A 68939-nucleotide genomic window follows, 5' to 3' on the forward strand; every position below is an offset into this window, starting at 1 on the left:
GTAGGATAACGTTGCATAGAAAACAAAAATTTTCCTACCGCGAACACGCAATCCAAGCCAAGATGCAATCTAGAAGACGGTAGCAACGAGGGGGTATCGAGTCTCACCCTTGAAGAGATTCCAAAGCCTACAAGATGAGGCTCTTGTTGCTGCGGTAGACGTTCACTTGCCGCTTGCAAAAGCGCGTAGAAGATCTTGATCACGATCGGTTCCGGCGCCACGAACGGGCAGCACCTCCGTACTCGGTCACACGTTCGGTTGTTGATGAAGACGACGTCCACCTCCCCGTTCCAGCGGGCAGCGGAAGTAGTAGCTCCTCTTGAATCCGACAGCACGATGGCGTGGTGTCGGTGGCGGTGTAGAAGTCCGGCGGAGCTTCGCTAAGCTATGCGGGATGTGGAGGAGCGGGCGGCTAGGGTTTGGGGAGAGGGGGGCGCCGGCCACTAAGGGGTGCGGCCACCTTGGTGGTTCTTGGGTGGCCGGCCCCTCCCCTTGGTCCCTCATTATATAGGTGGAACCCCAAGAGGTGGTGTCCAAGTCTTCGAATAAGACCCGAACCAAAACCTTCCATAGGAGGGGCAATCCTAGCCCAACTAGGACTCCCACCCAAAGGTGGGATTCCCACCTCCCATGTGGGGGTGGCCGGCCCCCTAAGGGGAGTCCACTTGGGACTCCTCCCCCACTAGGGTTGGCCGGCCATGGAGGTGGAGTCCCTTGTGGACTCCACCTTCCTTGGTGGTTTCTTCCGGACTTTTCTAGAACCTTCTAGAACCTTCCATAGAACCTTCCGCGACATTTTATTCACATAAAATGACATCCTATATATGAATCTTATTCTCCGGACCATTCCGGAACTCCTCGTGATGTCCGGGATCACATCCGGGACTTCGAACAAATATTCGAACTCCATTCCATAATTCAAGTACTACCATTTCAACATCCAACTTTAAGTGTGTCACCCTACGGTTCGAGAACTATGTGGACATGGTTGAGTACTCACTCCGACCAATAACCAATAGCGGGATCTGGAGATCCATAATGGCTCCCACATATTCAACGATGACTTTAGTGATCGAATGAACCATTCACATACATTACCAATTCCCTTTGTCTCGCGATATATTACTTGTCCGAGGTTTGATCTTCGGTATCACTCTATACCTTGTTCAACCTCGTCTCCTGACAAGTACTCTTTACTCGTATCGTGGTATGTGGTCTCTTATGAACTCATTCATATGCTTGCAAGACATTAGACGACATTCCACCGAGAGGGCCCATAGTATATCTATCCGTCATCGGGATGGACAAATCCCACTTGTTGATCCATATGCCTCAACTCATACTTTCCGGATACTTAATCCCACCTTTATAGCCACCCATTTACGCGAGTGGTGTTTGGTGTAATCAAAGTACCTTTCCGGTATAAGTGATTTATATGATCTCATGGTCATAAGGACTAGGTAACTATGTATCGAAAGCTTATAGCAAATAACTTAATGACGAGATCTTATGCTACGCTTAATTGGGTGTGTCCATTATATCATTCACACAATGATATAACCTTGTTATTAATAACATCCAATGTTCATGATTATGAAACTAATCATCCATTAATCAACAAGCTAGTTTAAGAGGCATACTAGGGACTTCTTGTTTGTCTACATATCACACATGTACTAATGTTTCGGTTAATACAATTCTAGCATGATATATAAACATTTATCATAAACATAAAGATATAAATAATAACCACTTTATTATTGCCTCTAGGGCATATCTCCTTCGAGTCTCCCACTTGCACTAGAGTCAATAATCTAGATTACATTGTAATATACCTAACACCCATGGCATTCTGGTGTTGGTCATGCTTTGCCCTAGGGAGAGCTTTAGTCAACGGATCTGCTACATTCGGATCGGTGTGTACTTTGCAAATCTTTACTTCTCCATCTTCGATGTATTCGCGAATCGAGTGGTAACGCAGCTTGATATGCTTCAGCCTCTTGTGTGACCTTGGCTCTTGTGCATTGGCGATGGCACCCATGTTATCACGGTAAATGATTAATGGGTCCAATGCACTAGGAACCACACCGAGCTCTACAATGAACCTCTTCATCCATACCGCTTCGATGAAGCCTCGAAGCCGCTATGTACTACGATTCCGTTGAAGACTTCGCCACCGTGCCACTGCTTCGAGCTTGCCCAGCTTACTGCAGCACCATTCAATATAAACACGTACCCAGATTGTGACTTAGAGTCATCAGGATCAGTGTTCCAACTTGCATCGGTGTAACTTGTTACAACGAGCTCTTGGTCACCTCCATAACAAAGAAACATATCCTTAGTTCTTTTCAAGTACTTCGGGATATTCTTGACCGCTAGTCCGAGTGTTCCATTCCTGGATCACTTTGATATCTCGCTAGTCAAACTAACAGCATGCGCTATATCCGGTCTTGTACATAGCATGGCATACATAATAGAGCCTACTGCCGAAGCATAGGGGATTTGATTCATCCTTTCTCTTTCTTCTGCCGTAGCCGGTCCTTGAGTCTTACTCAAGACCTTGCCTGGTAACATAGGTAAAAACCCTTTCTTACTTTCGTCCATTCTAAACTTCTTTAGAATCTTGTCCGAGTATGTACTCTGTGATAGCCCTATTAGGCGTCTTGATCTATCTCTATAAATCTTGATGCCTAATATATACGATGCTTCACCAAGGTCTTTCATTGAAAAACTGTTATTCAAATAACCTTTTACACTTGCTTAATAGTTCTATATCATTCCCGATCAATAATATGTCATCTACATATAATATCGGGAATGCTACGGAGCTCCCACTCACTTTCTTGTAAATACAGAGCCTCTCCATGACACTTGTATAAACCCGAAGTCTTTGATCACCTTATCAAAGCGTCGGTTCCAACTTCTCGATGCTTGCTTCAGTCCATAGATTGAACGCTGAAGTTTGCATACTTTGTCGAGCATTTTTAGGATCGACAAAACCTTTGGGTTGTACCATATACAACTCTTCCTCAATGTCTCCATTAAGGAACGCTGTTTTGACATCCATCTGCCAAATCTCATAATCGAAAAATGCAGCTATTGCTAACAAAATCCTCACAGATTTTAGCTTCGCTACGGGTGAGAAAGTCTCATCGTAGTCAATTCCTTGAATTTGTCGGAAACCCTTTGCGACAAGTCGAGCTTTATAGACAGTAATATTACCATCGGCATCTGTTTTTCTCTTGAAGATCCATTTATTCTCGACAGCCTTTCGGCTATCGGGTAAGTCTACCAAAGTCCATACTTTGTTATCATACATGGATCCCATTTCGGATTTCATGGCTTCTTGCCATTTGTTGGAATCTGGGCTCATCATCGCTTCTTCATACGTCGCGGGGTCCTCATCATTGTTATCCACAATCATGACATTTAGACAAGGATCATACCAATCCGGAGTGGCACGTTCCCTTGTCGATCTGCGAGGTTCGATAGTTTCCTCGTTCGAAGTTTCATGATCATTATCATTAGCTTCCTCTGTTGCCGGCGTAGGCGGTACGGGTACATTTTCCGATGCATCGCGCTACTGCGATCAACGAGTATAGATTCATTAATCTCATCGAGTTCTACTTTTCTTCCAGTCACTTCTTTAGTGAGAAATTCTTTCTCAAGAAAGGTTCCGTTCTTAGCAACAAAGATTTTGCCTTCGGATCTGTGATAGAAAGTGTACCCTATAGTTTCCTTAGGGTATCCTATGAAGACGCATTTCTCCGCTTTGGGTTCTAGCTTGTCCGGTTGTAACTTTTTTTACATAGGCTTCGCAACCCCAAACTTTAAGGAACGACAGACTTAGGTTTCTTATTAAACCATAATTCATACGGTGTCGTTTCTACGGATTTTGATGGTGTTCTATTTAAAGTGAATGCGGTCTGTCTCTAATGCATAACTCCAAAAAGATAACGGCAAATCGGTAAGAGACATCATAGAACGAACCATATCTAAGAGAGTTCGATTACGACGTTCGGACACACCGTTTCGTTGTGGTGTTCCCGGCGGTGTCAATTGTGAAAGTATTCCGCATTTCTTTAAATGCATGCCAAACTCATAACTCAGATATTCACCTCCGCGATCAGATCGTAGAAATTTAATCTTCTTGTTACGTTGATTTTCTACTTCATTTTGGAATTCCTTAAACTTCTCAAAAGTTTCGGATTTATGTTTCATGAAATAGATATACCCATATCTACTCGGATCATCCGTGAAGGTTAGAACATAACGATAACCACCGCGCGATGCTACACTCATTGGTCCGCACACATCGGTATGTATGATTTCCAATAAGTCGGTAGCTCGCTCCATCATTCCGGAAAATGGAGTCTTAGTCATTTTTCCCATTAGACATGCTTCGCATCTATCAAGTGACTCAAAGTCAAGTGATTCAAGTAATCCATCGGTATGGAGTTTCTTCATGCGTTTCACTCCAATATGACCAAGACGACGAGTGCCACATATAAGTAGAATTATCATTAAGTTTAATTCGCTTAGCATCAATGTTATGTATATGCGTATCACTACTATCGAGATCTAACGAAATAAGCCATTCTTTTGTGGTGCTCGACCATAAAAGATATTATTCATAAAAATAGAACAACCATTATTCTCGGACTTGAATGAATAACCGTCTTGCATTAAACAAGATCCAGATATAATGTTCATGCTCAACGCAGGTACATAATAACAATTATTTAGGCTTAAAACTAATCCCGAAGGTAGATGTAGATGAAGTGTGCCGACTGCGATCACATTGACCTTGGATCCGTTTCCAACGCGCATCGTCACTTCATCTTTCAGCAGTTGTCGTTTATTCTTTAGTTCCTGTTTCGAGTTACAAATATGAGCAACCGAACCGGTATCAAATACCCAGGTACTAGAACGAGAACTAGTGAGATAAACATCTATAACATGTATATCGGATATACCTTCTTTCTTCTTCTTGACAAGGCCGCTCTTCGGATCCGCCAAATACTTGGAGCAATTACGCTTCCGGTGTCCCTTCTCCTTGCGGTAATAGCACTCAGCATCGAGGCTTAGGGCCGTTCTTAGGTTTCATAGGAGGCGTGGCAGCTTTCTTGCCACCCTTCTTGAATTTTCCCTTAGACTTGCCCTGTTTCTTGAAGCTGGTGGTCTTGTTGACCATCAACACTTGGTGCTCTTTCTTGATCTCAATCTCAGCAGCTTTTAGCATGCCAAAGAGTTCAGGTAACTCCTTGTTCATGTTCCGCATATTGTAGTTCATCACAAAGTTCTTGTAACTTGGTGGCAGTGATTGAAGGACACGATTAATCCCCGGTCTGTTAGGAATCACTATTCCCAAGTCACCGAGTTTCTTCGCATGCCCGGTCATGGCGAGCATGTGCTCACTAATGGAGCTGCCTTCTTCCATCATACAGTCGAAGAAATGTTTCGATGCTTCATAGCATTCCACGGCCGCATGAGTCTCAAAAATAGCTTTCAGCTCATTCATCAACTCATGAGGATCGTGGTGCTCAAAACGTTTTTGAAGATCGGATTCCGGACCGCACGAGGATGGCACACCGAACTTGAGAGTACCGAGTTTTCCGAGTTTCGTAAACAGCTTTTACTTCATCGGTTTCGGTTTCGCAGGAGGGTCACCTAGCGGTGCATCAAGCACATATTGCAGATTTCCGCCGGAGAGGAAGATCCTCACATGACGGAACCGGTCGGTGAAGTTGCTACCGTTGCTCTTAAGCTTTTCTTTCTCTAGGAAGCTGGTTAAAATTGATTGAGGACGCCATCTCTACAACATATATTTGCAATAGTTTAGACTAAGTTTATGACAAATTGAGTTCAAATTTTAATTCAACATAATTAAAAATCTAGGTGAACTCCCACTCAAAACAATATCCCTCGCATTGTCTTAGTGATCACACGAACCAAATCCATCGCACCTCAAATCGATCATCACGAGAAAAGGTGTAATTTCAATGGCGAACACTCAAAGTGTTCATCATATCAATCATATGATTCATGCTCTACCTTTCGGTATCACGTGTTCCGAGACCATGTACTGTACATGCTAGGCTCGTCAAGGCCACCTTAGTATCCGCATGTGCAAAAGCTGTCTTGCACCCGTTGTAAGTACTTATCGAATCTATCACACCCGATCATCACGAGATGCTTCGAAACGATAAGACTTGATAACGGTGCTACTAAGGATGAACACTTTATTATCTTGAGATTTTAGTGAGGGATCATCTTATAATGCTACCGTCGCGATCTAAGCAAAATAAGATGCATAAAAGGATTAACATCACATGCGGTTCATATGTGATATGATATGGCCCTTTTGTCTTTGCGCCTTTGATCTTCATCTCCAAAGCACGGACATGATCTCCATCATCTTCGGGCATGATCTCCATCATCGTCGGCGAAGCACCAAGGTCAATGGCGCCGTCTTCATGATTGTCCTCCATGTAGCAACTATTACAACTACTTTGAAATACTACTCAACATGAAATTTAAAGACAACCATAAGGCTCCTGCCGGTTGCCACAATACAATAATGATCATCTCATACATATTCATCATCACATTATGGCCATATCACATCACCAAACCCTGCAAAAACAAGTTAGACGCTCTCTAATTTGGTTTGCATATTTTACGTGGTTTAGGGTTTTCGATATAGATCTAATCTACCTACGAACATGAACCACAACGTTGATACTAATGTTGTCAATAGAAGAGTAAATTGAATCTTTACTATAGTAGGAGAGACGAGACACCCGCAAAGCCTCTTATGCAATACAAGTTGCATGTCGAACGAGGAACAAGTCTCATGAACGCGGTCATGTAAAGTTAGTCCGAGCCGCTTCATCCCACTATGCCATAAAGATGCAAAGTACTCAACTAAAGATAACAAGAGCATCAACGCCCACAAACCATTGTGTTCTACTCGTGCAACCATCTATGCATAGACCTGGCTCGATACCACCTGTAGGATAACGTTGCATAGAAAACAAAAATTTTCCTACCGCGAACACGCAATCCAAGCCAAGATGCAATCTAGAAGACGGTAGCAACGAGGGGTATCGAGTCTCACCCTTGAAGAGATTCCAAAGCCTACAAGATGAGGCTCTTGTTGCTGCGGTAGACGTTCACTTGCCGCTTGCAAAAGCGCGTAGAAGATCTTGATCACGATCGGTTCCGGCGCCACGAACGGGCAGCACCTCCGTGCTCGGTCACACGTTCGGTTGTTGATGAAGACGACGTCCACCTCCCCGTTCCGGCGGGCAGCGGAAGTAGTAGCTCCTCTTGAATCCGACAGCACGACGGCGTGGTGTCGGTGGCGGTGTAGAAGTCCGGCGGAGCTTCGCTAAGCTATGCGGGATGTGGAGGAGCGGGCGGCTAGGGTTTGGGGAGAGGGGGGCGCCGGCCACTAAGGGGTGCGGCCACCTTGGTGGTTCTTGGGTGGCCGGCCCCCTCCCCTTGGTCCCTCATTATATAGGTGGAACCCCAAGAGGTGGTGTCCAAGTCTTCGAATAAGACCCGAACCAAAACCTTCCATAGGAGGGGCAATCCTAGCCCAACTAGGACTCCCACCCAAAGGTGGGATTCCCACCTCCCATGTGGGGGTGGCCGGCCCCCTAAGGGGAGTCCACTTGGGACTCCTCCCCCACTAGGGTTGGCCGGCCATGGAGGTGGAGTCCCTTGTGGACTCCACCTTCCTTGGTGGTTTCTTCCGGACTTTTCTAGAACCTTCTAGAACCTTCCATAGAACCTTCCGCGACATTTTATTCACATAAAATGACATCCTATATATGAATCTTATTCTCCGGACCATTCCGGAACTCCTCGTGATGTCCGGGATCACATCCGGGACTTCGAACAAATATTCGAACTCCATTCCATAATTCAAGTACTACCATTTCAACATCCAACTTTAAGTGTGTCACCCTACGGTTCGAGAACTATGTGGACATGGTTGAGTACTCACTCCGACCAATAACCAATAGCGGGATCTGGAGATCCATAATGGCTCCCACATATTCAACGATGACTTTAGTGATCGAATGAACCATTCACATACATTACCAATTCCCTTTGTCTCGCGATATATTACTTGTCCGAGGTTTGATCTTCGGTATCACTCTATACCTTGTTCAACCTCGTCTCCTGACAAGTACTCTTTACTCGTATCGTGGTATGTGGTCTCTTATGAACTCATTCATATGCTTGCAAGACATTAGACGACATTCCACCGAGAGGGCCCATAGTATATCTATCCGTCATCGGGATGGACAAATCCCACTGTTGATCCATATGCCTCAACTCATACTTTCCGGATACTTAATCCCACCTTTATAGCCACCCATTTACGCAGGGGTGTTTGGTGTAATCAAAGTACCTTTCCGGTATAAGTGATTTATATGATCTCATGGTCATAAGGACTAGGTAACTATGTATCGAAAGCTTATAGCAAATAACTTAATGACGAGATCTTATGCTACGCTTAATTGGGTGTGTCCATTATATCATTCACACAATGATATAACCTTGTTATTAATAACATCCAATGTTCATGATTATGAAACTAATCATCCATTAATCAACAAGCTAGTTTAAGAGGCATACTAGGGACTTCTTGTTTGTCTACATATCACACATGTACTAATGTTTCGGTTAATACAATTCTAGCATGATATATAAACATTTATCATAAACATAAAGATATAAATAATAACCACTTTATTATTGCCTCTAGGGCATATCTCCTTCAGTTGAGTACTCACTCCGACCAATAACCAATAGCGGGATCTGGAGATCCATAATGGCTCCCACATATTCAACGATGACTTAGTGATCGAATGAACCATTCACATACGATACCAATTCCTTTTGTCACGCGATATTTTACTTGTTCGAGGTTTGATCTTCGGTATCACTCCATACCTTGTTCAACCTCGTCTCCTGACAAGTACTCTTTACTCGTACCGTGGTATGTGGTCTCTTATGAACTCATTCATATGCTTGCAAGACATTAGACGACATTCCACCGAGAGGGCCCGGAGTATATCTATCCGTCATCGGGATGGACAAATCCCACTGTTGATCCATATGCCTCAACTCATACTTTCCGGATACTTAATCCCACCTTTATAGCCACCCATTTACGCAGTGGTGTTTGGTGTAATCAAAGTACCTTTCCGGTATAAGTGATTTACATGATCTCATGGTCATAAGGACTAGGTAACTATGTATTTGAAAGCTTATAGCAAATAACTTAATGACGAGATCTTATGCTACGCTTAATTGGGTGTGTCCATTATATCATTCATATAATGTTATAACCTTGTTATTAATAACATCCAATGTTCATGATTATGAAACTAATCATCTATTAATCAACAAGCTAGTTTAAGAGGCATACTAGGGACTTCTTTGTTGTCTACATATCACACATGTACTAATGTTTCGGTTAATACAATTATAGCATGACATATAAACATTTATCATAAACATATAGATATAAATAATAACCACTTTATTATTGCCTCTAGGGCATATCTCCTTCAATTTGCCCATTGGGTGAAAACTTTCCGTTTTTAGTAAGGTGGTGTGTTCTGGCAAATGTATCATAAAATTGTAATGGTACCTAGCAAAGACACAATCGGATGGTGTGTTTGAGCAAATACCAAAAAATAACGGTGTCCTGTAGAAAATTTTCCCCTATTTATATTACTCCACCACCTTGTACAACACATACAGAATCAGATTTGATATGATCTGATATCCTAGAGTAAATGACAATCTACTATACAGTGTACTACAATCTCCTATACAGGGAACTACGGATGCTGTTTAATTACAACCGACAATCATGGGATTGCTATGTCTAACAAGTCTTTCCATACGTATAGTTTTCACAAAATCCGAACAACACTTTCAGCCTATAATCCAGGTTGCACACAGTCGGGATATTTTGCACAGTTTCATTTGGGGTGTGGATTCTGAATTTAAGAGAAGCTTGCCGATGACCATAGGATATTAAGATAAGCTTCCCAATGATCATAGGAGGGCTAAAGTCTTAGCAGGTTTCATTTCCCCTGTGGATTCTGAATTCAAGCGAGTTACATGGCCTTATCGTCTTATTAATCCTTCTTGTCATCTTCATCTATGAGATGGGCTGAAAAAAATTAAACAGCTTACAGTTGATTTAACTTCTGTTGAGACCAACACGGTTAGTCTGACAAACCATGTGTAGAGTTTGATTGTCTTATGATACGTTGCCTTGTAATGTCATGTTCTAACCTACCGTACCGATTTCCCAAGGTATACTGCGACATTACGGATTCACTGATATCACCTGGCAAGCTGTGCCAAGTCGTGGAAGGAGCGCAATCTGCCTGCAATGGCAGTAAGCTCCCCCACGCCATCTCGGTAGAAGCCTAATTCCTTTTGTTATTCTGAACTTCTTAGTAATGTCAAGCTCAAATGCAGAGTTTTTGCATCCTTATGTCTATATATTAGTCTCTCGACTTGAAACTTTAGATGGCTGCAATAAAAAAGAAGTACACAAAGTAAGCTGAACAGTTCAGTGACAGAAAGTACATACTTCCTTGGCAGTTCATTTTTTCGATAAAGGGACCTTGGCAGTTCATACACAATGATCACTGCCGAAGATGCATTATTACCACAAAATTACTGAATTTCCTTGGCATGTCTTTTTGTTCCCGCTCTAAATTGACTTGACATGTAGACTGTATACGAAATTATATGAAAACAGACACTGATAACTAAATAAATTTAGTATCATCAAGCTGCTTTGGGTAACATTTCCAACACCAAACACTCGCATTCCCGCTCCTGCCCCCCGCCCCCTCGATCCTCGCCCCGCCCCCCCTCGAGCCCACTCTCCCCCGCCAGCGTGAACCAACAATCATTTTCTTTTAGGTGAGTGATGGACTTGGGCTTGCGGGTGTCCTTCTCGTCGGAATCCATTGGAAAGGCAAGCCGGGGGCTACACTAGGCGACACTCGTGAGTCGTGAAAATGGCGTATGGGTTCGCGTACAGCGTCTACTGCAACGGCGGATGCGGGCGTTCCTAAAGGAAAAGTTGTGTATGCTTCATTTTGATTGATCAGTGGGCGAACCCCAACATGGGGTGTGACAGTCAATGGGCGGTGAGGACACATTTTCGTTATTTATAACTGGCGCATCCGAACATAAGGGTGCTTGTGCAAATAAACAACAAGTGAATTTATCATTCTCATGTATATTCCGAAAATTGTACTAAGTCACATTTCATGTCGCGAGGCGTGCACCGGTTAAGTCCCGTCTAAAATTGTGCATAGAAAAATTAAAGCACATTTTGTTGGATGTATTATCGTAGTTGTATATCGCCCCAACAAAGAGTGTAGCCAAGTTCCTTTGCGAGTATTTCTGTCACACTCAAGGTGTCACAAGTCTTGAGTTAATTGGTTAAAATAGTTGTGGTGAATGAGCAAAAAGTGCATTGTTTGGAGGAACAATTTTGGTCGAGAGGGACACTCGACAACCTGATTTCGGTAGAGCTGCTAGTATAGGACATGTAGCTCTAGTGCATATACATATGTAACTATAAATGATAAAAGCTGCTTATTACATATACCCAAATATACGGTGAAACAAGATTACAATTGTTGTGAGCTTCTAATGCTTGTTTACACCTCTTAGCAATGCAGCCGCACACATATAGTAATTAGGTATTACAATTCCATCCGTGGCAACACATACTACTTGCATTACTATGGACCCTAACAATACTAATGGGTCTATAGTAATGCATAAAGCATTATACTTCCTATGTTTTCATATATATAAGGCCACTAAGTATTTCGAGCCAAAACTTTAATTAACAATTTACTCAATAAAATATAAGTTATATAACACCAAAAACATATAGTTGGAAGCATATTTTAAATATGAATCCAATAGTATACTTTTGGTAACATATACCTCATATTATATTGGTCAAATTATTAGTTAAAGTTCTACCTTGAAATGTGTGGTGGCCTTATATATAAAGGGAGTGTTACCAAATGGGTACTCATGGCAATTCGACTTTCCTATGGGCAATACGGGTTCTTCCCAGGTCCGCCATAGTAGATATAAGTGCCCCAGTCGTCACTAATACCATTTCGCACGTTATAGCAGTGGGGCTGCTCAGTTACCAACTGCAAATCATTTGGTGGTCTTAGATAGTTGGACGAATCTACCAGTTGGATGTTCTTCATGTGACTAGCCTTACCGAACCCTTCCTTGGGAAAATGTCCACTACCCATCCGAGTGGAAGTTTGGCCAGCATCAGGTGAAAATACCTCGCCACCCCACATGACAGAGGAAGCACTATCTGCCAAGTAGGAGAAGATGGAAGATGGCCAGTACCCCACATCAATGCTTCCCACTTGCAGCCACCAATTTCCCCCCTCGGGGTCCTGCAAGCCAAAATTACATCCCTCAAGTGCCAAAACCAGGAAAAAAAAGGAAAACTAATGGGCCAGGGTATCACTATGCATGAGTGGTTTTATGTGTTCCCTTCGTCGTGTTGCCCTTTGATGGCAATATTTTTTTTTTTTTTTGCGATTCTTGATGGCAATATAATGGAAGATCACCCCCACCCCATTGTATTTTGGGTCATGTTTTGACCACAAATTTGATGAATATAATACATTTTATATGTATTGTATACAATATAATAACTTCTTCCTATATGAATCCAACAATACAATTCTTATGGAATATACCTTATTTTTTGCCGGTTAAATATATGGTCAATATTAAACTCAAATTAAGATGGACATCTACAGAACCCAGATGCAGGAAGTGGCATGAAAACTATATGCATACTAGTGAGTTTCCATGCCGGTTCAATACTCTACTAACATGGATAGTATGGTAAAAACACTGGTGAAATGAAATTATTAAAAAAATCAAGACCTTTAGACCATCATGATGAACTACCCAGATGACCGCGCATCATAAGTCACACATTTTACGTGCAAAATGTGTGCATGTGCACTTTCCAAATAAGTTGATAATAAAAAACAAACATGAAGTAGGTTCAAATATGATATGGCTTATAGATATTGAGAGTAAAGGAGCTGATATGTAAATATATGAATAATAATAATAATATGTACAGTGAACCTTGAGAGACTATCACACGGTAAATTATTTGAGTACATGCTAATTGACTCAATCTAAACAGTCAAATCAGATAGAGAAAAATGCAAACTTCTAGGTAATTAGCGTATTAAAAACATCCACACATCCTCTTGAGGATGAATGCAACCAAACATTTAGGGTAAAAGGACTTCCTTCTATGATATACATGGCCATCATGTGGTGATGTAGAGCTTCCATAAAAGTGAACACAATTTGTAACAGTTATGAGTGTCAATCTACTTTTAAAATGTCTTAATTACTTTACCTCGCCCAGAAACAATGGCTGAAACTGAAGTACTAACATAAAATTTCATTTTTATCAACAGCTAACTTAAGGATATCAAAGTTTATTCTGTTTATTACCTTCCAAACTAAAATGTCGAAGTCATATTGTGTGCCACCATAGGTGGAGAAGATTGAGGAGATGCTGCCACCAATGGCGATCTGATTGTTTGTTTGGACAAACCCTGAGCATAGTAAGTTGTAGCATCCTGTTGTTTTATATGCATCACTCTACAACATTCCCCAACAACATGAAATTAGTACGTTTATGTTATTCCTGGCCATAAAAATAATGGCTCAAAATTAACAGTAACGAAGATAAAATGGAATGTGATATTTATCTTACAGTCCAATAGATGAAGAGTCTAGGATTGTTATCGCTATAGAAATGCGGGTAAACCTGCAATGTGTAGAGAGCATAGGGCCATTAGCCACAATGCCAGAGATTGCACAACTTACTGCACCATTACATAATGCTTGGTGATTATATAATTACAAAATGTGAGCTATCTATAAGGTTGACCACCCATGAATTGTTTATTAGGTGTGTGTGAGAGAGAGATAGAGGGAAACAAAGAGAGATTGAGGTTGTCCTTTTGCGACAACAAAAATATACAAGAAATACGACCTAAATATTTGCATAGAACTTGTTTCTCCCTTCCATCCATTGAGACTATTCAGATACAAAGTGATTTCTAACAAGTGTTCCAATTTCATGTAGTGTATGACATAATATTGTTTCCTATGGCCATGAAGTGGATGAAGATTTTATTCATTTTCCGGGTTAGGTTGCCTAAACTTAAGAACTCATGTCGTCTTCTTAAATTCAAAATTTACCTCCTATGAGCCACAATTCAGTGGCATGTATTGGGTGACATACAACCATTTTAGACAATAATGTTGTTGTAGAATCGGTCCCTTTTCTAGGTTAGGTTGTGTCAATCTCAACAACTTGTGTATTGTGAAAACTTCTAGGGAATCTAATTGTTTAATTTAGTTATGTGTTAATCCTCTTTTGAAAATTAAATATTACTACAAGGTATTGTACAGTGTATGGAAGTTGTCTTTAATAATTCCCGTAGATAACACGGTCGAGTATAAAGACAAGTGTTGTTTATATATACTCTATAGCTGTCTACATGCCCATCGCTCTTAAAACATTGCTGCTAGCACAACTTATGACATAAAATGTAGCGTATGATTGCAGAACCCAGTATAGCTGAATCTAATGCCCTGACACTTTCAACAACACACATATATCATGCACGCCTAACATGCAGAGTATTACTAGATCTACTATGAAAATAGGTATAAATTTTCACTTGGAGGTCTAACCTGCCATCCTGCTTCAATTGTATTGAGGTCATTGCCACTATAGGAACCCCCAATGATCCAAAGTTGTGTTAAGCTAAAGTCGTTGGCCCTCGAAATCATTGGTTGCCACAAATTGATGGAGATTTTAGTTCCGTAGCACTTATCAACCTGTGCAGATGCTACAGCATGCTGCTCAATGGGAGAGAAAACAATGTTAAATGATAAATTTCAGAAAAAAAAGAATTTGTAGTAGCAATTGAAAAAAGAAATTATTAATTGCTCGTATGAACCTTATTCTTAAATGGACTTATGTACCTGGTGTCCCCTCAATACATTGGGTGTCTCAGGGTTATCGATTGAATTGTTGTTTGGGATGCTCCCCGTCCTCTTCGTTCCATACCTCGTCATGGAACTGGCCCTTAGGACATCCTCTTCCTTGATCCTTCAGATTGGTATGGTGTTCTCAGGGCACTTTCCATTTAGATGCCATGTTTGGTTGATTGGATGGTGTGTGATGTGGGATTCATGATGCATATCTCCTGGGTGGCAAGATGGCCGCATCTGAAAGGTGGCATTGAGCTAGTGATATCATGGATGATATGCATGTGTGTGTGTGTGTGTGTGTGTGTGTGTGATACTAACTTGAGGGCATTGCAACTTATCTGCAATCAATAGTGAATAGGGCAACAATACTACAAAGTGTTACCTGGATAGTATGGTTTTTGAGGATAGGGTGGTCGAATGCAGGTTGTTTGGAGATGTGCACACAGTCTATGACATCTCCATCTGGGCTCTGTTAATTTCTGAGAATCAGTTGTTGGAACATTGTAGAAAAAAGAGAGAGCATATAGTACAAGCACACTAGAAAATATTAGATCTTTATACACTCTATCCACTCGTCTATTATCTACTAAAAGCAATATACTATGTATGACAGAGTCACCACGTTAATCCACATCATCATAAATAGTTTAATAGTTTGATATATTATTTGTGGCCATAATTAAAAGATAACAAAGGTCACGTAAAATTTTGATTGGTACAAATAACAGTCAACAATATAATGTCAGTATGAGGAGTTCTTTTCTCCCGTTTCAAAGTTTTGAGGTTTTTCGGCAAAAGAAACTTCGTCAAAGTGACTATTTTGAGATACACCATTTCTTACTTAGACTGCCCTTCATGTCTATGATCCCGATATGGTAGAAGACAAACCTTGAGAAATCTAGAGTAACATCATATATTTTAGAAAGCCAAATGGACTTCCCATAAAAACGTATTCATTCTCTGAATCAAGATGAAGGGTTGATTGAAGGCCATGAGCAACTCAAATCTTACATTACTAATTATTATAAAGGTCTGTTTGGTCCTTCGGATGAAAGCTTTTTTTATCTAACTGAGGACTTAACAGATGACATACCCCAAGTTTCTATTGAAGAAAATGGCCTGCTAACCGCACCTTACACTGAGGATGAGGTTCAGAAGGCAATTTTCCAGATGGAATGCAATAAAGCACCGGGTCCAGATGGTTTTCCAGCGGAGTTTTATCAAACCTTTTGGAACACTATTAAATCGGACCTTCTAGATTTGTTCAGTGATCTTCACACAGGACAACTAGAATTATTTCGTCTAAATTTTGGTGAAGTAATTTTGTTACCGAAGGTTAATGAGGCAAAAAGGATTCAACAATATAGACCTATTTGCCTCTTAAACGTCAGTTTAAAGATTTTCACGAAAGTGGCCACCATTAGACTTAATACGGTTGCGGATCATGTCGTTAGGCCATCACAAACCGCTTCATGCAAGGGAGAAACATCCTTGATGGTGTGGCGGTTTTACATGAGACGGTACATGAGATGCATACTAAGAAATTAAATGGGGTTATATTAAAATTAGATTTTGAAAAGGCTTATGACAAGGTCAAGTGGTCTTTCCTTCAACAGACACTCAGGATGAAAGGTTTTTCTCCTGAATGGCGCGCTCTAATAAATGATTTTGTGTTTGGAGGTAGTGTGGCAATTCGGGTTAATGATGACACCGGCCATTATTTCCAAACACGAAAAGGGTTACACCAAGGGGATCCGTTATCACCTATGTTATTCAACATTGTGGCGGATATGCTGGCGATACTCATAGAGCGGGCCAAGTCTGATGGTCAGATTGAAGGTGTGATTCCACATCTGGTTGATGGTGGTTTATCTATCCTTCAATATGCCGACGATACAATTCTATTTATGGATCATGATCTCGATAAAGCTCAAAACCTGAAATTAATTTTGGTGGCATTTGAGCAGTTGTCGGGATTGAAAATCAATTTCCATAAAAGTGAATTGTTCTGTTTCGGTGATGTCCAAGATGATACAGCTCTCTATACAGAGTTGTTTGGTTGTGGGCAAGGCCAATTTCCTATTCGCTATTTGGGTATTCCGATTGATTATCGGAGACTTACGATTGCCGAATGGAAAATAGTGGAAGAAAGATTACAGAAACGCCTTAGCAGTTGGAAAGGTAAATTGCTGTCCCAGGGAGGAAGATTGATACTCATTAATTCGGTACTAAAAAATATGGTACTGTATATGTTATCATTCTTCCTATTGCCAAAAGGAATTCTGCATAAACTTGATTATTATCGATCCAGATTCTTTTGGCAAGGGAACGGCGAGAAAAGGAAGTATCGACTGGTCAAATGGAGTATAGTTTGTAGTCCCAAAGATCAAGGTGGGCTTGGAGTTCATGACCTAGAGGTCAAGAATTCGGCGCTGCTGGGTAAATGGCTTTTTAAGCTCCTTACCGAGGATGGGATTTGGCAAACTATTCTTCGGATAAAATATATAGGCTCCAAGACGTTATCCCAAGTGGTTTGGAAACCTGGGGATTCACACTTCTGGGCTGGTCTAATGGCGACAAAAAATGCCTTTTTTCGCCATGGAACTTTCTCAATTAAGAATGGAGCACAGATACGATTCTGGGAAGATGCTTGGTTAGACAATGCACCCCTAAGCGAACAGTATCCTGCGTTGTATAGTATCGTTCATCGCAAAGGAGATACCATTGCTACAGTAATGGCTACCTCTCCTCCGAATGTGACGTTCAGACAAGTTTTGCTAGGACAGAGGCTATTGGCGTGGAATACCTTAATTCAAAGGCTGGGGGGTATTATTTTATAACCTGAACCCGATGAATTTAGGTGGAATTTACACGTAGATGGTTCTTTCTCGGTCAAATCTTTATACAATGCTATACTTCATTCTGATGTACCAGTGGATAATAATAAGAAAATTTGGAAGATGAAGATACCATTAAAAATAAAAATATTCGGATGGTATCTTCGTCGAGGTGTCATCCTCACCAAAGACAATCTTGTTAAGCGGAATTGGCAAGAAAGTAAGCGATGTGTTTTTTGTCACCATGATGAAACAATTAAACACCTCTTCTTCCAATGCCAGTTTGCGAGATCTATTTGGTCTGTCATCCAAGTAGCGTCTACCTTGTACCCTCCGACTAGTGTGGCCAATGTCTTTGGCAATTGGCTTCATGGTATAGATTCAAGGTTTAAGTTGCTTCTTAGGGTGGGGGCGCTAGCAGACGCTTTGGCTAAGTAGAAATGACAAGATTTTTAATGATAAAAATTGCTCTTTGTTGCAGGTCATCTACAGGTGTACAGGTATTCTCCGTTCGTGGTTACCTCTTCAGCGCATGGAGAACCGAGACCTATTTACGGAGGTCTGTACACGGTTGGAGGCTACGGCGAGGGATACATTTTCCCTACATGGGTGGCAGCATAGTCTACGGATTGAAGTCCCACCCACACCTTAGGCGTTATATGCTTCATCGTTTCGATATGTATTTCGCCTAGTTTTCTTTTTCAAGCTTGACTTTTTTCTGGACCTAAAAAGACTCATAAACGGCTGTGTGCACCCTGGCTGTGCAGAGGCTGGATGTAATTGCTTATCAAAAGTAATAAAGCATCCTTTATCAAAAAAAAATGAAAAAATTGGACCCTAAGATCAATACATGTGGCCTGATGCACAACTCTAACTACGCTAAGATCTCTTAGTGGAGACACCTAAAGCCTTCATGGATCGACTACTAACGAAGAAAATCCAAAACAAGAAAAGATGGTCCATACGAACCACCAGCTCCATTACTCATGTTGTTGCGATGACCACACCACAACGGGGAGCCAACAACCCTTACTAACTATGAACGACACCCTCATCATAATCAGGATGCCATCATGAAGTTCATGTAAACAAGGTTCTCGAAACTACAATTTGAAGGTTGATCAATGGTTCCATATCCCCCAAGGCCTGATAGGCACATGAATATGACAATATATGGTGGGGAGATGTATAGGATCGAGAGACAAGTCCTCAGACACACGATTCCAAGTAATATACTGCGACAACCATACTAGAAAGAACACAATAAAAGTAAAAGAACTGACTCGGGCCATATGATGTCGTATGAACCATCATTTCATGTCGCATTGAACCACGAACCGAACAATGAATGTATTTAGACTACATGTCAGAGGTTAGCAGTGTTTCCCTTGAGTTTTCAATGTTACACAGGATATTAAAGGTCATCAGAGCTAAGGACATTAGAACTGTGGATTATTCATATGGCCATGCATCTTGGAGTGAAATTGTTATCAGAGAAAAACTCTAAATTCTACACTAATGTAAGAAAAAATAAAAGTACTTTGAAGCCGCATTGTCAGTGACAAGATAAGGGTGAAACTCATATTGTTTATTGCCACATACTCGACACATTGATTATCTCAAGTGCTATGGCAATTGACCATAATCAAGAAATTCTTAAATCAACTCTACGCATTAATAAAATAATACAGATGAAGAAAAGAGATATATTATAGATTCTCATGATTGAAGTTGCATTCCGGGGAATGTATATATTGGAACACCAAATATATCAGAACTTAGAGGTCGTCATCTATTTCATAACGGTTTAGGTCGATGAGATGAAGAAATAAATCCATAAATTAAAATTACCAATGTTACATGTTAAGTTGACTTACCTATTAACTAGGATTTTTTTTGTTTCACATCATGGAGAAATATTACTTCGCTATTCCAGTGGAAAGAACATCTGATAACAATCTGTCTACACATTGCTAAGATTTAATGATCATTAAGTTTTAAAGTATAATCACAAAAATGGATGGTATTGCCTATGCAAGGATATTATATTTTATACGTATAAAGTAGAATACAAGAGGGATATACTCCAAGAGCCATATACATCCACTTTGTTAAAACTATTTACACGGTTGGAACCAAAGATCACAAGCCATAAAATTATGTAATTCAATCGATGGAATATGTGGCAAATATGACTCTTCAAACAAATTGTACCAATTGAGTTTGTGTAAAACACAAACATTTAGAAGTTCAATCTAGGCAAATGATTTTTTTAACACTGGAAATGTGATACCTTGATTGTAGCATATATTATCATGGCCATAGAACCATATATGTTAGTGTCAATGAACTATAAATTTATTTTCTGTTTAGTTTCAAGAGTAAATATGATGCCCTCGCTTTTGCCAGGGCCACTATGCTAGTTTTTTTTTAGTAAAGAGAGTATAATAATGCTAAGATGGTAATAATTACACCCAACCGAGACGATCCACAATATAGAATAAACAATATGATTTGTTTCTGACTGAGTGCAATTTTAATAGGCCGCGACCCTCTATTTATACCTCGGAATCATGTACATGTTCTATTGCCATGTTTTCGAAAGAAAAAACTTGCCTGAAAAATCAATTTCGTAACACATATTGATCTGATCACATCTACACATCTGGACAACTTATCTTTCTGAACCAAATCTTATTTGGATTTGTTAATTTTAGCGCACATGAATATCTCAGGGTGGTTTCATCCACGGTTAACCTTGGTTTATGTCTGATTAGTCACTGAATATATTACTAGAGCTGTCATACAAATTGGTCAAGTGGTTTATATTTGAGTTTGACCGAAATTATATGCCATGTATTCGAGGCCGGAAGGGACTAAGAGCATCCCCACTCGTTGGCGCTCCCCACGCCCAAATCCGGCGAAATTTTCGTCCGGATTGGAGGAAGATTTGGCGTGGGGAGTAGCAGTTTCCCAGCCGCGTGCCCAGGCGAAGTCGACGAGGCGAATTGAAAAAACAGAAACTTGACAAACTACGGCTAAAAACGGGTGAATATAGACTAAATTTAATGATATTTACTACATAACGGGCGGAGTTCATACATAGAGGCCGAGTCGACTATATTTCGAATTCGGCTAGGGAAATCCAAATGCTAATTTTAAAACACGGCGCTCTACATGCCCAAATGGCGGTAGAACACCGTGTAGTCGCCGCCGTCGTCGTCGGAGCCGTCGTCGTCGTCGACCTGCGGCGGCGCGGCTCCGGCCGCCGCTGCCCTGGCCGGCGTCTCCCCACCGAGGCGGGGAAGGCTTGTACCATTCGTCGTCCGACGCTTCGAGGTCGACGAATGGGACGGCGGCGGCGGTTGGAGCGGCGTTGGAGCGGCGGCGTGGCCGGCGCGGGCGGCGAGTCGCTGCGCGGCGGCCAGGTCCAACAGCCTCGCCTGCTGCTCCGCCTGGCCGGCGCTCCCGGCCGCGCTCGGCTCCGGTCCGGTGCGGCGTCGTCCGCGCGCTTCTCCTCCTCCATGTCCTGAAGCGATCTGGCGATCGCCTCCGCCATCGCTGCGTCCTCCGCGCGCTTCGCCTCCTCCTCGGCGAGCTGGTTTGCGGCGGCGGCCTCTTTCTTCGTCCTCTTCCGGCCGCCCTGCGGCGCGGAAGGCTGGTCGCGGATGACGAGGGCGCCGCTGCTGCGCCCTCTGGTCGGCGGCGGAGACGCCGGCTCCTCCCTCTTCACCGGCGCCAAGGACGACCTCGGCGCCGATCCGGAAGACGATGAGCTGGCAGCCATGCGCCGTGGCTGCCAGACGTTTCCCCGGCGGCGGCTCGTCGACGCCCTCGATGCAGGGGGCATCGTGAGCACCGGAAAGTTTCCGCCCTCGATGTGATCAAGGACGTTCGCCAGCGTTCTATCCGGCGCGCTCCACCACCGTCGTCGTCCCGCGGCGTTGTTGCGCGCAGGCGGAGGTGGCGGGCCATCGTAGGCCGCCGGCTCCGCTCCCACCGCCGAAGGAAGTATGAGTTCCAGCGCGTGTAGTTCTCGGGGTGGTGGCGCGGGTCGGCGCGCTCCTCGTCCGTCATCGTCGGCCGCGCCTCCTCGATGGCGGCGTCGAGGGCGTCGCCACGAGGCGGCGGCGGGATTGGTGCGCCGCCACGGCTGAGTCGCCACCCGCCGCCGGGAGGCCTCGTGTCGGGCGGGCAGGGGTACCCCGCCTGGTGGAGGAGGTGCCCTCCCACCGACGGAGCGTCCGGCGGGGAAGCCATTGGAGGCTGCGCCGTCGTCGTCGGAGAACGCCATCTTCGTTGGAGGTGGCCGGTGAGTGGAGGGGGAAAATGGAGGAAGAGTGGAGCAGGGGCGTCGCGGCGAGCGGCCCGGCCTTAAATAGGAGCGGCGGGGCGCGGCGAGCGCCGGCGATTAATGCGCGCGGAAGACGATGCGTGGGCGAATGACGATGCGACGGCGTAACTCGCCGCGTGGAAGCTACGCGGCCGGCGAGTGCAGACCGGCGGCAGGCTTTCACAGCGCGCGGAAGACGATGCGATGAGGACGACGATCGGTTTCTCTCGCCGACAAGTTGGAGCCACCAGATGCGCGGGAAGTTGCCTCGCCGTTTCGCGCGCTTTCGTTTCGTCCGGAGTCCCCGAGCGCTCCCCGGGGGGCCGGGGATGGCGTGGGATCGCCGGATGGATTTAGGCCCAAATCCGGACGAAAACGAGGAACCGGGGGCGCGACTGGACCGAATTACGCCGTCCGGATGGAAAAAACGCTCGCCGGGGGCCTGTTCGGGGGGACGAGTGGAGATGCTCTAACGATGAACCAAGAATGTATACCTGAATGGTGGCAAGAGGAGGTTTGTTGAGCCGCCTGAGGAAGCTTCGCACCTCCCGCCGCCTCTCAGGAGTCGCCGGCGCTGCAGCCACCTGCCCCCGCGAAAGGAGAAGCGTGAGGGCCACGACGAGCGCGACCAAGCATGCTGGCATCGCTGCCATTGAGCACCGGCCGTAGGTACGTTGCGTGTTGAGTAATGCCAGAGATAGTCAAGCTTGTTGGTGTTGGTGTGTGTTTTGCTGCCAGGCTATACCTATATATATACACGAGCGATCGAGATTAGCCCAGACTGTTATGCCGCCAGTACTTTCTACACACTAACGTGACATGATTAATGAGAAAGTAACATTGCACATAACTCCCGCCTTCCCACTGAATTTTTCTTAGATTTATCAAAATTTAGATATATCCACATGTGAGAAATCTGTGACATAGCAGTCAGCAAGCAAGCAAGCAGACACAGCAAGATTGTATATACTGGAGTGCTTGTCCGCGTCCAACTAGAATTCTCTGCCTCGCTTCCATGGACGTGCGGTGCATGTCCGCGTCTAATTGGAATTCTTAAGCAAGTTGAGCACTTAACGTAGAATTTCGTGTTGCTTCCATGGGACATGCGGTGCATGTTCCAGTGGTAATATATCGCTCGGGCCAATGTTCGGTAACTCGGCACTGCGTTGCTTTTCGCCGTGTGGCCGCCCGCAAACTGCACGATATGACTCCGTACGTGGATGACGTTGAGGTTTGCGTCCTGCCATTTTCTGGACGTGCGGTGCATGATATGTCTCATAATTAACAACTACTCCCTCTATTCCACAATATAAGAAGTTTTAGGAAGCTAAAACAACTTCCTAAAAGGTTTTATATTGTGACAACAAACTAAAATTATTTGGCATATACTCTATAAATCACATTAATGTGGAGAACAAAGCTAAGCTACTTCATTATGTACAATGGGATCCCCGCTGGAAAGCACTCCCATTCAAAAATCAATGACATGTGCACTAACAAATAAGTAACAAAAACTCTGGTAAGAAATTATCACTGCCGGAAAATCGGTTTTTGTTCAGTGGCGGCTTGTTCGCCGAGTGTAGAAGGTTCAGAAATTGGCAAACATGTCTCTTTATCGAGTGTGCTCCCAAAAAAAACTCACGGTTAATAAGTACCACTCGGCAAACACATGAGAAAACACATGGCAAAAGAACGAACTCCGCAAAAACAAAACAAAAACACTGCAAACTTTCAGTAAAACACGCAGCAAAGAGATGGTCATGACAAACCTTAGGGACACGCGGTGGCGGATGGTAGTCCATTGCCGAATGTCACCTAACGGACATGTGGCAAAGCTTTGGAACTTTTCCCACCAACTTCTCCTTGTGTGAGGGGAGGGCTTCACACCATTTCATTGTCGACTATTTTTGTCAAAACATTCAGAAAAATAAGACTTCCTATTTCCCACCAAAGAAAATTCTTTCCCTCGTATGGTTGCCCAGTGTCGTTAACAAATACACTCAACAAAGATATTCCCACCCTTTATTTCCCACACTTTCTTTCCCGCCATACCTCAGCCCTGGATCCTATATATAGGCCATCCCGTAGCCACATTCTTCTCACTCAGTGTAGGCGATGTTTCACAAAATACCTCCCCCTTGTCATGTGATGTCCAATATATACAAGGCCTCCACAAGCCCCCTTTTGGTGTAACCCGACTCAACCATCTGTTTTGTTACAAACCATCCGAATCGGTTACTCTTTGTTTGTCGAATACAAATTAGGACGAGTCGATTCATATCTAAGGGGCATGTTATATCCAAAATATACAAGGATAGCACAAGATGCTTTGGTATAACCCAACTCAACCATCTGTTTTGGTACAAACCAATCGGTTCATGTGTTATTTGGATTCAAAACCCACTTGGTGTTCCTAAAAAATACAGCGGGAAAGTTATAGTTCCTCAAAATATATACTCGGTATTTCTCAAAAATACATAGGTAATATTTTTTTCTTACATAGGTAATGTTGGGATAAAAGATTACGGGGGAAAAGAGCAGGCAATTTTTAAGCATAGGGATAAAAGGGCAGGAATATAAGGCAGGAAAAAATCCGGGAAATTTTTGCCGGGTCATAGCACCCATTTTAGGCCTGTTTAGACGTGAATCTTTTTTTTTTGAGAATGTTTAGACGTGAATCTGGCCACCTTAGCCAGAGACTGGAATTTGGCCACCTTATGTGTAAGGATTTTCTTTTGCTCCCGTAGCCAAGGCAAAAGTCTGACGGCCTTACCCAAGGCAAGAACTTTGCTGCCTTACAACAAGAAAATAATCTAGCGGCCTTATCCAAGGCAAAAGTAAATTGTCGCTAATAAAAAAGACTAGCATTATTGATTAAATGTACTACCTCCATACCGGTTTAATAGGCAAATACGCATTTTGAGGAGAAGTTTGACTACAAATTTGGTCAACAAAATATGAGATATATGATACAAAAATTATACCATTGGATTCATATTAAAAATAGGTTTCTAATAGTATAATTTTTGTGATACATATTTCATATTTTGTTGACCAAATTAGTAGTTGAAGTTTTTATCGAAATGCGTAATAGGCCTATAATCCGGTATGGAGGTAGTAAGTTGTACGTACACTCTCTTCGAGGTTGAAGGCCTATCCAAAAAAAAACTGGTTGCAAATTAAAGTTGATCAGCAAGTATATTGCGAATGGGTCAGGATATGGCATGTGATTTTTTAAAAATAATCAGAAACACATTTGAAGTTTAACAATTTCAACGTATGATTTTTACAAAGTACGTATATGTAAATATTAACAAACAAATTTGTTTATTTGGGTACACAAAAATACGATATATGGGTCTATAATAATGAATAAAACATTTATATAGACCCGCATATTTGTTTTTTCCTCATAGGTCGCAAACAAATGTACTGACATAACTTCTGATGTGACTGTAATTGTTTATATGTATATGCAGGATTTATTTATATTCTAACGTTCTAATATATTATTTTTTGGAAATATTTTTTTCTGAAATGTCCATGTCATATCTCTTATGAGAATTAAACTTTTGAGTAACATAAGTAGTTTGAGGGGAGAATGTCATGTGCCCACTGTCACATGGGCCGTCGGATGGATGTAAATATGTAATGGCTGGAGAGATGGGCAGCAGCAGACTCGCAAGCCCAGTTCGCAATATCCAAAACAAATGTTGGACCGAATGGACAGGAGGTCATCCATCTACTTAAGCAAGGGGACGACACACGAAATGGTGGTCGATGAACTGGAACCTGAAACGGCTTTGTATCCTTATCCCCTTGCTGAACCTCTCCCCTCACCTCTGCTCTAGGCTCCCCGTCCCCTTCTTGCTGAAATTCCCTTGTATTATCTGGATTTTGTGTGAGATATTCATAACCAGTAGTAGATCCTGACATGGCGCCGGCAAGCAGCCCCTTCTCTTCCTTCAGTTTTTTTGTATGTATTGTGTTTCGCAAAAAAAAAAAAACTTGTCGTGGTGTTCCATCTTCTTGTTATCATCATCTCAACCACGACTACCACCGCGCCGTCAGTTTTGTTGCTACTGATGGAGCCTTCCCCGTTCTTCTTCCTCTCTTCAAGGATCTATGCCTCCGGGTGAACGTGAGAAACAAGTATCATCTTCTCGCCTTCGTTGTCGCCATGATCATCACAATGCACCGACTCGTTCTCCTCAAGTGAGCGCAGGTGGCCATTAGCGGTAGCCATCTATGAAAGAGGGCTAGACAATTATATTCAACACCTTCCCTCACATCTAGGTCAGTGGGCCTCTTTTTTAGATCTCGCACGGGCTTTAGACGTGTATCCTTGATTTTTTTAGGGTGGCAGCAAATATTTATTTTAAATACTGCATTGACTAGGATCTAAACCCAGGACCTTGTGCTCTGATACCATATGGAATTGCATGCTCTAGCCAGTTCAACCAAAATACCGATTTGATGACCGATCTGATGGAAGATGGCTAGACAGTGTATTTATATTCAACACTCCCCCTCACGTTTAGGCTATTTTTAGTTCTTAGCGTGGGTTCAGTGTATTGCAAAATCTTTATTTTTATTTTTTTAATACTGCGTGAGCAGGGACTTAAACTTAGGACCTCTTAGCTCTGATACCATGAAAGATTGTTGTACTAGCTAATTAAACCAAAAGTTCAAACTGATGGAAAGAGATTTTGCAATTATATTCAACCATCGGCATATTGTTCATGTTGCCCCATTGCTCGATGGTTCCATGATCTGCGACTGCGAGAACCGATCAGACACACACGGCTGCAAAGAGGCGATTCACCACGGCACGATCGGGCAGCTTCTCTCCAAGCGACCTGAACTTTGTAGGGTTTTTTTCGATAAAGATATATGTAGGTTTGTATTAAAAAAATTCTAAAAAGTCATATAGGTACTACGAACTTTGCTAGATTGATTCTGCCACACATGTACGAGGTCGGGTAGAGAAAAGACACGCTGCACAAGTTAACTTCGATCAATGAGACCGCGCTATCTCGATCGAGTCCCTCACTCAATACTTGTCCCATCCGCAAGAAAACGCCTACCCGCCGCGATCTGAAACCCTGCGAGGAAGAAGAGCTGAATCCCATCGGCATCATCCAAGTCCCGAATCGCCTCGATCGCTAAAAAGAAAATCAAGGAGGAGTCATGTCTCGCCTCTTCTCCTCGGTGATGAATAGTCTCCTCCCTTCGTTTTACTAACAAAGATGTACAACTCCTCCCTCATGTTTCTCATCCCGATCCGGTCAGTGTACAGAGGGGTCTCGCCATCTTTTACGGCCTTTGCGGTGCTGCTGCTGGTGTGGCGGCGGCTGCGTTCACCGGTGACCAGCAAGCCTCGGCATATCTCAGGAAAGGCCCACACGATGATGAGTCAGGTAGATTCCTCCTCGTCGTCGTTAATTAGCTCCGTCTCATGTCAGCACCTCATATACATACATGTTGCTATTGCGTAACTAGCTGCTCGCAAGGAGGAGGAGGACATGAAGGCGAGGTTCGAGGATTGGGCGAGGAAGAATAACAAGGCATACCGAGACGAGGGGGAGAAGGCTGCGCGGTTCCAAGTGTTCAAGGACACCGTTAAGTGGATCGAATCGCAGCCCCCATCTGCCGAGAAGGGGTTGCTTCCAAATATAAGCTACTTCGCCGACTTCACAGTTCAAGAGCGCGAAAGGATGACGCTCGGTGAAGCCAAGAGTTCCAAGAGGAGATGAAGGAACTCAGGACCAAGAGTTCCAAGAGGAGATGAAGGAACTCAGGACCAAGCGAGAGAAAGGTCTCTTCTTTTGCAATTTGTTTCTCCTTAAATATATGCATGATGATGCACTTGTCAGACTGAATCATGCATGCATGACTTTACCCTGTTTTATTTTTGATGTCAGATTGGACATATTGTGGTTGGCATAGGTTTTATGACTTTACCCTGTTTTGGACGAACACTCATCACTAAATTAAGTATTTTGTTCCGTGACTTCCGTCCCTCCCTCCATGTAGTAACACTAGCTTGAACATACCCTTCTTCCCGTGCCAACCTCCATCGGATTTGTTCGAATTTTCCGATAAAATCAGATCTTGTTATATCTATGTCTGGTTCTACCTTATTACTAAGTGGTTGGATTTATAAATTGTTGAATTTCCAGTAGACTTGGTCCGTTGGTGATCACTTGACTAGGTTGACCTTGTCGTTCCAGTCAGTAGCAACTACCAACTGCATGCGCATTAGTAAGAGCACTCAAGTATGTCCTGGCAATTAGAATAAAAATAAAAAAAGTTTGCTTTGTGGATAGATGATCAAACATAAATTTATTCAGTTTTACAGCCATCCATAGGGCATTTCAGTTTGCTAGCTGTGCACTCAAATTATGTATGACTTTACCCTGTCCGTTTCGGATGTCAAACTGGACCTGTGGGTTTTACGGAACCTCACCTCCCAAGGACCATACACTCATCACTAAATATGTCATGTTGTTTCCTCCCTCCCTGTCGTAACTCTAGCTTGAACATGCTCTTAATCCCATACCAACTTTTGCATTCCACTCAATAGGCAGTAACAACTCCGCCTTCATGTCCTGGTTATTGTTCAATTTGAACAAGAAAGTTTGTTTTGTGCACAGTTCAAATATTAATGGAGTCAGTTTTATAGCCTCCATCCACTGGGCCTTCCAGTCTGCTAACTTGTAACTTTTGCACGAAAACAGGAGAGTCACTGTCATGGAGGAAGCCAGCCGTGAAGCAGGGCGACATGAGCGCAAAAGTCTCTGCCTAGAATGGTGTCTCCGGTGCAAGTCAAGCAGTGGTGATGGTGTAGTTAAAACTAAATAACTCAGCACCACTTTAAGCTTGGTGATGTGTTAATCTGAACCATGTGTGGCTGGTGTTGTTAAAATTAAGTAGCTTGGGTACTGCTTTAAGTTTGCTGCTATGTTAATCCGAACCATGTGTGGCTGGTGTAGTTAAAGTTAAGTAGCTTGGGCACTGCTTTAAGTTTGCTGCTATGTTAATATGAACCATGTGTGGATGTAGTTAAAATTATGTAGCTTGGTTACTGCAAATTTTCTGCTATGTTAACCTGAACCATGTGATGACCAATATTGTGTGCTCCATCCTGTCACTGCGATTGTTGATTCCAATATTTGTATTTCATTGTGCCCGTATGTACATTATGTTATCAACACAAAGTTTGTAGTACTCTTACTTGGGCTGACACAGAGTCTTTTATACTGACCCTAATGTTTTCCCTGCTACTGACTTAACCTGTCATTCATCCAACAAGTTAAACACAGGGGGATTAGGGATTCTAATTTCATGGCTTGATGCATTATTTGCACATAACAGTTTGCTTGAGTAAGCACCATCTGCTCTTGGGCACCTGCTGTCAATCTGTAAGGACTCCGTTGTTATTGCCAATTACATTCCTTAGTTCTTATGGAATTCAGATGCCCAACGCGTTGTACCCCGGCTACAAGACTTTCCTATGTTTGCCAAGAATGCATTTCCTTTTTTTAGTGCCACAAGAATGCATCAATCAAAATAGTAGATATCACACATGCCACGATAGATAGATCACCAACTAAAAAGTGATTTTATTTACACTTCAGCATAATTTTGGTGAGCTGTGATTGTGAAAATTTCATTTGTGAAACTTCTCTCTATTGCAACTAAACTATATATGAATTGAGAAATATATTAACTATTTCCTGCAGTTGAGTTTTTATTTATCAACTAGAATTATTTAGTAACTTCAGTCCAGTTCTGATTTGTCCCTACATGTTGTACATTCATGTTCCACACTAGTATAGTTGTTTTTTTTTTCTGGCCAACCATAGTATGGGGATTTGCTAAGAATTTATTAACATGCCAATTAGGCATTTATTTATTGCATCCACCTTGGTCTCTGGACTATATGCTATTGTTCAGTTCCTAATTAACGGTGCAAGTTTTTTCTTGCTACATAATTGCTATTAAGTGATGTTAACAACACTATTTTGCTAAATCAAGAACGTTGTTTGTGCCCATTTGAGCTATATTACACTATATGATATTTTCTAGGGACTTCAGTTTGTTCAGCCCAAGGCAAACCGCATCACTTATCTACAGAAATGCTCAAAATTGACATGGCTTGAAGGTAATAATACTGCTCAACTACAAATAATTGTAGTTTGTGTTCGGTGTCTTGATAATGCATCCATTTATCTGGCACATAAAACATTTGTAATGAACGTCTCCACCTGTTTTGAGAAAGTTACTTAATATGTAAGGATTAGTGCTATTAGCATTTTCTGATGCGAAGGAAAAAAAATATTTGAAAATTATAACCTACTAGAAAGGGATGGCACATCCATGTTTTCTGATGGTTGTTCCCGTGGAGGCAATGCTTATCATAGGCTCTCTTCGAGGCTCCGTTGAGGCACTTGGAAATTTTATTTATTTATAAATTTGAATATTTCATCGTATTTCTAGAGAACGCAACATATATGGGCTCACACAACTATGCTTTCTTTTATCTTACACAATTCTTTTTAAGGAATTACAGCAGGAGAGACTCCTACTGCTCATATATATTAAAAAACTAGTTTACATCACATTTAAAAATGCCATGGAAAGGCCATGGCTCATGCCTTCAACTCTAGACTCTCAAAGTTGGAACTAATCTTACACCAACTATTGTTGTGTATGTCATCTTCTGTATCAATTTCTCACAATACTGCACCATATGTGTGCGACCGTTAGAAAGATCATCTTGAATGCTAGCTCATTCATGTATAGCCATACAAAAAACTTCTTTGGTTCAGTTATTTTCATACAGTAATTCAGATAAATCTATCTTTGTTTTACCATACATGAATTCACATATGAGGTACACCCATCTTTGTCCTTTTATGCACGAAGGTACATGCATCTCTGATGGTTTTTTCATGTTGGGTGTCTAATGAGTTGATTCTTAGGAACTTAGGCAGAGAAAGATTTGGCTATGAATAACATGAATCAATTCATCAGACAAAATTGGCTACGAATAACATGATATAGCATGTGCTCTTATCTACGATTCTTCGAGCTGGCTATTCTTTCTTTTATTATCTTCCTAGAGTTGTATTCTTATCTTGAACACAAACTATAGCCTGTGAGGTGAGCTACCTTCTGATAATTACATCATGGTGTCTATCTGTCATTCTGAAGGTGGTATCATTTATTTTAGAAGCCAGTCTTCAAATATCATAAAGTTTGATCACACACATCACTGTTTGTATCATGGCGTCTATCTTACATTCATGATTGAACGAGATAACTGTTGCCCTATACTGAACTAACCTGGCACAAATATCAGTAAGATATCTCCTTTCATTAAATGTTACTAGCTCACATAAAACTTAGCGTCATGTGCCAACTGTTGGACTAATTTGCAACACCATCGGTTCTGGCCACGCCTCTCACTCTCCTGGATGAAGGTTTCAGTATAATCAGTGTCCCTTTTAAGATCAAGAAATTTCAGGCGGTGCAGAGTTAGGATATGTTTTTTCTCCAAATATATTCAGATGCTCTTATTGATGCAACAATAATTTAAATATTAGAGGTAAGAATAATTAGGTGAAAGTAGCAGCTAAATTGCTTTTGTTGTAATGCATGGACAGTGCAGGGTTTGTACGCTTGGATGTTGCGGCTTATGCTAATATGCCGATGGCTATTCCAAGTTTGTGTGACTCATCACTACTTCTTTATCTCACATATTTACCAGTTTGGAGAAATAAAGGCATGTATAATATTGTTTCATTGAAGGATCATGTTCTTTTTTTTATCAATTGCTTAGTTATGCTCCCATTTTTCAATTGATCTCCAACCATTAGTGATAGATAGTTTAAGAAGTCTCACATCATTGTGCAGTTTGATCGAATAATGGCTCGGGATAAGCCCATTGCGGTGTGTTCATAATAGATAGATTTCTTTCATCAGTTTAATATCTCTGCCAGTATGACTAGATGGAGTTTCAGGATTGTGACAATTATTTAGTTCTGCTGTAACTTTGTGTTATTCAACCTTTTAAGGAATATTTTACGAGGGTGTGTGTAATATCACTATCACTATGACACTGATGGAGTTTCAAGAATGTGATAGTGGGATGTGTTTCGAGAGAGTATCTTCTTTGGTGCATCTGCAACGGTTTTGCATGGTCTCACGGTCAACCTAAACTAAATAAGTAGTTTTATGTGCTTTAATCCTCATTCGAAATACTAGGTTTGCTTTTAAGTTGGAAAGCTTGCTAACTTGTGTCAATATTAAGGAACGACGGCGAGATTTTCTTATAGCATGATGCAAGTAAAAATTACCACCTCAAAAAAAAAGTAAAATTTACAAATTCGGTGGTGCTTACTCTCATATGGCACCCTACGACTCTGTCGTGCTGGTATGGTGTTTGTAGTACTTAGCAAAATAAATTATCAAGGGTACTCTGTTAGATATCTCATATCTGTCCATTATGCCTTTACACACTTAATGTTTTCTATATTTGAATCATGGGAGCACACTATGCTCTCCAAACTCCAGGAAGTTCTATTTGCCTTCCAAAAGGTTGGGGCTAATTCATCTCTTGATATAGGTTTCCTCCTTGGTTCATATTATTTGTTCATCTACAGTCTTATTCTGAACATACTAGAATATAGAAAAAACTCAAGAGTTGCATCTTAAAAAAAGGATATACATGGCATACCATTGTATCTGTGATTTACATTTTGTGTTCATAAATTATGCTGGCTAATATGAAAACTGCAGTCACCCATATGCTTCAGTTTTTACAGTTCACATCAATATATGTGACATTCATGCCAATGATATATAACTTTGTAGAATACGTGAAGACATATGAATTTTGCATGTTTCTTAACATATGCTTTACTTGTGAGCAGGTATTTAATTAGCCAATTTCTTTAATTATTTCAGGTATGTACCATGTCCAATACAAGTACTGAATTATACAGATCTCATGTTTCATTAATGCAGTGCAACTCCTTAGTGTCTGAAAGCACCTAAAATTCGAGTAGTATGTGGGAATATTAGTCCTTCAGGAGCTATTAATGACAGCTGTTTTGATTTATATCTAACGTTGTATATGATGCCCCCCATAGGGGGCCTCACAGCGATTTGAGGCTCGTAGCCGTTGGATCTTGTTTGGTGGTGGATCTCATCCGTCCATTTTTTCACTGGTGGAGTAGTCCAAGACGAGGCCCTCGCACGAACCCGTTTTTTATCCATGGGTCATGTGAAGCCCGCCCGGCCCGGCGTCATCGGGGAGAGAGCACGCAACCCTCTTCCTCCTCTCCCTCGCGCACTCGCCTCCCGCCGCCACCCCGCGCCGCCTCTCCCCTTCCGCCCCGCACACACCGCAGCCGCGCGCCATGGCGTTGCCGGGAGGAGCGCTGCTCGCGCGCCCCAATCCCCTTCTCATAGCTAAACCGTATCTCCGCAACTAGAATCGCGCGGTTCTACCGGCAGCTCGCGAGATCCACACGGCGGCCGGGAGATGGAGGGCGGCGACCGGCGGCCGGGAGATGGAGGGCGGCGACCGGCGGCGGGGAGCAGCGCCGGAGGAGCGGCGGCCGGAGGTGGAGGGCGGCGGCCGGAGCTCCATCTTCCCCGAGCTACAGTAATCCAAATCAACCACTCCGTGAGTCTCCTCCTCCCCGATTTCTTCCTCAACCCTAGCCGCCATGGCCGCGACTCCCTCCTCCCCCAATTTCTTCCTCTCCCCGAGGCTCAGCCTCCATGCTCTCCTCGTCTCGGTTGCAGCGTGCCGCCGCGCGGTGGGAGGAGCGCGGCGACATTCCCATCGTCTTTGGCAAAGGAGGCCAGCTGCAGACGGATGTTCTGCGGTTGGGTCCTCCAGCTCGTGCTGCTCCGCGCGAGCAGCAACAGCGCCGTTGGTTGTCTGCTTTGTTTCTTGTATGTATATACTATTTTGGTGAGGAAATAAAATTTTACTATGTGGCTTTTGCCTCACGGTCAAGACAATCTTCCAGCATATTGTGTTCCTATTTGCTCTGGTCTTATCATGTAAATAGTGCTTACTCAAGATTGTGTGCTTCCCATTTTATGAATTATGATACATGGTTCGTGGTATTAATTATAACTGAAAAAATGAGCATATTCAACATGGATATAAATGGATGGGTGGGTGTTAAAACTGCATGATTTGAAGAGATAGATGGACCACTGTTAAATAGATAAAGCAGTTCAACTTCTTTCTTCATTGCTTACCGCCTGACCCTTTTCATTTGGTCTAGCCTGAAAATATACTGTATGCAAAATCTAATCACCGAAAGCGTGTGAATGCCTAAAGGGAATGCACACGTTGCCTGCTGGAAAATGCCGCTTTGTCCATAGGTCTGATGTGTGATATGCAGTCAGGAACACAAAAGTGTGTATGCTTCCTTGGAATGTAGTTAGTCGGGGGTCATGATTTACTCTTTATTGGAGGCTATAAAACGGCAGGAAATACACTTCCCAGACATGAATGTTGTCCATGCAATGCCTATAGACACTCTTCTCTCTTTTGTCGTTGCTACCCTGCTATTTTTCAGCTCACCAGTCTGTATTTACCTTCTCTCATGTTTGTCTTGATCAGTGCTCTGTTTTAGTTAGGATCGGTACTGCTCTGATATCTTTCTGTACTTGACCTGTTATTTTTTTCGTGAAGTTTGGTTATTTCCGTACAAAGAAAAACCTGCTTGTCGTAGTACAGCATTTTTAGATTATTGTTGTGTGTGGGTTGCATGATTTGCGGGTTAGGATACATATGATTCTTCAGACTGCTACCTTTGTGCCGCCGGTTGCTTGTATCACTCGAGGCTTTGATCAAGCTTTTGTTCGGTTGCTGCCAGGTTCTTCTCTGCTTAGATTAGACTTTGATTTGCTGCTGACCCTTCGATTGCCTATTCTCAGGTTATTGCTTGCTTACAAATGCATGCTTATCTGCTTAAGATGTGGTCATAACTATGCATTACTCACTTGCTGTTAGGTTCTTGGCCCAGCTCCGCCATGATCTTTATTGCAGCTTATGGTTTATCCTTGCTTATTAGTTTACTCCATGTGTTCTTGCATCTATCTGGGATGTACAATACACTTCGTCTTTCTCTGTTTCAGGTTGTCTGTTGCAAGCTCTTGGTGCACCTATTTCTTTTACAGGTAGCTTTTCTACATATCTTCTACCTCAGCTTGGTCAGCCTGCTGTTGATGCTCCAAGTGCTACAGCTGCCTCTCAGTCAGTCATTGAGGTTGAGTCTGAGAAGGTGATTAGTTCTAACTTAATTTTGCATCTCACATTTACTAAATCTTGCACTAAAGTATAAGGGTACATATGACATGCTTTTACATAAGGCAACCATGCAACATCGGTACTTAATAGCAGGAAAACAGTAGCATAAAAAACCAGAGAAAGTACATGTTCTTAACAAAAAAAGAAGGTGTCTTCTCGAAGATCCGATCAGAGCATATCTTTATAGAGACAACCTTCAAGTAACCAGATGAGATAATCGAATAGAAAAATTCTCCACTATAAATTTCCTAGAAAAATGCCATTACAGTATCCCTATTGAGTATCATTGTGAACAGCGAGTTTTTGAGGCTGGACGTGTCCCTGATACGTCTCCAACGTATCGATAATTTCTTGTGTTCCATGCCACATTATTGATGTTATCTACATGTTTTATGCACACTTTATGTCATATTCGTGCATTTTCTGGAACTAACCTATTAACAAGATGCCGAAGTGCCGGTTCTGTTTTCTGCTGTTTTTGGTTTCATAAATCCTAGTAACGAAATATTCTCGGAATCGGACGAAATCAACGCCCAGGTTCCTATTTTACCCGGAAGCCTCCAGAACACACGAGAACCGCCAGAGAAGGGAGGCAGGGCCACCAAACCCTACCCCGGCGCGGCCAAGGGGGGGGGCGCGCCGCCCTATGGTGTGGCCCCCCTGTCAGCCCTCCTGCGCCGCCTCTTCGCCTATATAAAGCCCCTGGATCAGAAAACCCGATACCAATTGACGAAACCCACGAAACCCGCCGAGCCGCCGCCATCGCGAAGCCAAGATCCGGGGGACAGGATCTCTCGTTCCGGCACGCTGCCGGAGCGGGGAAGTGCCCCGGAAGGCTTCTCCATCGACACCGCTGCCATCTCCACCGCCATCTTCATCACCGCTCGTTGCTCCCATGAGGAGGGAGTAGTTCTCCATCGAGGCTCGGGGCTGTACCGTAGCTATGTGGTTCATCTCTCTCCTATGTGTGTCAATACAATAATCTCATGAGCTGCCTTACATGATTGAGATTCATATGATGATGCTTGTAATCTAGATGTCATTATGCTAGTCAAGTGAGTTTTACTTATGTGATCTCCGGAGACTCCTCGTCCCACGTGTGTAAAGGTGACGATGTGTGCACCGTGTGGGTCTCTTAGGCTAGATTTCACAGAATACTTATTCACTCGTTGAATGGCATAGTGAGGTGCTTATTTATATCTCTTTAAGATTGCAGCATGTTGTATCACAATTTATCCATGTGCTACTCTAGTGATTTGTTATTAAAGTAGTTTATTCCTCCCGCATGTGTGCAAAGGTGACGATGCGTGCACCGTGTTAGTACTTGGTTTATGCTATGATCATGATCTCTTGTAGATTATGAAGTTAACTATTGCTATGATATATTGATGTGATCTATTCCTCCTACATATGCATGAAGGTGAGAGTGTGCATGCTATGCTAGTACTTGGTTTAGTCTCGTTGATCTATCTTACACTAAAGGTTACTTAAACATGAGCATTATTGTGGAGCTTGTTAACTCCGGCATTGAGGGTTCGTGTAATCCTACGCAATGTGTTCATCATCCAACAAAAGTGTAGAGTATGCATTTATCTATTCATGTTATGTGATCAATGTTGAGAGTGTCCACTAGTGAAAGTCTATTCCCTAGGCCTTGTTCCTAAATACTCGCTGAGTAACTACGCTTGTTTACTACTGCTGCGTTACTACTGCTGAGTTACTACTGCTTGTTCATTGTTTCATCTGCGTTACTACTGCTGCAATACCAACACCATCAACTACACGCCAAGCACTTTTCTGCCACCGTTGCTACTGCTCATACTTATTTATACCACCTGTATTTCACTATCTCTTCGTCGAACTAGTGCACCTATTTGGTGTGTTGGGGACACAAGATACTTCTTGCTTTGTGGTTGCAGGGTTGCATGAGAGGGATATCTTTGACCTCTTCCTCCCTGAGTTCGATAAACCTTGGGTATCCACTTAAGGGAAACTTGCTGCTGTTCTACAAACCTCTGCACTTGGAGGCCCAACACTGTCTACAGGAAAGGAGGGGGAACGTAGACATCAGTCCCCTCAAGCACATTTTGCTTGAAGCAATTGAAACATGATGATCTATATAGCTATAGGTTGTCTATGAAATTACTCGGGGTCAGCATATTTTGGTTAGTATGCAAGAAGCAAATTACTATTATGTATCTATGGAAGCAAATTGAATCGCACCATTGGTTCGAGTCACACATTTTCCGAATGTGGTACATTTCAATGTCTGGTTTGTATTGTTCGTGCCTTTTAGGTTTCAAGTTTAGTGTGGCGTTGGCTGACCAGCAATTGCCGTTACCAATACATGTATCTAGGGGTTTCCTATCCAGGGATTTATCCGTTGTGCTACCATTTCCACTTGCATTTATTTTGGCAACAAGGAGTTGGCTATACATTGCTTGACTCCTCACATTTATCCACTACTTCTGGTACTAATATTAATAGCTGGGTTTATCTTGATTTTGTTTTGACACCTTATTATATTTAAACCAAGACAAATAACCACCCTTCCGAACACCATGTGTGCCAGTCCTTGCCGAACCAAGTGATAGAGCTGAAAATGAAGTATTGAAATCATTTAAATTTCAGTACATCCATAGTTGATGAGCTCTCGTTTCTTTTACCCAATAATGTTCATATATCTAATTGATAGTTGTATGGTGTTAGTGATAATGATTGCTTACTGGTTGATTCAGGCACAAATCCAGGGATCTTTGATTCTGAGTTGAGCCACCCTCTGCCAGTCTCCGCCAATGCCGGCAGACGCCGAGTAGCATCCGCGGATCGTTTCCTGGTGAGGACGTGTGTTTCCTGGTGAGGACGTGGTGGTTCCTATTGTGAGGACGTGGTGATTCCTATTGTGCAGCGAACCAAGTCAAAACTTTAAAATGCTTTATCTCCTCCAAAATTACTTGATAAGGAATCCTGCAAATGATTTTAGCTTATCATGGCTACCTTTCTTTTGTTGTTCATTCCTTAATTTTGCTACTTTAGATAGTCATACAATCGTACTTATTGTACTATATTTTCAGTATTAGTCATTGTAATATATCCGTCTATTTTCCTGATTGTATATAATTGTTTGTCTAACAATACATATTATCATTTTACCGTATTGTTTTTATCACCATGATACCAAATGTAAATCGGTGCGAATTCAACGGGGTCGTGCGCCAAGGCGCACAATTATATCTAGTATGTATCATGTGTCATGGTTTGAGGGATCAAAGAAAGCTAAATATGCCAAAATCTCAGGATAAGCTAAACCTAATATAAGAAGGCAAGGAGTGACCCAAGAGGTTAGTAAAAAAGATGTCTTACCTTGCAGTACAGAAAGAATATGTCACCAAAGGCCACTATCTTACTGTTGTCTGCCTTATTTCCTATGTTTTCTCTTACATGGAATTCAGTCTGGAGCCGATCATATATGGTATCAAGTTATCAAAGGAGTTGTTTTTTTCTTTTAAACTAATAGCAACTTCTGGCACTCAGGTGGACATTGTAAGAGGTAGTACTGTATCGTTCCATGAAATTCAAAATGTTGAAATTACATAGGAAAAGTGTGGAGTGAGTATGCTCTACTCAGTGTCTTGCCTATGCTCTACTCAGTGTCTTACCATCAGGCTGCTTACCATTGCTTCGTTAGTGAAGTTATAATTGTGATGCATTGTGAAAAATGTCTACCGGACTATACTAGACGATCAGGCACCGTGATAAGGCAAGCATGTGTGCAGATGGACAACATTTCAACGAAAACCATGCTCTTTTCTCCGGCCCAAGGGATGAACATCAAGTGGATTCCAATGTGGAAGAGCCATATATGTGCCCAACGATGGCATATTCTATAGTGAAGAAGACAAAGAGCACGCAGAACCTGCTCTAGAAGAATACACACCGATGAGCGGCGAGGAAGGCAAAGAATATATCACATAAATCAACAACTAATTGGTCCCCCGGACCATAGCTCATCGGCATTTCCCGGGATGGCGCATCAAGCTCCTCCAATCAAATTGCCCCCCCCCCCCTACACTCAAGGAAAAACATATATTATTATCCTTTTGTCCGATGACTAAAACAATAACGTAAAGCAGTAGATCAAGATACAGACCTCTCTTTCCCTAAGAAAAAAAGATACATACCTCTCTGGCTCCCTAATGCACTCCATCCCCTCCTTACCTTTTATGGTCCCCATAGTATGATTTACAGTTCATGTATGTTGAGCTCACATCTTTCCGGTGCATCTCGGATATGTATCGCCAAATAATTGCATGCAAGGAAATAAAGCTACTAGCTAAATGATATTTTTTTTTGTATTCAGTTCTCTTATAGAAACACAACCTTGCATGGGCCAAAACAGTGACTACCGTATTTAGACATGGTAGCAAAAAAATCCCACAAGTATTTATCACTACTAAACTTCCACTAGATATACAAGCCTAGACATTTTAATTTATCAACTTTATTATACATATTACAATCTAAATGGTGTATTCATGTTATTTCACCTATTTTCCATCAGTCAGCCATCGTACTGGCGCGGCGTACCGCCGTGCCAATTATTGCTAGTTACGTATAACACAAAGCATCTCGAGGACGCAAGAAGGCTACTCAATGCTGGCAGAGATAGCGTGTTATCCATCTAGAACGTGTCTCAATTAGCATAAGCACGTTTTTGATAGCGTCTCATCTTATTTTAGAGACGCTCGTCATGCGTCTCTAGGGCGTTTGAGACGGTGCATAAGAAGACGCTTCTAGAACGCTTTATAGTAGCCTCTTTACAACTACATAGAGACGAATTAAAGCGTCTTTAGCCTATGAATTAGATATCTCTACATGTATATTTTCTTGTAGTGATAGATGATTCATGTGTGACGAAGATTCTAGAGGCGTTTGAACTATGTGTCACGTCACATGGACTAGATGGCGCAGACCTGTCAAAACGCCCTAATTTTTTGAAGGGTAATATCTGCCAATTTTTTTTCCTAAATAGGTTAATTAGGATAAAAATTGCTAAATGGGGTAATTAGTGTCAAAATTTAAAAAGTAGGGGGTAAAAACCGGAATTCACTCTTAGCAATAAGCTAATCTACGAGTTGTTCTTTTGGAGCTTTATTTGCAGTGAACTCACAAATATTTCTGTTGTACCACTCTGAGAGATATAATACTAGTAGAAAGGTATTTCATTGGTGTTATATCAATTACAACATGCAATGATATGTTGGGTCAACGCAACTTGGAAGTGTCAGCGGGCGCAAGATGCTGTTGTACCTGCACCTGTGGCTGTTGGACATGGGCGCAACCGCCAATTGAAGTATTTCAAGTGCATTTCTCCGCTCGCAATCGTAATGCAGGTTACAAGCCGATACCATCTTCCCAGAAGTGCTCCATATTGTAGAGATGGAGAGGCTAGGTGTTGAGGAATACTTGATTAACCTAGAGGAGCTCATGGTCGATCATCTAATGCAGAGGTGCACAGACACTACAAGTTCTATTAATATAATGTGGACCCTTAGAAGTAAAAATATATTGACTACAATAGCATTTTCTATGTGCATATTACAAATATATGGAAATAACACGTAAATTTCACGTGCCAACTTGATGGTAATTCCAATTATATGTTAGTGCGGGACAAGTCGTGCCTTCCTACCTAGTAAGATAATACAAGGACATAGGCAGATCTAGTAGGGGGACGAGGGGTGGTGGCCACCCCTATGGATGGGCCACCTCAAGACGTTTTTACAAGGGCCAACACTAATATGTAGTAGTTTTTGTGCTAACCGCAATGAATCATTGACCATTAGACTAGAGTATTTCCTGTTGCATGACCGAGGCTCAACAAGCTTATCCATTGTTTCACAAAAGAAAGGGATTTGTATGATCAGTTGAATTCTACACCATTTGATTGCATCGTGATTCGTGCGTATGAGTTGCAAGTTAGGTTGCAATTGGGAAAAATTACCCGAGCCGTTAGATTTACCACGTGATTCATGTTAATAATCAGTTGCAACTGAGATTTGATGGCATCATTTGACTGAGAATGATGTTAGTTCTCAATTGACTAGTGAGAAATAGTCACACCCCAAAAGAAAAACTATGTGTGTCATCCTTGATTCGATAGTAAATTAGGGCATTACCTTCAACATCGATCGAGACTGTGAGTCACGATGAACAACAAGCAGATGTATGCTTCATCGAAAACGACGGTATTGCTGACGCGTCTCCTATAATTGGTTCGCCTCCTCCTTCATTGGTTCAACTTGAACACTCAATGCCGCCGTTGCCGGCTGCACGGGTCTCCAAGTACCATCCAGCGGGCACATCACCACATCAAAATCTGAAGCTATATACTCATTGATTATCTGAAGCTATAATGCCGAATGACTTGGTAAGAATATATTCTTGTGTTGAAAGGTAGATACAGGTCGACTTTTATTTTGTCTGAGTTCAACTACATTTCTCTAGTATAAAAATGAAGAGATATAACAGTATATGCCTTCTATGTATGCCGTTCGCTTCAATTTCTAACCCATGTGCTATTTTCTTTGTTCAACTTCTCTTGATAGGTGTAATGTTATCGGTTCTCATAAATTTACTGTATGCTCTAAATTGATAATTTAGTTTAGAAACATGCACATGTGATTGTGCTTAAATGTCTTAAATAATTTATAAACATGTAGTTTCATTGCCTAAAATAAGATGTTGCTATGGAAAACACGATATAACGATGTACTACATGTGGCGACGAATGTTGTGTCCTCATCCCCCACCCCCATAAGGGATACAACCATATACAACTATATGCTATGGGAAGACGAGTGCACACTTGCCACTAATATAACTTGCATAAGCGAAATAAAAGGAAAAGAAGATGAAGATACGATATTAGGCATTTCATCACTTGATAGTGACACTCCAGCTTTGAGACTGGCTGTGGGGTCAGAACGATGTGATTTTGCATCTCTGTTACTGTTCGACATGCTATTTTTGGCGATTAAAACGAAGCCACATCCTCCATGGAAAAAAAGAAAAGCTCGTAATGTTCGTTTGATCGATCAATCATTAGGGCCATCTTAGATGAGATTAGTGAGTTGATGAGTAGTTTGTCCTCTTTTCACTTTTTGTATGAGGGTCGCGAGGCTAACCAAGTAGCTCATTGTTGCGCCAAATTTGCTGTTGTCAATAGCGAGCATGCTACTTGGGATGCCGAACCACCCCCTTGGTTGATTCACAACCTTATGGCTGATTGTAATGAGGTGTGACTGTGGAATTCTTTTCCTTACCAGGGTACCGAAGGGGACTGGAAGGTTTTTAATGAGGCGGCTTGCTAGCTGGTTAATATATATCATGATTTCAAAAAAAAGGAGCACAAAGACGTCATTTCGAATTTGAAAATTTGAATGTATTTTGTGTTTTGAAAGAAAAAAAAACCGTCCAGCTAAATCCAACGGAGCCACACCAACAACTCCCAATCAATAATCAATAATCTCCATCGCGCATCTCATCTGACATTTCCACCGCCGTCGGCGATATCCACCACCACCCTCCACACACACCGCACGCAGCTCGGCCCCCGATCTCGCCGCCCGCCCGCCCGCCGGGAACGCACGCCGGCGGCGCCGGTGACTCACCCCCGGCGCGCCCGACCTCCGCCGGGCGCGCGCGCGCGATGGAGGCGGCGTTCGACGCCTACTTCCGCGCGGCGGATCTGGACCGCGACGGCCGGATCAGCGGCCAGGAGGCCGTCGCCTTCTTCAAGGGCTCCGGCCTCCCGCAGCCCGTCCTAGCCCAGGTACCCCCAGATCTCCATCCAATTCCACGCGTGCTGGCCCCCAGCATGGCGATCTCGGCCCTCGACCCACCACCTCGCGCGCGGCTCGAACCGCCAGCTGCTAGTGTCGGCGGGTCGAATCCGCCAGGCCGAGATTCGGATGCGGGAGCTTGTGCTCATTCTGGACTTTGCTGTGCTTGATTGTGGTCGCTAGATGCCGCGTGCCTGTTCTACGATCTGCCTCTCTTAACTGGGTAACTTTAGCTAGTAGTGAAATTTTACTTGCTCCGCTGTTCAGTGGCCTATCAACTAACTTTAGGGAATGTGGAGGAACAACCGATGCAGATTGTGAGCTACGGATCGGACGACTTGCCATACGCTGCTGCGATCCCAACTGAGATCGGCGTAGTGCTCAGCTTAGCTGTTTCCTAGTTCCTGCATTTGGAGCCTACATGCCGGGAGTTGCTGTTTTAAGTGGAAATGTGTGGGTTGAGTACCACCAAATCTTTGGAGCTAGCCCTTGATTTGAGCCGTACGTTGCAAATCATGGCTAGTCGTTAGCTGCTCGAATACTACTATAGTACTATACTTTTGCAAGACTCGCATCTCAATATTTGGTGAATGGACTGATCTAAAGCCGCCATGAATTCAATTGGAACGTACCTTTTACCTGCACAGATCCTTGTCAACTGGCTCATTCTGCACGCTTCACCGTTTGCCTTCTGGCGCTGATCACTTGCTATTTCTTTTGCTGCTGCAGGTCTGGACGTATGCTGATAAGAACCGGACTGGATTCCTTGGGCGTGAAGATTTCTACAATTCGCTCAAACTAGTTACGGTTGCGCAGAGTGGCCGGCAGTTGACGCCGGACATTGTGAAGTCAGCGCTATTCGGTCCTGCTGCTGCGAAAATTCCTGCTCCCCGTATAAATGTCCCCACCGTAGCTCCTCCGACGAACAGTGTTGGTGCGCCCCTGCAGGCCGCTCAGGCACCAGGTCCTCGTCAACAGAATCCAGTTATAAATGGATCGCAGGGAGCATCGCTGAACCCACAAGTCCCCCAACCGGGTAATCTTGTTAGGCCGCCGCAACCTCCAAATGCAAACGCTCCCCCTGCTCAGGGAACTGCTCCAAGGCCACCCGTAGGAGGTGGTCTAAGTGGGCTAAACCAGACTAGTTCAACAACAGCAAATCTATCAACCGACTGGTTCAGTGGCAAGAAAAGTGCAAGTCCATTAGGCATGACTTCGCAAGCTCCAGTTAGAGGCGCTTCTCCACCAGTGAACCTTGGTACCGTGGGAATACCAACACAGAGTTCAACTCCGGCAGCTCCTACACCGGTTATTACAACATCTGTGAAGGCAAATCCAGCCGATCTAAACCTTCTGTCTCAACCAGCTGTTAATGACGCCAAGGCATTGGTTCCCTTAGGGAATGGAACGTCCTCTAACTCAAGCTTTGGGGTTGATCCTTTCTCTGCAACTCCGCAACCAACGCAAAATTCATCTTTCCCCCATGTTGTTTCAAATGGATTGCCCAGTTCTACTGCCCTTGGCCCGGCTGCTGGACCTCATCACCCCCCTAAGCCAGTGCAGCCTGGTCCTGTGCAGGGTTTAGCGTCGCTGCCTTCTCATACTGGCCAGGTGCCACCAAGCCAGCTAGCTCCTAAGCAAAACCAGCTTAATAGTGTACCAAACAGTCGAGGACCATTGAACACTAACATCCCTGGTGGACAAGTTCCTACAAATCCAAAACAGTTTCAGGCCCCATGGCCCAAGATCACTCAAGCAGATGTCAGGAAATATATGATTGTATTTATTAAGGTAGACAGGGATCGAGATGGGAAGATCACTGGTGAAGAGGCAAGGAATCTGTTTTTAAGTTGGAGGTTGCCAAGAGGTACTGTTCTTTCTTCCGTGTTTATTTACTATAGTCTATATCTCCCTCCAGATACCATGACTACCTGCATGCTTTTTTTTCATTGTGTTTGTGAACTTGGTACATTCCAGAAATCTAAGCAAATAACTAGGTGATTATTTGCGTAGCGCAGCATGCAAAACATCGATCTGTTTATGTAAGTTAAGTTTTAGGAAAGAAGGACCCTACTTCTGCATTGTTCCCTGACTTTTTGCGCCATAAACTTGCCTTCTAGAAGACCAATTATTTGATTGCACTTTTCTTTAGTTTTTCTGCATTCCAAATTCATTGCCTGCTGGTGCGGTGCTACTACTTGTTGTCATTAGATCCCTTTGTGCATGTATACATGCAAATATGCATTTATTTTATGAACTTACTAGGTATTTTCTTTAGCTAGAAGCAAATTAAGTTGGCATATTTGATCATGTTTTATCCTGTCATCCATATCCTACTGTTTCTGGATAGTCAAAGACACATTTGCCTGACATTATATATTTATATTATTGGAGTTTAGTGCCTCAGAGTGCCACCACGATCTTATAATGTTACTTATTTTTATCTGCAACTTGGTATTGTTGATGAACAAACTGCATCAAACAATAGACTATCTATACATTATTAGCTTCTTTTTTCCACTGAAAGTTACCTGTGATGCTCAACATCTCTCTGGACATTGATTCTTCATCTATGTATTCCCTATAAGTGTCTAAAGATTTCTGCCCCTCTCTACTTATAGAGATCTTAAGGAAGGTGTGGGATTTGTCCGACCAGGATAAGGATGGGATGCTGTCTTTCAAGGAATTTTGTTTTGCTGTGTACCTAATGGAGAGGTTCCGAGAGCAGCGCCCACTTCCTGATGTATTACCAGATGGTATTTGGGCAGAGGGAATTTCACTGCCCTCTACTGGCCAATTTGCAGAAAACCCTAGTGGCCCGGTTACCCATCCAAGTGCAGGTATTCATCTAAAGGAACTACTCTGTTCATTCTTTTAAATACCAACTATTGAGAAATCCCTTGTCAGTGATCTGGTTTTCGTTGCATACTTGTAGGGTTTGCCAGTAGAGCAATGCAAGGACCACATCCTGGAATGCCTCCTTCATCTATGAAGCCACCACCTCGAAGGCCTCTACATTTTGATGATGTTGATGCGGCGCAGGCTGAACAACAAAAACCCAAGGTCCCAGCATTGGAGAAACATCTGGTTGGCCAGCTTAGCAAGGAGGAACAAAATGCACTCGAAGCGAAGTTTAAGGAAGCTTCAGATGCTGATAAAAAGGTATTTACGCATTAGGCTTAATTAATTGAAATATATGTAGAGTTTTCACTTTAAACTTCTGAAAAACAAAAGGAAATCCAAAATTTGTTTCAATTTGGCTCTTCATAATGGGTTCTTATTCGTATTTTCCATTCCATACTTCATGAGAAAGTAAACTGAAAGTTTACTTCCTGCAGTATTGGCTAAAGGATCTTTAAAACAAAAAATATATATAAACTACTAAAAAATCATCTATGGTTAATTGGTTCAGTCTAATTCGTATTTCTATCGAATCATGGAAATGGTGGTGCCATTAGATTTATATAGAGATTATCGTGGGGCAAAAGTGCAATGCTGATTTGCATAGGACAAGTTTGCACATTTGGGGTGTCCTAATGTGTAAGAAACTAAGAATGAACATATTTTCAATCTTTATGAAGGTTCAAGAGTTGGAAAAGGAAATACTGGATTCTAGGGAGAAGACTGAATTCTTTCGCACCAAGATGCAGGAGCTGGTAAGTACTCTATAGCAATATGCTGTACTATGTTAATGCAAACATATATTTTGAGCGCAAGAGTTAGGTCCATCTATATTGAGTATCAAAACTATTTATACTTTTAGGAATCTTAGTGAAGTCTTGTTGAATCAGATAGTAGTTGCATTTCACATTGTACTCGTTTAGGTGTTGGTATAGCATTTCCATTAACTGCTGCCATGTTTCACAAGTACAGGCTGTAGCCTGTGCCAATTGAATATATCAACCTCTCATTCATTAGCTATAATACCCGACGCTTAATAGGAGCTGTTCATATTGCTTGTTTTATGTGCTTCATTCTGACTTCGTTTCTTTGTTTTGCCATAGATTCTTTACAAGAGTAGGTGTGATAACAGGTTTAACGAAGTCTCAGAAAGTATGTCTGCTGATAAGCGTGAGGTAATGTTTTCTGTAACCTTGATTAATGAAACGAGCTATTCAATTCATTTCTGTACCCATTTGGGGTAATTGCTGGTTTCAACAACCTATTTTTAGTTTCTGAAGTTTGGACTGGAGCAAAATATAATGGAAATGCTGAACTAGAATTTTGCCCTATTGTATATTGTGATGCACGATGTAGTACACGTGCAAGCTTCCAGTTATTGCATTCTCCTGGAACCCACAGTATCCAGTGTGTTGTTTTTGGGGAATTAGAACTTCAGAAGTTGTTACAGTAAAAGCCCGAATGGTAGTTTTGTGCACTATTGTCATACAATGTCTCCTATAAATTGTGTTGGTATAGTAATAAATTATAAATTGTGTTTCAATTGTCATATAGTGTCGCATCATGATATTTAATGCAACAATGGCAACCCGATGTAGTACTTCCAGTGGTTTACATAAATCTCACGTTTCTTGATTGTATTCAGGTTGAATCCCTCACAGCGAAATATGATGAGAGATGCAAGAAGGTTGGAGACGTTGCATCCAAACTATCAATGGACGAGGCCACTTTCCGTGAGATCCAGGTACATTTGTGATTCTATTACAGCAGATGATAGTAGTCATTTTTAGTCCGGGCAAACCTTATTGCTTCTCCTTTTGCTAACAGGGAAAGAAATTGGAAATATATAATTCTATTGTAAAGCTGCAAAAAGGGGATGGAGATGATGAGAAGCTTCAGGTTTGCATTTTTGCTATTCAGTATCTTTCAAAATGTTCTCAAACTATTGTCTGACCGTATTCTTCCCTTGTTTACAGGAGCGGGCTAATCAGATACAATCTGAACTCAATGAGCTCGTGAAATCTTTGAATGAACAGTGCAAGAGATATGGATTGAGAGCTAAACCAACTACTTTAGTGGAGCTTCCTTTCGGTATGTGCTATTATCGTGTTTATATTCTGTTACATATCCTATGCCTCCGAGTTACTAAGTGATCTTTCTCCGATTGGTTTTGCTTTCTTGTTCAAATTATTATTCTACCTTGATTTTCAGTTTCCGGTATGAATAAGATAGGATGAATGTTAGTTCACTGTTCCGAGTATCATAATATTTATGTTAAGCAATGCAATCTTAAATGTCTCTGAGTTAGTCAGTTGCATCAGGTAGAATGTGCCATTCATTGCAAACTAGTTTTGCCGCTAAATTGACTCGCTCTTCATTTTTAGTGGGCATTCTGCTATTTGTGGTGTTTGCCATTCATTGCAAACTAGTTTTTCTGCTAAATTGACTCACTCTTCATTTTTAATGGGCATTATGATATTTGCGTTGTTTTGTTGCCTTACAGAAAATGAATGGTTTACTTTCCCATCCCATTTTAGGTTGGCAACCTGGAATACAGGAGGCAGCTGCTGTTTGGGATGAAGAATGGGACAGATTTGCAGATGATGGTATGCTAGATTGACTTTATCATATTCGTTATTGGATGTTTTACTCTAAAACTTTTGTAAATTTGAACCATCATATTTCCCTTATCTCTCTCCAGGGTTCTCTATAATAAAGGAACTCACAGTCGAAGTGGAGCCTCCTCCTGTACAAGAAAGTCATCCTGCTGTTGAAGATGGCAAAGTGTCTAGCAATGGGGCATCAACAGAGAAAGAAGACAACAAGAGTGATAAAACTGTTGCCGAGCAGACAATAGAACCTGAAGTGTCTGGTTCAGACAGCAAATCAGAATTAGCAAAAGCACATCCAGTTAGTCCTGCAAAGCATAGTGATGAACCTGATAAAAAGCAATCAGTAACGAATGACGACTCACCACGTAGTACCAGGTATAACTTTTTTCTCTTCTATTTTATATTAATTATAGGCATGGCTCTCTTGCTAAGAAAACCGACGAATGTGCCTTTTCTATGACAAAGACAAGCATATGTTCTAATTGCTCAACTTCTGTGTCAGTTTTGGTGACTAAAGACCCCAAATTTGAGAGTGAAGTTTTGTTATTTTAGATCAGTGTACATGAGGCCATGCTTTGATAGACCTTTGGAATTTGTACAAAATACTGTCTACTTATTGATTGGTAATTTGACAGTGACCGTGGAGCATCTGATTCCCCTGTTCATGGAGATAAAGCCAACAACAGACATTCTTGGGGTCCATCATTTGATCATGGTGATGATAATGACTCCCTCTGGAACTTTGATTCTAAGGTGAAAACTCTTGTCTTGCTTTTCGTGGCATGCTTTGCACCATTGTTTTATGTTGTATAACTGTTTCCTATATAGCTGAATTCTGCAAACTGTAATGCAGGATGGTCAGAATGGTGATTCAGATCTATTCTTTGGGCCACAAGGACTCCCCCCGATAAGGACAGGGGGTTCCGCATCTACTAGTGCTTTTGGCAAGGAGCAGAAACCGATGTTTGATTCTGTCCCAGGCACTCCAGTGGAAAAGCCGTTCTTTGATTCTGTCCCAGGCACACCACTGCAGAAATCCGTCTTTGATTATTCCGTCCCTAGCACACCGATGCAGAATTCACTCTTTGACTATTCTGTTCCAAGCACACCGATGCAGAAGTCACTCTTCGATTCTTCTGTTCCAAGCACACCGATGCAGCGGTCACTCTTCGACTCTTCTGTCCCCAGCACACCGATGCAGAAATCAGCCTTTGATTCCATTCCAAGCACACCGATGCAGAATTCATTCTACGACTCCTTCCCGAGCACCCCGATGCAGGGTTCGCTCTTTGATTCTGGCCCAGGCAGAGCAGAATCACCTACCGCTGGCAGCACCTATGGGAGCGGCCAGCAGAGGGGATTCTTTGACTCTTCGGTCCCAAGCACGCCGATGTACAACAACTCTAGCTTCTCGCCGAGGTACAGCGAAGCAGGGGACGACAGCTTCTCCCAGCTGGACGCCTTCGGCGCCAAAGACAACAGTTCGTTTGGGCAGCGTGACAGCTTCTCAAGATTCGATTCCTTTGGGAGCAGTGCTGAGCTAGGTGGTGGCAAGGATGCCTTTGGCGCCAAGGACAACAATTCGTTCGGTCAGCGCGACAGCTTCTCGAGGTTTGATTCCTTCGGGAGCAGCGCTGAGCTCGGTGGCAACAACAGCAGTGACGCCTTCGGGAGGTTCGATTCCTTCCGCAGCAACGCCGATCAGGGCAGCGGCAGCAGCTTCATGAGGTACGACTCCATGAGCAGTAACGCCGACCACGACAGAAGCAACACATTCGCGCGGTTTGACTCGATGAAGAGCACCACGGACTCCTCCCACGACAGGGGCTACTCCTTTGACGACGACGACCCTTTTGGCACCGGGCCGTTCAAGCCATCGTCGAAGACCTCGGAGACGACCTCCAGCCCGACGAGACACGGGACCGACAGCTGGAGTGCGTTCTGACAGGCAGCTGGTGTTGTTCTATAGGAGAGGTCAGTCATGATTGTGTCTTGCGCACCTTACTGCAGATATATATGTATACACGTGCTACAAGGGCGAGACGTTTTTTGCCTGGCAGGGTGGCTTGTTTGTGTGTTTGCTTTTGTACCTAGGGTCGGATGTTGAGTTGCACATGCTTGGTCAGATGGTTCGTATAAGCATTCTTTATACCTTGTATTGTACAAGTTGTCCGTCAGCCTCTGATGGACTGGGAATTTGATGAGCTTTCTGCTTGTAACTCGGAGCTTGTACATTCTTTTTTTTTCTGTACATGTATGTGCTCTTTATCAGGAACTTGGTTATTGAGAACCAAAATGTCTGGAAATTCGATGACCTTTGTTGTTCATGTATTGTGAACCCTAACATTTGGCCGTTTTGTGCAAGCCAGTCCCAGTGACGAGTAATTGTCATGTTAGCCTGTTGATTTAGAAACAAATGGAGACATTGCCGGATGATTTGCACATTTTTGTATACGATTTGGTGTAGTGAGTTATGTTGGTTGTTGGATATTTCTTCGTTTTATGAATTTTCCAATGTTCTCTGGCAGGTGCAACGTATTCTCAGAAAAGATTCAATATCCTTGAGTTGATATGACGTGCAATGTTACCTCCCATGTTCCGTAGGCACTGATTCCCCATACTCAAGACGGAATGGAATCGGAAGGCGCTTCTGCAACTGCACCGGCCACCCCTTCCGGCTCAATCCCGCCAGAATCAACTATCGCACCGTCGCATGCGTCAATCAAGGCTGGCAGCAAGGGCTCTGCAGCACCCAAGGCGACGGAGAAATTCGAGGAGAAATAAGCCCGCTAGAATTTTTTTCCTTCTTTTAGGCTTCAGCTCTCTGGGACCTCGAAGCCGCTCCAGAAGCCTAAAAAAAAAGTGGCCCTGAAGGTGATCCGCAACATAAGACATAGTATGTTGTGTTTTTTAAAAATCAAAGTTGACCAATAAAACATACTATGTTGTGTTTTTTAAAATAACTAGTACAAATGCCCGTGCGTTGCTACGGGTCCTCAAATTTTATTTCTCAAAACATATAGATAATTCGCAACTCACTATGAAAATTTAAAATAAATCAAGGATATCATAATACTACAACATGATAATATCATTTTTTGAGAGTTTGAGTATCTACTATTGTCAAATACCATTCCACATAATCCACAAATTTTATGTTGTTAACTTTTGAGCAATGGATCCCTAACTCTTTACTTTCAGAATGCACTCCTATCTGTGAATAATGCTATCAGGTATATGGTAATTTAGCCAAATGCAAAGATGTAAAAAGGAAAAAATCATAGATCATAAAAAATGATGCAAAACCCGAAAGGTGATCTACAATGCAAACTGGCAAATAACTGATAGTGAAGGTATAATACTTGTTAGATGATAATATTGAGTTACCTTAATTAGTGGTAGTAGAATTACAATCAGTTCATTTTCAGGCCAGAGCATCAATGAACACATCAATATCATCATGCCACTCTTTATGAATTTTTTTAACAAAATATTAGAGAAAACAGAGATAATAAGACTTGTGCCGACGTGGGTGAATTTTCTACCCAAAGGCAGCTGCTGCTGCCATTTGACACATCGAGTGAATTTTCTGCCCAAGGCAGGTGGTGACACATCACACGTCCGTAGCACATGTGTCTCCTTTCCTCCTTGAAGTCCAACTTGAAAGCTACAATCAGGTTCTTAGGGGTTCTTAGGGATTGTTGATTTTCCAGATAACTTGCCCTTCAGAGTTCACCTTCATGTATTATTAACTCTCACGATCCAACCTGCAAAATAAAATGGCACGACCTGCAACAAGAACGGAAGAACGATGAAAAAAAGGGAAACAAAAACGGAACGTAAATCGATGGACTCTGTATAGCACGACATGCTGGTCTTTTGAAATTGCACGACTAATATTATGAACTAAAATGAAATTGTCAGAGGAAATCTACTGATAACTGAGTCTTATATATGTTGCGTTTCTTTTTGCAATAGTACTCTTTCTAAGTCTGAACTCATGGGTGATATTTCAAAGTTTTAACATCTTTGCACCAAGATGAATAAGCTAATATGTATGTTAAGGAAACATTTTCATAGGGAAGTATAGGTCCGCCCAAAAAATCGAAGCAATAAATCGAGAAAAGAGGAAGAGGCCTTATGTGCTTTCAGACAGTCAGTTCAACAACTGTTGGCACTACTGCATCCTTTTGAGCCCAATCTTGTCGCTCATCCTGCAATTTCACAACATTGTTCGATCCATTAAATGGCCTTAAATATAATTATATTGCACTGCAGTATTGCAATAAAGCCAATTCAACTCATGTGGTCAATCCAAATAGCATTAAAAAATCCAAATCTTAAGTGTATGTGCTGAAATAACATGCTTCTCTTAAAACTGGTGACTTGCAAGTTGCCCCATATTCAAATTTTCTTCTGGCTTTCTACGTATCATCCTGAAGAAGCCCTTCTTAGTAGTCATTTTAGAGCACAAAAATATATACATGTCTAGAAAAAAACGCAGAGTCGCCATCATGTGTTTGAACAATATGGAATGACTCCTACCATTCTGGCCTTCTGGCAAATTTGTTACCATGACTATGTTATTAACTATGGAAACGAAGCAACACCATTTTTTCAAACTGTCATACCTATTGGAAAATGACACTTGATGGTTTTAGCGAGTCAAAAAAATATGCTTAATATATAAGAACACGTAAATAAATTCAAAGGTACGATACAAGGTTATAATGAAGAATGATCTTGTTTGTGGGAGCTAAAAGTTCATGTTGCAACATCGTCAACATAATCATGTAGAGAACTTGGTTGTACAGATGCAGTGATACTGAAGTTTAGCTTCAAAAAACAGAGTCAATGCACTATAAGCTCACCTTCAGAAACCCCGTGAAGTTTGATATATTCGCTTCTCTCACATTTTCTTCTCTGACATTATACTTTTTCTTTTCATAAATATTTGTCTGGTCTGTAATCTCATGGATAAATATACTCAATGTATTTTTCCAAAATCCTAGGAATTTAAGTACTGTATAAGTTAATTACATGAAAAGAGGTGATCAGAGAAGAAGAAATTCTAATAAGGACAGTGGTATAGATAAAATCTTATCAGCACATCTGCAAAGAAATTCACAGCCATGTAGGAAAGAAGTGAGGTGGTGGTTAGTATTCATCATGAAGTTTCGTGCTAAAAGGATAATGGGAAACACTAATTTATAAGCTTGTCTGCACAATGTATTTGGTAGAAAGAAAATGTCAAACATCAAAAGGCTGTTGTTAGTAGAATACACATCGGAAGTGAAATATATGGCCTAAAGTGTAACCTGTATCGGCTCAAATTGGATGTTCCCAGCCAGCTTCAGATGATAACCTACGGACAGAGAAAAATTAGTGAAATGGCAGTCAAACTGAAGAGAAAAGGAAAGAAACGTTCCAACAAAAAGGTACCTATAGGGGCAATGGCATTCAAAAGACACCTCTTGATGTAAGATGCTGGTTGGAGCTGAGATTGAAACCTGCTTATATTTATCTATTTAATGGTAAGCCCCTAATACCATGCTTCTTCTATTTTTAAAAAGTGGAAAAAAATATGAAAGAATGTACTCATGGTCGGAAGTTTTATTAGCAGATGGGATTAGTACTGGCTTTAATAAGTGCAACAAAAATTAATGGAGAAATTGCTCATGCCTTTGAACCTAATACTGAAAACTACATAGACAAGGCAAAACAGATGCAAACCAGTATGCAAATACAGAGAGCGAGACAACATAAGCAACTATAAAGTCAATCAATTGAGTGAGAAAATATAAGCAACAGATGCAAGCACTAAAATCCGAGCTATGATCTTTTAGTTATGGTGGAATTGAAAATAGACATGGAAGCATCACAAGCGAAATATAGAGGAACAACTTACAGGAAAAGCAAATTCACTTAGCTTAATCACTGCCAGAGTAAAGAGTAATGGTGTTTCCTGTAGACATCAAACAAAACAAAAACAAAAAAACATATTCAGTATTGAGATGGTAACATCAAACATTTCTTCTTCTCGTCTGAATTATTTTATTCATTCAGAATTTATGACTGCGTGGAAAATAAATAGTACGGTTTGTGTACCTACTGCTAAGAGTAAATAGCATCAAGATTAGATGTGATGTAAACTGTCAACAATAGCTAGAACTTGAAATGCGTGCAAGCGTTGACTTGCTAGTATTTGAGGAGAGCACCGGTAGCACAAAAGTTCAACCAAAACCTCCCTTGTCTTCTGAAATTTAAATTGACCAAGCTGAATATAAGGATGTATTTCACTTGCTTTTCTTTACTTGGTGATCTATTATGATCCCCAAGTGCGTTTTCCTGTATCATCAATTCATCATGGATTGAGGTACCTGGATTTAAGAAGTAAATGCCGCCACGTAGTAAAACCTCGAGCTGCAAGAAGATGCATGCACCTGCATCAACAAAAAATGCGAGTTAAAGTCATTTTCCTTGAACCAAACGATGAGCCTGCAGGAACAAAAAACCTTGCTCGTGCCTCGTGGTGATCTCCATGGAAAACTCACCTTGCTCAACCTAGCACTTGTGCTCGACGGCGTGGGCGGACTGGAGGATGGTACCCGTCGGCTTCTTCGGCAGCACGAGGCCTCAAGGTGGTTCTTCTGACAGTGGTAGAACTTCGTGAGGGACCTTCTACTCTCTGAGAAGCATGTCCTCCCAGGCCGCAGCATCATGGACCTTCTATCGGAGCAGCTACCTGCGTGATATGCGCATGACGATGGCGTTGTGCGCGAGGGCCAGCATGTCCGGTGGAGTTGGATCTGGGAGGCTGATCCGATCATGGGGGGAGAATCCCACCGTGCGGGGAATAATCGAAGCCTGGGCAAGCCGAAAGCATAGCGGAGTTTTTTAACACGCAAATCAACGAATATAAGCATAATATTAGAGAAAATGTACCTTTCACAACAGCTTTCATCTAAAAGCTAGATCTAATACATCATAACAAATCAAATATTCATAGGTGCTAAATATATGATTTCTGAACACATTTCGAGAACAAAATCTCGGCACATATCAAAAAACTCCCTAACGATTTGAAGATGCAACAGTGGATTACAAAAGCTCATACCTACACCCCACTGAAGCACAAAAACTATTAAAACATGATCAAAGTTATTATTTATCACAATTCGCATTATTTTAAATTACTCTACGAAAATTTACCGGTCCAATAAAAATATATTACTATGCGTGGAAAAAAATGGTGATTATTTGACACCAGGAGGCAAGAGCACCAGTGCCCGAGATCCAAATTGTTTTTTCGTGAATGGAGGGAGTACTTTAACTTCAGTTTAACCAATTAGAATTAAATTGAAATATAAAATATCCAACCGTTGATTATAGTTCTAACCTACTGATTTTAGGGAAACAACAAGCAATAAGCAACTATTCTAATTATCCATGTGGTTCTGCCCTAAAAGATACTACATTGGGGAAATAATTACTTAAGCGGCTAATCAGTAGGCACAAATTCGAACGAAAAACAACACCTGCTTGACTTCTAGCCTCGCCGGAAGGAACGACAGGAGCGGCCGCTTGCAGCTGGGTGAGGGTCTCTGTCCTTTGCAAGCTAGGGGATGTAGGGATGGATCCGTTGGCCGCTACTTTATCCCAAAAGAAGAGGGATTGATCGATTGCTCCAGGAAGAGGTTGTGCTATACTTTAATGAAAGGGCCGTGGGGCAGATCGAGGCAGGAATCCTGGGTAAGCTTTGACCATCGATAATTCCCATGGGATTTCTCCCAACATAGGAGGCGCGCCGGCGTGAAGCCATCTGTGCGGGCCAGCGGAGGTGGGGCGGCGGCAAGGGCAGTGGAAAAACTACCGATGCATCGAGATCGAGGCGGAGCACTCTTCGATCGAGAGTGGTGACGGAGGAGGGGGAGAGGATGGTGGCGCTGGAATCTGGAGAGGACGTGGAGTTTCCTTTCTAATGGTACTCAATTATGATGGTGCGCTGATTCCTTTCTAATTTCCTTTACCTTCCTTTCTAATGGTGCGGTGATTCGGTGATTAATTGTTTGATGGTGCCGTGGGAGGGTAAAATGGTCATAAGAAAAATATGTAGGACGAAATCTCTAACCGGAGGAAACAGAACCAGTTCTTCCTTTTTATATAGTAGAGAAACTTGATCAATGTTGTGGCTTTCGAATAAACCTATGCATGTTTTAATTGAAATTTTGTGCATCATCCATTAAATACCGTGCAATTGTTTGGAATATATGTGACAAGGGCCAAAAGAATTGAGCAAAAATTATTATAAATTAAATATAGAAATTCAGCCAGAAACAAAAGGTTAATAAACCTTTTTATTCTAAAATATGAAGGAACGGCTAGAGATGTCCATTGCGGATCAACGTTCCACTCTCATCTACAAATCGATTTCCATTGCGAATCAACAGCTTTCAGCAAGAGCAACATAAGAATTTTTTCCTTTTACAACAACATTAGACAATATCAGAGACTTGGCATATCCCTACAAAACCTTTTCTTTCAGCCTACACTTACAGCAACTGCACGCAGCCGCTCTTCTAGGAAGAGCGCGAGCAGGAAACAACGAGGCATCACCCTGACCAGACCGCCAATCTCTGCGAGTAAATGACTAAGAAGAATACACCGGAGCAAGAAGAATATGTGGAACAGGCTCCGATGATTGTTCGTAGTTAAAATTAGAAGACGCGGGGGAGTCTCCCCCGCTTTGGTTATTCGGCTCTACACCTTTTGTACGGCACAAATCCCCTTACCGGCTGATCGCCGCCGCTGACCGGCTTCACTCTTACGAAGGCCGAGTTCATACTTGGCTTCAGCTCGAATGTCGAAGCTGACCGAGGGACCTGGCCCATCCGAAGCGGCTCAAGTGCTTTCCACTTCTTGCTTGCTGTTTGAGTGTTGTCGTCCGAGTCGTCCGAGCTTGACTCGACCAGAGGGCTCTTCACAGCATCACACACATCGGCAACTTCGTTGTGCGTCACGGTGCTCGGTGGTCCTCTTGGATGGCCAACTGGAAACCCATAGTAGGGCCACCATACATGTAAAGGGGTTGCTGGTTCGCCGAGATGGAGTGGGTACGAATTGTATGGAAGAACCCACTCATTTGGCGCAGCATATGCTGGAAGAATCTCTCCAACTGACGGGGCTTGTGATGTTGCTTTGCTAGAGGATTGTGAGATTTTCTCACCCTTTTCGTGTCCTGACAAACATCTTTTCCTGGGGTCCGGGATGACCACAGTCTTCCCAAACAGCTTCAGACTTGTTTCCTGCACCTCATCAGAAGAGTCCTCCTCAGACATAACAGTGTCTTTGTTGTCCTGGTTAGTGTCCTGCAAAAAGAACGTGGAACAGCCTAATAAGTTCATGAGGTCATTCATTAAGGTCATCCAACAGTAAGGCTGACTTATTCGAGTGATTGTCGTTTACCTTCTGGGATTCATCTTTCCCTGTTAATTGACGAGGCACATTTTCCTCTTCACTCATCATCAGAGGGACAATATTCTCATCATCCGATGACTCGGGAGAGGTACACCGGGTTGACGGATTTGACATCGATGATCCAAAGGCATCTGACTGCATTGCAGATAGCACTGACACCGGAGAGCCATTCTCTTGGTCTGAACCAGAGGAAGATGAAACAGGAGCAAGCTTCTGCTGCCCAGTCACTGCATTTGCCCCATTGGAGGAATTCGCAGACTTGCGAGGATATGGGTGCAGTGGTTTCCTCTTTGGCCTAGGGGGAGGAATCTCAATCGCTATTTTAGCTGCAGGTTCACGCACCACCTGCACGATGAACAACTCACATGGCATGAGAATATGGTAGACATCCAAAGGGTTCCAATTAACTGCTACCACTTCTGCTTCTACGAGCACGTGTAATAGTTATACAAACATATACATGTTCTAAAGAAAATAATACAAACATATGCCAGTGTCAGCACAGTAAGCATGCCTGCAAAATATATCATAACTACAGGAAGAACTATAGTCACCTTTGAGAAAAACTTCTGAGCATGGCTTCGAATTTGGACAGCGGTCTTTGTGCCAATGTGTTCTAAAGAGCATTTCCGATGAATCAGAATCACTAATTTCTTCTACTTTGAATTCTAATGCAAGATATGCTGTACTTATACAGGCTGCACACACCTTGTATCTGACGCCAGGACCGGCCATACAGCTTCAGTGCCTCCAGGAACTTTTCGTGCTCTTCCTCCGTCCACTTCTCCCGCTGCTTCGTGATCGTATACGGCTTCCTAGCCTGATGAAAGCATGCCGCGGGTCATTAGGCATAGACGCAATGCTGCTTCATAGAATGATGAACCAAACTGACATTTACTCATAGATGGCAAACTCGGGTGAGAAATGGCTAACCTTGACAGGATGCCCACCCACCCCCTCCTCCTTAGGCTGCGTTGCGGTCGCATCATCCGTCGCCGGAGGTTTGATGACATCCACCATCAGCCCTTTGTTGATCGGCAAGCCAGATGAGTCCAGCCCATCGCTTTCCTGTAGGCAAGAACAGAAAGAACAAAGACCATCAGTATTTAAGCTAAACACATTGCTGAGTATTTGGCTGCACACAGTTGGAGAAATCAAGCGAATCAGTGTACTTCAGATAAGACACAGTGCTGACTTTGCAGAGTTTTACCATATGGGCTAACTGAATACAACTCTAGCTGATACCATCACTGCTACTATAACTGAGCTATCCAAATTAACATTTAATGACTGTAAAAGAGGCACTAACACACATGGATTAAATGAAGACTGTAACTAGCAGTGTTACAGTCGGTACGTCAACCACTGTTAAAAGAACATCACTGACAGAATTACCTAGCAGCATGGAAAGCACCAGTGTTTCTGGATTTGGTACTTGTGGCTTGATGTCATGTCTGGTTGGTAGACCTAACAGACTAGTACTACATGCCTCGTTTCTGGAAGACTCTAATAAAGATACTGTGGCCAGCATGGATCGGATCCTCCCCAAAACAGAAGTATCTAGAAACGCATTTCTCCCAAGAGAAGCAACGAACGGATACAATTGTCTATCTAACCCAAAAAGAAAGCTCGGATTTTGCAAAAAAAAAGAAGCACTTTTTGACCAGTTATCCACAGGAAAAAAAAGCACCGAGAAGAAGTACTAGAACGGAATCTGGATGGTTAACCAACCGCCCACGAGAAACTGGAAATTTACCGCGCGCGGGGACGAGAAACTGGAGCAGGCCGGAAGGAACAGGGGAGAATGCGCGTGGCGGGAGGGCAGGAGGACATCGGTTTTTATTACCTCCGCGTGCGCCATGGAAGCCATGCGAGCTGCGAATCTCGGCGTCGTACAGGTCGCCGAGATCGAGGTCGGGATGCAGACACCACCGCTACGGGCTGGTGATTCGCCGGCGCGCGGAAGAGGCAGATTTTTACTCTGGCCGGGATCGCACGGGAACGGCTGCAGGCAACTCTCCGCGGCGGGCACCGGAGCCGGCCGGCGAAACCAAAGAAACCGGAAACAGGCCTTCCTCCGGGGGAAAGAGCAGCGAAAAAAGAGACAGGCACTCCGGCGAGCGGCTCGGCTGGCGCGTGTTAAGGAGCGAGGCCGCGCACGTGCGAGGAGGAGGAGGAGGAGGAGACGGCGAGGAAGCGGCGGAGGCGGAGGAGGAGCAGTGGTGGGAGAGAGAGACGACGGAAATGGAAATATATTTTTGGGAGGAGGGGCGGGAGGACGGCCACGTCACGCGTGGGGCCCACCTGTCGGAGCCGGAAATTTCCAGAAGCGACCGGGAGCTCGTGGCTGTGGGCGGCCCGGTCCCACACGCAGTAGCTCCTTCTCTCTTTTCGGGGATTGGTAGCGCTTTCCACCTTATCTACCCTCATCGTCTTTTTTGAATTTTTATTTTCTTCCAATTTGATCAATACATACATTTTGTCCTACACCTTGTGTCCCAAAAAGATTTGCTCAATTTTATCTGAATGTGATAGTACGTACATATGTTTTAGTGATAGATACATCCGAATCTAGAAAGAAAGTTCGGCAGACTTTCCTGAATAGATAGTTACCAAGATAAATTGGACTTAGAGTTTGCAAAACAAGATTTCCGGTGTTTTTTCTGCTACCGTAACTTTTGATGGGACAATTGCATTATAATTGTTGTACACGTAGAATGATGCATCTACCGAACAAACATGATATTTGGCACTTTGCACGTGAGAAAATTAGCAGAGGAAAACATCGGAACACAAATAGGCTGCGAATATCTGGAGCCATTCAGACATGAGAGGCCAGGAGTAAACATGTGGAGATATTTCTCCGATAAATCTCGGCGGCACGAGTAAATTCTGGGCAATGCCATTTTTATGTGATATCATATTGGGCGCGCGCATGAGCGGTCTTTCACTGTCTCGGCTTGTCTAATTATAGGTTCTCGTGTTTTGGCCACATAAATTCCGACATGTTTTCCATTCAATTATCGGTAGATATAGAGCGCTGTGAAGTTACGTTTCTAGCCCCCGGAAATGTATGGCCGATCGAGAGAAGGCTCGCCACCCATTTTATTTTTTAAATTCATTTAATTCGAAGCTATGCTAGCTTGGAGAGGCCGGCCGGCTTCATGATGGATGTAGACCGTACATATGATAGAGACAAAAGACTCCACTAAGTTTTCTTTACGAAAATTCAAAGCAAAAGTGACTCTTAAAGAAGAATTCTTCTGTGAACAATTAATTCTATATTGATATAGGTGGTGTCTATAATGTTGTCACATGAGCTCGAGAGATGCTTATTTGTGCTGACTGACCACCTGCTTGGGTCTAGTTTTCTTATCTTAGTCTAATCTAACTCCTGGTGGTGTTTTACTCTTTGTTATCTTATTAACAGATCAGCATGGCCGAACTACCAACGAAATGGCACCCACAGGACTGCGCTTTACGCCTCCTCTCAACACGTGGCACTGGTGTGGCCAGCTAATACTACCTCCTGGCCGAAATATCCGTAGCCACATGTTCGAGAGAAGGAGTAGGGGCTACTTTACTTTTTGGTTACTACTTAATTGTTCTAATTGTCTATTACATGGATGTTCATACTAATTGTGTTATGGACTTATGGTTACCAGGTTGGACTTCATGCTGGCTTGGCTACTTTTTGATGGATTTTTTTTATTTGACCATGTATATTGACTACCATGCATGCATGTCTAGTAGCTATGTTCCAATATATTTTACATTTTGATGGAAGTGTCTATAGTTTCTCTAGGAGTCACCACATGTTAGCATAACAAAGAAATCTGATAAATGGGTGGTCCTTAGCTGATTTCTGTCCGTGTGCCAAAAGTGTTAAGCCTGACGATTCGAAAACCATGAGCATGTTTTCCACTAGTAGTAATAAGCAACATTACCGCCTTGCAAAGTGACTAATCTTCATGGGAGAAATGTATTAGTTATCATAGTAATGGACAACAATACTGACTTGCAAATTTGGTTTCAGTCCCTGAGATATTTTCCTCCAGCTCCTCGTATTTATAAAAATACCATTAGTTAGGGTGGTCCTAAAAGAGAGATGACAAAAAGGATGGTCCCTGCACCCGGCGGAAGAACGTGTTGGGCTGGGCCAACGGAAACCCTCCCGAGCGGCTTTGGTGGCGCCGCCTCCACCCTCCACCCTCTCTCCCTCTGCCGCCGCCGCTCTCACCGGCGGTGATAGCGGCCCCCTTCCCGTCAACGGCGGTGGGGATGGAGAGATGCTGCCCGACGGCTTCTCTCGGGAGTTGGGGAGTCGCTGGTGGGGGCACAGAGTGGCGCGGTCGTTGTTGGCCGAGGCCTGAGGATCTCCGTCGGGGGTTGTCGAGGAGGAGGCGGTACATCGGCGGCGAGGCTTCCGGGCACGGTGGTGATATGCGCCGTCGGCACGAGATCTAGGCTATGAGGCCCTATCTTGGCCAGATAGCTAGGTTCAGCCAGGGCCGGTGTTGTGTGGTCTATGGCTGTCCTCGGGACGTCGTTGACTTGCAGCCTGGCGCTGGACTACCTCTTTCCTCTTCGGTTCCGTCTAGGAGACGACTAGCGGCGTGGGGGCCTGCCAGTCTCGCGGAAAGGCGGCGGTCCTAGGATTTCTCTTGTGCGAAGATGAAGAACTGCCCGAGGCTTGTCATTCTTGATCTGGCCGGAGTGCTGAGTTCCGGAAGGCTCCGCCGGCAAAGGTAATAGTGCACATATTGACTGGAGTTTGCTGGATCGGGTGGTATTCGGTCGTGCGCACCCATGTTTTTATTCCGACTGTTTGGTTATAGAGGGAGCGGCGCGAAGCTCTGTTCTGTGTTGCCATCAGATGATATTCTGGTCAATGGTGAAATCAGAGACGGAGAATATCATGAAGGCCGGATTGGAGGACTAGCAATGGAGGTTCGAGTCTATGTGCTGTTGAGGAACTTGCTTGGTGTTCTACATTTTTGCAGCAGCAGTATGTAAGTGGGTTGACAGCATAGGTGAAAATCCAGAGTCTTAACTTTCAGGGTGAAAATCCAAGGTCTGGTCTTAATTGATTGTGCCTGGCAATGGCCTTGTTTAAAGCATTGTTTCGAGAGTAGGGACTATCTTCAGGGTGAAACCTAAGATCTTTTGATCGGGCGACGACGACGCTTGTGTACTGTCCCTTCTTGGAGGCGTCACTTTTGGAGAGCTTGGAGTACAGGTGATGTCTTGGTGGTGGATGTCTTGTTGCTGCTAAGGCTGAAATACCGTAGCGGGGCTTTTTATTTCTTAGTTTTCTTCCTCTTTGTTTGGCTGTGTGCATCCGTACTAATATTAGGGTATTGAATTGTTGCAGAAGCTGGACGTAATTGATATCTGTCGGTATTAATATATTCTCTTTATCGAAAAAATTAAGTTGAGGTGTGCATCTACATTCAGATTTGGTCACAAAATAATCGTACGGGTCTGTCCACTAATCCGGGCTCGAAGCGACGTGGATACATGTGTGATCACCTTTTATTCATCTGACACTTCTTGCCGAGTCACCGTCCGGTGAGCCCACTGGAAAGCACGTATAAGATCTCTTCGATAGTCTCACGACACCCACTCTTCTTTATTCGCCTTTAATCATACTAACATACACATTTGATTAGATTAGCTTAGCAAGAGCAATTTTAAACAAAAAAAAGGCTACATTGCCTCATCTTATGTAAAATGTAGGAGATAATTGACCGAACATTGTTTGTTGCACCTAAGCACTAGTGCTCTCTTTTCTCCATTTTTTTTTGGAAAATGTTGTTTCTAGGTATAAAAAATACTGAAAAATATACAAATACACAAGTAAGATTTTTTTATTTCTTTAAATAACCATAAATTAATTTGTTATTTTTCTGCATCCCAAAATAGAAGGCCTTCTTGCACAATTGTACAGAACATGTGTATGTATTCACGGAATTTTGTTTCGGTTGTTTTGAAACTTCAATTTTAGCATTTTTTTTTCAAAAACCAAGTTCCATTGCTCCTAGGTGACACAAATCCTCACTCACAATTGATAGGTTCATTAGCAAGAAATCGGCCAAAAAGGATACAAATACCATCGTCAATAATCATGGGACACGACCTTCTTGAGGACACACACAACCAACCTAGAAAGAACATTAGATTGATGAACAAATTTTGTTGTACGTAGTTACTTGGTCATCGCTCAGAGCAAACCTAGAGAAGGAACAAACAGAGATCAAACCACTCATGCGTGGATAATAAATTTTGAATTGATCATGTAATTTTCTACTATATAGTTATTCTCGTATACATGAGTTCCAATTCATAATAAAATTCCATGTTACTTGTTGCCATAATTTTGGTAGGACATTGTTTCGCTATAGTTGTTGTAGAATTAGAACACTATGTTGGACAAAAACTTGATTTTTTTTGTGCATTTTGCACATGTGAAAATAGGGAGAGAAAAGTTGAGTGGGTTATGAATATCTAGAGTCATACAAACATGAAAATGCTAGGAGTAAATCTCTACTTTTGGATAAATCTGGGGAAACAAATGAAATACTTTCTCTGTTCCTTTATAAGATGATTTGGGAAGCTTAATCAGCTTGCCAAAACTTCTTTTAAGACGGAATGGATGGAGTATTTAGATAAGGTCGATTATTATGATATCATGGCACGAGGAGTGGTTTTTTCCTTTCTCGGCTTCTCTAACCGCATGTTTACTTATTTTGGCACATAAATTGCGACATGTTTTCCATTTAATAAAGATACGGGGTTTGAAGTTGCACTTCTAGACCTGCCAATGTCTTGCAAGGAGAAGTGACTCCGCCCATTTTAATTGCTATATTTATTTTAAAAGCTATGTTTCGAGAAATTTCGGAATGGACGTAGACCCTAAAAATAGTCTCTACACAGAAGAGAAAAAAAAACAAGTACGGTAAAGAAGAAGCAAGTAGTTGATCTGCAAAATTCAATACTATAACATGAAATTGTTTTGTTAATACAATTACATAGCTGGTGTAGGTCATGTTTCCACATGCTCTCAAAAGCTTCTTAGTTGTGCTGACTGACCACCTGCTTGGCTCTACTATTTCTTAATCAAATCTAATTCCAGGTGGTGCTGTACTTTTGCTATCTGAACATGAACATATCAGCTTGACCAAACGGTGAAGGAGATTCTATATTCATCTCAGCTGCGCTTTCTCGCACGTCACTCTTGGCTCCCTCCTTTAGTGGGCAGCTTATATCTTTTGGGTAGATCGGATCGTCCCCCACCCCCCAACCTTTTCTCTCTGTGTTAGGATATTTCAGCTGCTGCCGAAAAATCCCTGACCACACGTTCTATTTTTTTGATATAGGCCACACGTTACATGGGGACGGAGGAAGATCCTTCTTGGTTAATTACCTGTGCTAGTAATTGCGTTTAGATGGGTGGCTACTAATTAAAGCACTCTCTCCGTTAAGTGTCACGGATTTATATGGATTATATGTATCTACAGACTAAAACTGCTCTAGGGACATATGAATTTAGATAAATTTGCGACACTTAACATAAAACGGAGGAAATAGTATGTATAGAGTGCCAATCTACTAATTTGGAGTTTGAACCTTTTGCAAGTAAGGGCTTTCAAAGCGAGATTTATTTGTACAAGAAATGCTTGTTTGGGTTTAAATTGAAGAGGGGGTCTATATGTCCGAATCCTGATGGTGAAATGGCAAGTGTGGACAGAGATGGAATAGTTGGAGTCAAATCAGCAGGCGACGACCTATTGTTCTTTCTCCTCCCCTCTCGAAGCATCCTCTCCCCTCTTCTTTGAGAGTCTTCCGGGGATCTCTTGATTCGATTTCTCTCACCGTCGGCATCCGCGCTGGTCATTGTAGAGCTAGATTAGGAAGCCGACCTCCTCTGCACAACAGTCGTTGTAGGTTTAGATTTAGCTCCGATCTAGGTCTAGGTTTGTGCCTTGTGTCGGCAGGTGTTATGCCGTCGGGGTGTTCACCGTCGGAGTTCTCGAGCGACTTCTTGTAGATGGTAGTGGTGTGGTTGGACACATACAAAGGCGTCTGGCGCCTGCATCTCTTCTTCCCCTTCAATAAATCTCAGGTGCATCCTAGATCCGCTGGATTTCGTCGCCCTGTCTTCGATGTGTGGCCATCATGGAGATGGTGTTGTCGACTCTGCCAGGATCTAGCCCAATCTTTGACATGATTTCCGTGGAAGTCGTATTGCAGTAGTTCCCAGGAGTTCCCCAATTGTCTTGCCTCTGCTTTTCATGGTCGAAGGGTGGGCCTCCTCGACCGCTATATGTTGGTTGTTCTTCAACCGCTAGGCGTGATGCTGATGCGGAGGCCATTCAGTTGCTCTCTCCTCACTCATCGTCCCAAGCGTTGCATCCCGGCGATAGCGATGCTAGCCAAGATGTTGAGTGGAGCACATCGTCGCGGTGGAGAAGGACTCGATGGCTTTTATGCTTTATGTTTCATTTTTTAAAGTACAGGTCCTCGTAGCAATTTCTGTTTATTTTTTGATCTTTTTGTAATCTGCAATCTACCACCGGTAAAAAGAAGTCGTATCGTATATGTGCATTTAAGCCTACAAAAAACTGTTTGGCCATTTTTTGCTAGTTCCAAATTTTGTAACATCTACTCCTGAAGATTGGATTCCATATATGAAGAAAAATGAACTGTGGTTTCACTGGCAGGTTTGGCCTGTTCGAGTTTTTGCACAGCGTTAGGTGTATTATTTTTCTCAGCCAATACCAAATGCATATTCTGATGGAGCATCATTGGGTCCATTCTTTACAGAAATAAAATAGTACTGTCCTAGTGGTTCCGAGAAAATGTGGTTAATCAACCTATTGCATAATCAGCCTTATTTGGAATACTAGTGGCTAGGGTGGTCCGAAAAGATGGGCGCGCACAAATATCTTGCGGCTGATATTAAGCCGGTGACGCGAGAGATACAGTAGAGTGGCGCATTTCCAGTCCTAAATATATAATCATACAATAACTATCCTTGATTTGATATACCTTACACAATTACATGTCACCCAAACATTACTGTTTAATCATAATTTATGAGCTATGATTCTGAAATCGGTCATGTAATTCTCTAGTAGTGTATAAATACATGTAAGATTTGAGTGAAAGTTTAGATTATAACTTCCATGATTTTCGTATCAAATTTTTGATGGGACACTGTTACATCAAATTTTTGAAAACCCCTGAGAATTTGTCGTCTTACACATGTGAAATTTTCAAATCTAAAATGCCTTACATCTGGGTTATACAAAAATAATCTGACTGATTTTAAGGTTTTAAATTTTTACAATGTTCACTAATATAGATGTCAGATTTTATCATTTTTTTTGCACAAACTCGAATACAAAGTATTTTGAGTTGAAATTATGCACTTTGTTATACACATCATTGTTTTACGGTTAAATTATTTTCCAAATTTGTTTGAAACTTTAAAAGGCTATTTTTTTTATAAAATAGCTACATATAGCTCTATCTACGTTTGTGGTTTTGGGTATGAGCACTCTTTCCCTTTCTTTTGGCTTGTGTAATATAGGTCCGCTTATTTTGGTCACATAAATTCCGACATGTTTTCCATTCAACTATCACGTAAATACGGAGTGTGGTTTTACGCTTCCAGCCCTAAAAATGTGTGGCCAAGGGAGGAAACTCCACCAATTTTGATGCTTTACTAATCTTTTTGTTGTACATCCATTTCTATGAGACTTCATATTGGATGCAAGGTGTTTTTTCTTTCTTTCGAGAATGTAGTAGTACCAAAGTAAAATTTGTTCTCAAAAGCTGCTTAATCAAACTGACTGACCACCAGCTTGTTAGCATAGACCCTCCTGAGCTTCTTCTTTACTGTTTTTCTCTAGGAAATAACCTGTGTCGTGTTTGTGTGTGCCTGTACACCTCACGATACATAGTTTAAATTCAGATAAGTCTAGATAGACTAGGTCGCTGCATGACCATCGTGGGATGGCACGATTTCAGTTCATGCACCGGCATCATAGCTGGATCAGAGCGGACGTGGGATGGCGCGTCGTTCGTGCTCAGTTCTCGCTATTATTTTGTTTTGATCTCCTTTGTAATCGGATCTGATAGAGGCCGATTAAATAACAGAGAAACATAAAACGCAGTAAATTTTTACACTGCACAAAACTTTGTCTTCCTCGTGTGTTCTCTGAAATCCTTCATCGATCATCGCCGCAACAACAACACGTGGTATCAAAGACATGTCCAAGACTCCGTCGGAGAAGCTGAAGGCCACGGCTGAGGCAGAGGGAAGCGGCAAGTCCAAGCCGCCGGGGACCCAGGGTCGCCGCACCTCTCTGTCTCCGGTCGTGCGACGTGGCAGGAGGCCGTCGCGGCGTGGCGGTGGTGAGATGGTTGTGCATGAGCGCG

At 42.6% G+C, this 68939-nt stretch overlaps 2 protein-coding genes and 1 pseudogene across 4 annotated transcripts; 1 reads left to right on the plus strand and 2 right to left on the minus strand.

The window, feature by feature from the left end:
- Positions 1-11946: 11946 nt before the first annotated feature.
- On the minus strand, positions 11947-22958 carry LOC124665469 (annotated as a pseudogene).
- A 20404-nt stretch (positions 22959-43362) lies between these two features.
- On the plus strand, positions 43363-51343 carry LOC124702230 (epidermal growth factor receptor substrate 15-like). Its single transcript, XM_047234356.1, has 13 exons — positions 43363-43493; positions 44233-45370; positions 46125-46343; positions 46439-46665; positions 47085-47159; positions 47508-47579; positions 48050-48148; positions 48232-48303; positions 48381-48495; positions 48942-49010; positions 49106-49391; positions 49652-49769; positions 49870-51343. The coding sequence occupies exons 1-13, from the start codon at positions 43371-43373 to the stop codon at positions 50959-50961; spliced, it is 3705 nt and encodes a 1234-aa protein (XP_047090312.1). The 5' UTR covers positions 43363-43370; the 3' UTR covers positions 50962-51343.
- A 6091-nt stretch (positions 51344-57434) lies between these two features.
- Positions 57435-60692, minus strand: LOC124702242 (protein REVEILLE 1-like). Of its 3 annotated transcripts, none has more exons than XM_047234374.1 (6): positions 60340-60692; positions 59427-59561; positions 59202-59313; positions 59048-59109; positions 58482-58838; positions 57435-58372 (listed from the first exon to the last, which is right to left on the minus strand). In XM_047234374.1, the coding sequence occupies exons 1-6, from the start codon at positions 60361-60363 to the stop codon at positions 57767-57769; spliced, it is 1296 nt and encodes a 431-aa protein (XP_047090330.1). In that variant the 5' UTR covers positions 60364-60692; the 3' UTR covers positions 57435-57766. The 3 variants fall into 3 exon arrangements, with proteins under 3 accessions (XP_047090330.1, XP_047090323.1, XP_047090338.1); XM_047234367.1 differs by having other exon boundaries at positions 57435-58384; positions 60340-60691; XM_047234382.1 differs by lacking the exon at positions 60340-60692 and adding an exon at positions 59889-60171 and having other exon boundaries at positions 57435-58384.
- Between the last annotated feature and the right edge of the window lie 8247 nt (positions 60693-68939).

The sequence above is a fragment of the Lolium rigidum genome, chromosome 1, assembly GCF_022539505.1.
Source record: "Lolium rigidum isolate FL_2022 chromosome 1, APGP_CSIRO_Lrig_0.1, whole genome shotgun sequence".
Classification (NCBI taxonomy): domain Eukaryota; kingdom Viridiplantae; phylum Streptophyta; class Magnoliopsida; order Poales; family Poaceae; genus Lolium; species Lolium rigidum.

What these genes read in the sequence shown, in the direction of transcription:
- LOC124702230 (XM_047234356.1), top strand. Translation starts at nt 43,371, where the DNA reads ATGGAGGCGGCGTTCGACGCCTACTTCCGCGCGGCGGATCTGGACCGC. An exon ending in TGTCTGCTGATAAGCGTGAG is followed by an intron (nt 47,580 to 48,049) that starts GTAATGTTTTCT and finishes GATTGTATTCAG; the next exon opens with GTTGAATCCCTCACAGCGAA. An exon ending in GAGATGATGAGAAGCTTCAG is followed by an intron (nt 48,304 to 48,380) that starts GTTTGCATTTTT and finishes CCTTGTTTACAG; the next exon opens with GAGCGGGCTAATCAGATACA.
- LOC124702242 (XM_047234367.1), bottom strand. Translation starts at nt 60,363, where the DNA reads ATGGCTTCCATGGCGCACGCGGAG. An exon ending in CTTCCATGGCGCACGCGGAG is followed by an intron (nt 59,562 to 60,339) that starts GTAATAAAAACC and finishes TCTTGCCTACAG; the next exon opens with GAAAGCGATGGGCTGGACTC. An exon ending in CTCAGAAGTTTTTCTCAAAG is followed by an intron (nt 58,839 to 59,047) that starts GTGACTATAGTT and finishes TTCATCGTGCAG; the next exon opens with GTGGTGCGTGAACCTGCAGC.